This window comes from Hibiscus syriacus, unplaced genomic scaffold (assembly GCF_006381635.1).
Source record: "Hibiscus syriacus cultivar Baekdansim isolate YM2019G1 unplaced genomic scaffold, ASM638163v2 tig00010533_pilon, whole genome shotgun sequence".
NCBI lineage: Eukaryota > Viridiplantae > Streptophyta > Magnoliopsida > Malvales > Malvaceae > Hibiscus > Hibiscus syriacus.
Genome location: NW_024062223.1, coordinates 2,146,786 through 2,218,874, shown reverse-complemented (window position 1 = coordinate 2,218,874; position 72,089 = coordinate 2,146,786). Strand labels below are relative to the sequence as shown.

Below are 72,089 nucleotides of genomic sequence, written 5' to 3'. Positions count from 1 at the left end.
TAACCGATATCAAAGAAGTGCATGCCTGAATTGGAGTCCATAAATTCGAAGATATGATTGAAGCATCAAGATTTTCTAAGGAAATCCCAATCGTTGTTGACATCATACCTATAATAAAGATATGATTGTTTCAAACATAATTCATGAATCATACAAGATATCATTAGCTTCTCGAGCTTTACAGAAACAAGAATCATCTCGCCTAAGAAGAGAAAAAAGAAGAAGAAGAAGAGTCGAACGGTCGGTCAAACATACTGAGTCAACTAGTTTAACATGCCATGTCAGCATTCTGATTGTTAAGGGCAAGTGACCAATTTGTAATAAATCGATAATGTTAGTGATTAATTTGTTATTTTTGAAACTTTATTAGACAAAATGAAAATTTTCTCAAAAATTAGTGACTTTTGTGTAGTTTACGCAGAGAAAACCCAATTCCCGAAACACTATTGATATGTCACTCTTGCGAAGCGGAAAGGCCTTGGCCTGGTCTTTTCCTTGCGTGTGGTGGGCACTGTCATCAACGGTGGTGGAATGGAAAAATAAATACTTTAAAATACAGAAAAAAAACCAAAATATGTTGGAATTTATCTCTCAATTCACCAACCCAAATTCAATGAATATATTATTCTTTACCTTTTTCCCCACCACCATCACAAGCTTCCCATCCAAAACCAACCAAATTCACTCGTTTCATATCCCCCTCTTCTGTTCCATTCCCTCTCTCTCTCTCTCTTTCTCCATTTCTGCTACAACCCATTCTTCCACTCCCGTGACTTAACCGAGTCCTTGTCGGGGATATGATATTCCGGCAGCAACCGAACGGGGCGGTACTGGTTTCCTCTGAAAACCCCAACGCATGGATGTTTGATGATTATGGTTTGTTAGACGATCTTCCTTCACTTCACCCTTCACCCTTCAGCCCCTATCTGGTCATCTAATTCCCTCACTTGCTTAAATCCTCTCAGGATCCTTTCTTCTCATTTTTTTATTGATTCCTTTTGAATTTTCGAATGACATTATCATATTAGTTGTACATTTCACGCAATTTCCAGTAGATTTCAGACTTTGGGTTCTCTTGAAAAATGAAATTTTTATGCCTCATTTTAGTGAATTATGTTCACTAAGTAATTGCTTTAATATATTTTGTTATAGTTACAAGTTGGGTTAGCGTTTGGAATTTTGTTTTGCAATTTAATTGGGCGATAAGCTAAGTGGCTGGCTAGCTTCCATGGCTCAGTTACTTGTAGTTCCCTCAAGCTAGGATATTGTTGATTTCTTGTTCTACTATGAACATGCACATTAATCTTTTTTTCTTGAAACTGCAGTGCAGAGTTTAATAAAAAATATTCATTGTGCTTTATTTATTTTAGTATTTTGTTATTTTAATTTATTTAAATAATTATCATAATATGTGGTGAATATTTATTTATTTTGTACATGTCATAAATCATGCATCTCGTTTTCAAATTGATTGAAAGCAATGTTGTCTTACCGTGATTTAATGAAATATTTCCATTTATGTTAATATACGTTGCAAGGGAACATCCTTTTAAATAAAATTATTAAATAAAATTATTTTTATCGAATCAAATATTTAAAAAAGAAGAAGAAATCACTCATTTTCAAATTCATCAAAATCTAAAGGATCGTAATTTAAATTTTGGATTTGAATATATAAAGTTCCACTACTTAGACAACGTATAATTGAGAGGTACTAAATTTGAGAGCTGTAGGAGTGTTAATCATTTTCCACGTGTAATCGACTTCCGAATCCTTAAAAATGAATTTCTGGTAATACACAGACCAATTTTAGCTTTGTAAATAGTTTTTCTTAAATTTATTTTAAAAGATTTTTTTAGTTATTCGACTTACCTAACCAGAAAATTGATGACGACTCCAAATTTTAAATGAAAACCGAAATCCAAATTTTTCGAAACAAAATCTTAATTTAAAAAAAAAATTAATTTATTAATAAAAAATGGTTTTGACACACGTAGCATAGCAAGAGCGTAAACCTTATCGGAGTTCTGGCCAACACTGGCATTGAAGAATCCTCCGTTTGCAGAGACATTAGATGGGAAGAGTGAAGCGAGAAGGTCTTTGCTTTTGCCGTATGCTCTATTTGTGGTAGTGTCATAGGATCTTGGGGCAGCGGCAACACTGGCATTGAAGAAAATCGTATCATAAACAAATTTGGTGACTTAATTGTAACTTAACGTATTAAATTTAATTAATTATAATTTGATAAATCATATATTTAAATACTTTATTATTAATATAGTTTAAACTTGTTTGAAATTTATTTTTGGGGTTTTCATAGTTTAATTTTAAATAAAATAAAAAATCTGATATTTATGTAGATTAATTTTTTTTCAATTTTAAAATCATAAAGCATATTTTTCATATTTTACAATGACGTATATGGTTTACAAGAAAAATCAAATCACGAATTCCTAACCATAAGAAGTGTAGGAACTGTACTAGTTAGCCCCATAGTCCAAGTAAATGGCAAATGGGTCCTAGAGTATGACAGGCACGTAGTAAATTCAATAGTAGGAATAATGGAAAACTGGTCCCATTGCCAAGACTTAGTCGCAGGTAAGACCGATGAATTAAAGACTGTAAGTTTCCATTCAGTTTTGCTTGAAGTTTCAAAATGTGGGTTAAACTTAAAGCTGTTTCTTCAATTCTCTCCTATCTGGTTATCGGCATCGGCCTTGTTGCCGCCGCCCCAAGATGCTATGACAGTGGTAATTTTACCACAAACAGCACGTATGGCAATAACCGGGACCTTCTTCTCGCTTCAAAAAGTGGTATCTAACCCTTCTGTTCTCAATTTGAATGATTACCCGATTTAATTAAACGTTAAAAAGAAATTAGTGCCTAATGTGGTAAAGGGGTTTCTCATGAGTAAATTATCGATTTTTTTAGTCCTAATTATTATTGAAACAAAACGGAACGAGCGTAAACTGGAATGAAGGGACTGCTTTGGAATTTGTTGATCCGATTCTGAGGGATGGATCGAGAAGCGAAATTATGAGATGCATCCATCTCGGGTTGCTTTGTGTTCAAGAAAACATTGCTTATAGACCAACCATGGCCTCTGTGGTTCTCATGCTTAGTAGCTATTCCATGTCTCTTCCGGTTCCACCGAGACCTGCATTTTCTATTAATACCAATACGGAGACAGCAACGATGTCCGAGTCATTGTCATTATCTAATCAATCTGAAAGAGAAGCCATCCAAGACTCTGTCAATGAGGCTTCTATTTCGGAACTAGATCCTCGATGAAGTTCGAATAAATACTTGCATTGCACATCTTCTGTACTTTATGTTTTCTGTATGATTGGTTACGAAATTCAGTGATAAATACATGATGAATTGAGCACTGGAACCTCCTTGTTGACTGATTCAACCCCATTTCTGAAGCTACAGCTTTTATTCGCGTCTTTGTACCAAAAAAGAAATAGAAATTCGGTCGTTATTGATGGTGAATCCTTGTTTCAATAGTGATGGTGATGGGAGCGTGGTTAGGTGCCGTGTTCGGTGCAGCATATTGCGCGTGTTTTTTTGGTGTTGAATTTGGAAGCTGATACTTTTGGTTAATGCTGCGGCCGTCTTTTAGACTTATGTAGGGTAAACTCTAATTACAGTCACTAAACTTTGGGTCATTTTCATTTTTGTTATTGAAATTGAAAAACCTTCATTTGTGTTACTGTCATTAACAAAAAAAGAAAGAAATTATTTCGATCACTGGGTTGTTTAACCATTAACGAAAGCTGACGTGACACGTTAAAATAACCCTAAAGAACTGGACATTATTTGCTCTTTTCGTCGTCATTTAGTGGTTTTTCCAAAAAAAATTATTAATTTTTTTTCTTTCTTTCCTTCAATTAAACTTATTGAATAACATTATAATCTCTTCAAATCTCAATCGAAATTAGAAAAAATATTTTTATCCGTTAATGTTTAATTTGTTGAGTAGTTTGTGGCTATTTTGTGGTATTTGGGAGCTGTTATACGCGTCTAGTTACTACATTTATTGACTTTTCCGAAGTAATTCCATGTTTGCCAAGAAAAAAAATCTATGAATTAATTAAAATCAATTAATCTAAACATTTAAAATGTAAATAAAAACAATCTTAAATTTATAAACAAATAATTTAAAATAATTTCCATTTAATAAAGTAGATTAAGAAAAATTAAAATAAAATTTGAAACTTTTTTGGTCCCCATGTAATGCTAATTTACGAAATGGCTTAATTGTTTTTCCCCCAAAAAAAGTTTAATTTAATATCGGGTAAAGTACATAAATAGTTTCAAACTTTTAGGGTGCTTATATTTTGGTCACCTAACTTTTAAAACTTACAATACAATCATCAAACTTTTAGTTCGTTTTCAGTAATATCCCTGATATTACCTCCTATTAGTTTTATTCGAGGTGACAATTACTTTAACTCTCTTATTTTCTCTTTCTTCTTCTTCTTCTTCTTCTTCTTCTTCTTCTTCTTCTTTTTTCTCTTCTTCCTCGACGGCTAAATAACTAATTATTATCGATGTTGCAGAATACGTCTATCGGATAGAGTAAAACCGCAACTGATAATTTGAGAAAATAAAAATGAAGATAAAGAAGATACAAATTTTACGTGGAAAACCCCTAAATAATATAGGGTAAAAACCACGGGTAATGGTAGAAGAATTTCACTATGAGAAAATATGAATTACAACTTCTCTCAATCTACCAAGGAGAAAAGAATGATAATTCTCTCTTGATAAAAATGAGAAAACAACTCTCAAGAAACTCTCTAAATTCTCTAGTATTGGGAGAAAACTAGAATGATTTGGGATGATTTTGAAGCTAAATGGGTTAGGGTGTTTATAGTTAAAGCTTAAGGACTAATCTTATAAATACCCTAAAGTACAATGACTAAATTGTGATTTTATCATTATCCAAATTCAACTAAAAACCAACTAATTTTCAATGCCATTAATTTTGCACAAAAAGCAGCTACTTTCGGTGCCCCCAAATCTGACTATTAATGTCATCTTTCGGTGGAATTGAAAAAAGAATTTTCAACAATCTCCCACTTGAAGATTTGATTGGAACAAATATATCTTCACACCATTCTTTCTACCTTGTACCATCATGTTGCTTACATTTCTGACAGGCCACATGAGGATCAACACCAAGTAAATTTATCAGCATTAATCGCATTCGTCATGAAATCTGTAATGTTGTCTTTGGTATGGATCTTCTGGATATATGTCGTCCCTTGTTCCACCTTTTGACGAATGAAATGGTATTGAACTCATATGTGCTTTGTCCTTGAATGAAATGCTGGATTCCTTGCTAGATGCAAGGCGCTTTGACTGTCACAAAACAGAAAGGCATACTCTTGATTGTGCCCAACCTCCTCCAATAACATCTTCAACCAACTTGTTTCATTACTGGCTTGTGTAGCTGCTACATATTCTACCTCTATTGTGGATATAGCCACAACTGACTGCAATTTTGAAACCCAACTTACAGCTCCACCAGCAACTTTGAACAAATATCTTGTAGTAGATTTGCATTTATCCAAATCCCCTGCATAGTCAGAATCTACATACCCATTGATTAGTAAGTTTGATCCTCCGTAATATAATGCAACATTTGAGGTCCCTTTTATGTATCTCAGGATCCTCTTTATTGTATTCCAATGCTCTTTGCCCGGATTCACCATGTACCGACTAACCACTCCCACTGCTTGTGCAATGTTTGGTCTTGTGCATATCATAGCGAATATTAAAATTCCCACTACTGATGCATACGGTACTCGAGACATCTCCATCGTCTCTTCTTCACTGCTAGGAATCATACTGGAGGATAATTTGAAGTTAATAGGAAGAGGGGTAGAAATTGGCTTACAATCTTGCATACTGAATTGTGACATGATCTTCTTCAAGTAATTCTTTTATGAAAGCCAAATCTTCCTATTACTTCTGTCTCGACGAATTTGCATCCCTAGAATCTTGTTTGCTGATCCCAAGTCCTTCATTTAAAATTCCCTAGCTAGTTGTGCCTTCAATTCTTCAATATGATCTTTGTTGGGTCCTACAACCAACATATCATCCACATACAACAGCAGTATAACAAAATTGTTATCATCAAACCTCTTGAAATAAGCACAAGAGTATGTATTAATTCTGTTGTATCCAAGGCACATTACGAAGGAATCAAATATTTTATACCAACACCTCGACGCCTGCTTTAGACCGTACATAGATTTGTTCAACCGAAAAACCAAGTTCTTCTTTTCTTTTTCTTTAAAACCTTCAGGCTGAAGCATGTAAATCTCTTCTTCAAGATTTCCATGAAGAAAAGTTGTTTTAACATCTAGCTACTCTAGATGTAAGTTTAATGTAGCACACATATTTCCAAGACTACTCAAACTGTTGTTAGTCGAACCACAGGAGAAAAGTTTTCATTGAAATCAATACTTTCTTTTTGAGCATATCCTTTGACCACCAGTCTTGCATGATACCTCTCCACTTGATCGTCACAATTTCGCTTGATTTTGAAGACCCATTTGTTACCAATTGGCTTCATTCCTTGTGGTAGTGGCATAAGGTCCCATGTATTATTTTTATGAACGGCTTCAATTTCTTCTTGCATCGCCATCATCCACAGTGAAGCATCTGAGCTGTTTATTACCTCCTAGTATGTTGATGGCTCACCGTCATCTGTTAAAAGGTAGTATGCAATATTTCCTTATATAACATAATCTGATTGCTAATTGGGACGTCTTCTAATACGATATGATTGACGAGTTATTGGAGCTTCAGAACTCTCTGGTTCTTGTTCATCATGTGCTGGTTCTGCTTCAGAAGAATCTCCTTGTTCAAACTCTTTTTCCACATGTATCTGTGTAGTCTCTGACTTTTCAGCGCTATTATATTCTTCTTTTATTTGTAGTTTATCCTCTACAAAGATAACATCCCTGCTGATGATCACTTTGCGGGAAGTGGGATCCCACAAGCGATACCCCTTTACACCATCAACATACCCTAAGAATTTGCATTTCCTGGATTTGGATCCAGCTTTGAAATTTCTTGGAAGTTGTACATTACGTACACAATACTTCCAAATACATGGAGGTTCGAATAATCAGCTGGTTTACCAATTCACATCTACATTGGTGTCTTCAGCTCTATTGCAGTTGATGGAGCTCGATTCACCAAATAACATGCGGTATTGACTGCTTCTGCCCAAAATGATTTTTCTAGGCCTGTAACCCTCAACATTGCTCTTTTTCTTCCTAACAAGGTTCTATTCATCCGCTCTGCCACTCCATTTTGTTGAGGAGTGTTCGCCACCGTGAACTATCTTTTGATGCCTTCTTTTTAGCAAAAGTCATTAAATTCTTCACTTATGTATTCTCCTCCATTATCTGTTCTGAAACACTTGATCTTATTTCCAGAATCAAGTTCCACCCACGCTTTGAAGATTTTGAAAGTTGAAAACACATCTGACTTCCCGCAAAGTCTCCTGGAGTAGTCATCAATAAATGAGACAAAATATTTTGCTCCACCTAGGGATATAAATGATGCTTGCCATACGTTAGAGTGAACCAATTCTAGAACACTTTTGCCTCTAGAATTTGATGTGTTGAATTTCAACCGGTGCTGCTTACTTGTTATGCAATGCTCACACAAAGTAAGTGATACATTTGTTAAGCCTAGAAGTAGCTTTTGCTCCAGAAGGACTTTCATTCCTTGTTCTGAAAGGTGCCCAAGTTTCTGATGTCATAGCATTGCAGAATCTGAACTACATGAGGCAACAGAGGCTTCTGCTTCTAGCAAAGTCTCTCCCTTCAGCATGTACAAGTTTGTTGCTATCTTTTCGCCTTTCATCACCACAAGCGCTCCACGGAACACCTTCATGATTCCTTTTCGCGTTTCAATCTTGCTTGCATTATTATCCAACAATTCGTAGGATAATAAATTTTTCTTCAGGCCTTTCACGTGCCACACGTCTCAAACAACTTTGATTGTTCCATCATACATTTTCAATTTGATGGTTCCCACACCAACGATCACTTAAGCATGATCATTGCAACTATACACAGATCCTCCTGAGATAGGTTCATAATGATGGAACCATTCTCTTCTTGAGGTCATTTTATATGTTGCTCCCGAATCAATGAGCCATATATTTGCAAACCATTTTCTTCCTTCCATGGTGGTTGACGCTTCAAAGTATAAAACATCTCCATCATCTAAAGTGCTTGTGGTATTTCCTTGTGGATTGGAGTTTTTATTTAGACTCCAACAATCATTCTTCAAGTGACCCTTCTTTACATAGTTGTAGCACTTTAAATTCTTCTTGCTTCTCGACTTTGATCTACCATGCTTGTGACTGCTGCTTTGGTCACGTTCTGTTGATCTCCCTCTCATCGTTGTCAACGCTTCTGCTTATTGCAGATTACTTGTCTATCTTCTTTGTTCTTGCACCAATTTTCTTCTTGTAGAACATAAGCTGCAACGTCATCGAAGACTAGACTGGTGACATTACTGTTTGTCAAGTTAATGATGAGTTGATCATACGAATCCGGTAGACTTTGAAGTAGAAGTTCAACATGTTATTGTTCTCCTGTTTTACATCTAAAGGATGTAAGATGAGAAAATAAAGTGTTCAGTGTGTTTAAGTGCTCCGTCAATGAAGTAGATTATGGCATATGAAGAGTGTACAATTTCCTCTTAAGGAAAATTTTTATTGTGCAACGATGTGGCCTCGTACAATTTGGTGAGATGATCTCACATCTCTTTAGCTGTCTTCTTCTCCTCGATGCTTGACAATACTTCATCTGCTAATGCTAGATGAAAGTTTTTCATATCATTCACTTCTATCTCGTTCCATTTGCTTTCATCTGTGAAATCTATAGACCTTTCACTGATAGCTGCTAGACAACCGTCTTTCCTCAGGATGACATTCATCTTCAATTTCCACAATGAGAAATTTCTCCCATTGAACTTTTCAATATCAAATTTCGTTGTCATATCTTCTATTATGGATAGCTCTCACTATTTCACTATCGTGAATAATTCTCTGAAACCTACAAAGAATGGGTAATACCTTCTTACTTTCTTATATTGGAGAATCCACCTTTTGGTGGTAACCGCAAAGACAATAAATAGATATTACACGCTCAGATCTAGCTCTGATACCAATTATTACAGAATACGGCTATCGGATAGAGCAAAATCGCAACTGATAATTTGAGAAAAAAATAAAGATAAAGAAGACACAAATTTTACGTTGAAAACCCCTAAATAATATAGGGTAAAAACCACGGGCAACGGTAGAAGAAATTCACTATGAGAAAATAAGAATTACAACTTTTCTCGATCTACCAAGGAGAAAACAATGACAATTCTCTCTTGATAAAAAGGAGAAAACAACTATCAATAAACTCTTTAAATTCTCTAGTATTGGGAGAAAGTTAGAATGATTTGGGATGATTTTGAAGCTAAATGAGTTAGGGTATTTATAGTTGAAGCTTAAAGACTAATCTTATAAATACCCTAAAGTACAATGACTAAATTATGATTTTATCATTGTCCAAATTCAACTAAAAATTAACTACTTTTTGGTGCCATTAATTTTGCACAAAAATAGCTACTTTCGGTGCCCCCAAATTTGACTATTGATGTCATCTTTCGGTGGAATTGAAAAAAGAATTTTCAACAACCGAAAACTAAATAAATGCAAAAACCCAAACAATATATGCATAAAATAGTGAGCAAAAGAACTGTAGTTCACAAATCCATTATATTCTTTATATCATCCAGACTTGATTCTTCCATGTTGAGTTAATCGATTGACGGAATCGGCCAAGAGGGGGTGAATTGACAATTAAAATTTTGGTGGAAGCTTTTGCAGAAAATTGAAAGTAATTGCACAACGATTTAGAGTGGTTCGACTTTATCAACCAAAGTCTACGTCCACTACCTTAGCTATCCACACTAAGGATTTTCCACAAATTCACTAATTTGTCTTTCTTTTGAGGACAAAGAGTAACCTTACAAACCCTCAAGAATTATACCCCAAATTCTTGAGAACACTCTCTCCCAAAGAGAACAATACAAATTTTGCAAACTTACAAGGAAATCCTCACAAGGTAGATTGTTTGCACAATTCTAGAACAAAGAAAAGAACACTAAAAAATGAATACAATTGAGCACAATAAGTGTTCTTGAAAGTAAAATGAATATTGAATGAAAAATAGGCTTGAAATGCTCAAACTTGAGGTTTGATGCTTTCTCTTTGATTCTCTCTTGATTCTAGTTGCTTGATGTTTCTTGTTGTTGATCAATAGCTTCTAAGCTTGTTTAAATACACCTTGAATCATTTCTGAACGTTGGGGATGATTAGTGAAGATAATATAGCCGTTTTAGTGTGAAAACAATTAATAAAACATCTTAGAGCGTGGGGGGAATCGGTACCCCTCTTAGGGAATCGGTTCCCTAAGTGTAAAATTCAAATATTTTGACCGTTACAAAGGGGGGAGGGAATCGATACCCCTGGGGGGGAATCGGTTCCCTCCGAGCATACTGAAAATCTCAGAGCCAAACCATTCAGGGGGAATCGGTACCCCCTTGGGGGGAATCGGTTCCCTCTGAGCAAACTGAAATTTTTGGCTTTGAAACGGTTCGAAATACATTATAAAATTATTTTGAAATTGTTTTAAGATTAAAACTTAATTTTACACTTGAGTAAGGATTAAAATGACTTTTAAAAGATTTAGAGTAATGTTTTGATATTCGAATTATTATATCGAATATACTTAGAAAATCATTTGGAAAATCTTAAAATTCATTTATCTTAATTTGTTATATCGAAATATCAAAATGTATTCAACAATCTCCCCCTTTTTGATATAACAAAACATTTTAGTAATTTTAAGATTTAAAATCAAGTTTTGAAATTACTCCCCCTTACTTTAACATTTCTCCCCTTTTAAAACATTTAACACTAAAACTTTTAAAATGTTTAACACGAAAACATTTAACACTTCTCCCCCTTTTTGTTAAATCAAAAAGACTCGTAAAAGATTTAAAACAAGGTTTTGAAACCAGTTAGCCAACTGAATATAGATTAAGCTGCTAAGATCACAATCAAGAGAAACGTTAGCCATCAGTTTCATAATCAATATTCATAATTAATGTGACATGGAAAAATTGGTCATATTGCTAAAATGATGTAAATGATGCAATAAATTTAACTAAACCAAATATATATAAATTCAACATCCAAACAAATCCAAAGTCTAACAATCCACGAAATCAAACAATCCAAAATATTCAAAATGTTGAAACAATAATCTTTTAGTTCAATAGTTCTAAAGCGAAACATAGAATCAAACATCCGGATCGGGAGGAGGAAAACGAGCTCGCATAGCGGCCATCTCATGTGAGAGTGCATCAATACGTTCATTCATCGAAGCGTTGTTTGTGCACATCTCTCGGAGAATTTCTAATTGTTGAGCTCCCATTGTGGATAAATGGGACTCTATAGAAGTAAAGCGCGAATCCATGGTCGCATATCGGAAATCGAATGTCTCCATAAAGGATTGAAAATATGGAGGCATTTGATGTGTTTGTTGTGCTTGCTCCTCGGGCTGCTCAGGCTCATCTTTGGCTTCATCGATGTCTCGCATTAATTGTTCAAGCTCGGAATCGTCGTCAGCTTCTGGTTGTGCTCGTGAAGAACTAGCTCCCGGAGTATTTTCAGAAGATCGAACCCATTCACCGGTTTCCTTATCCTTAATCCATCCAGTTCTCGTTAAGGAAAGAAGATTAATTTGTTTCTTTAGAGGAAAAGAGGCATCTAGACCAACTCTAAGCTCGGTTTTAGAAAAAAGATTACTCAAAATGCAATCGTAAACTAGAGATGAACAGAGTTTCTTGTTAGGAACAAGATTTACGGTTTCAACAATTTCAGCAAAAAATGATCTGAGGTAGGTTTATTTTAATACTGTTTTCAAAACAATATAACCACCAAAGATCCAAGGCTCTAAGAGTAGAATAACGACCTCCGGATGGTCGAAACCACCAAGAAATCATTAGATGAAGAAAATGTTCATGAAGGTCTAAGACACTTGCACTATCCCTTCTTTTATAACGAGAACCTAAAATTTGTTTTTCATTTGAAATACCATCATTATCTAATCCGAATGCATTGGCTATGTAAGCCGAGTCAATATATAAAAATTGTCCTAGGAGGTAGGAACGAACTCCTATGGTTTCGGTTTCAGTTCGGTTTTTAACACAAACGGCATTAGAATAGAAGATACGAACAAGTTGATGGTAGACAATGGGTTCAAGTTCAAAGAGTTTGTCAAATTTCCACTCTTGTAAAAGAGGAAGATATTTAAAATTAATATCTAACATAGCTTGACGAGAAGGGATACGTTCTTCTCTAATTTTGTAAGAGTCGAAATATTGATAATACCAAAAACGATGATTTCTAGGACCAGGATGATTGAAGCATGAATTTTGGATAGTTATATTGGGATCAGGATTAGGAATTGGATTTTCAGGAATAGGAGGAGGATTTGGAGGTGGATTTGGTTGACGGTATGAGCGACTAGATGATGACCTAGCATGTTTCGGATTGGACATGGTTTAGGAAATCGGAATAGAACGGGTAACCTGCAATTTAAAAAAAACATGTATGTAATTCAATCAATCCCAAAACTCAATTGAGTCCTCAATATTTCAAGGTTCTCTAAACCAAACCTAATGGGCAAAGTTTTTGAAAACTTTTTGAAAAATACGGTTTTGAAAAACAATATATGTATAGTTTTCATAACAACAACATAATTTAATCAAAACACAATAATTTGAAAAACAAAATTTTTTTTATTTCGAAAATTTCAAAATTTTGAAAAATTCTTGTGTTTTTTGATGAAATTAGTTGTAATATCTAGTTTCTAATTACTAAACAATCAATGCCCGATCACTATTTCTATCTAGAACTAATTAAAACTAGTCTTATATTCAAAATCAATGAAATAGAGAGTTTAGAAAAATTTACCTTGAAAGATGAGATTGAGTAGATTTTGATGTTGTTTGCACGATTTTAATGATGCTAGCAGGTTTAGAAGATGATATTTGAAGTGAATTCTGATTAAAACCTTTGATTTGAGGAAAAAATAGAGATAGGGAGTGTAGAGAGGAGAAACAACGGAAGGAAGAAGAAGAAGAGGGTTTGAGCAAAAATGTGAGGTTCTGCCCGATAAAACCAGAACCCCAGGGGGGTATCGATTCCCCTGTGGGGGCAATCGGTTCCCCTTCAAAGGGGGAATCGGTTCCCTCATGAGGGTATCGATTCCCTCTGCACTAAAATGCTAAAATCTGATTTTAAACACACAAAATGCTAAATTAATTTTCTCTAGTGGTATTGGTAACTCATATATTGAAAATTAATCATGTTCAAACAATCAAATTAATCTTTAAACTATATTTGAACATAAAGTTAATTTTTATCAAGAATCATAAACTCCCCCTAACTAATAGCAATGAATGCAATAAAAAATTACTATTCTAAGCATTTTTCATTTAGTCTTAAAAGTACTAAAATTAGTTTAAACACTAAGTGAAGATAGGTTGGTCAAACCTAATTCTCTTCTAAGTGTCCAAAATCTTTCCTTGTCTAAAGGTTTTGTAAAGATATCCGCTAATTGGTGCAAAGTATCAACAAATTCTAGAACTACATCTTCCTTAGTGACATGGTCTCTAATGAAGTGATGTCTTATTTCAATGTGCTTAGTTCTAGAGTGTTGGATGGGATTTTTTAGTGAGACAAATAGCACTAGTATTGTCACACTTGATAGGAATAGTACCTACTTCAATTCCATAATAAAAAAGTTGTTGTTTCATCCATAAAACTTGTGCACAACAACTACCGGCTGAAATGTATTCCGCTTCAGTGGTAGATAATGCAACACAATTTTGTTTCTTTGAAAACCAAGAAATCAACATATTTCCAAGGAATTGGCAAGTACCGGAGGTGCTTTTCCTATCTAATTTGCATCCTCCATAATCCGCATCAGAAAAAGCATGCAAGCTAAAGCTAGAGTCTCTAGGATACCAAAGTCCTAAACTAGGAGTGTCCGTAAGGTATCTAAAGATTCTCTTAACAGCTAGTAAATGTGATTCCTTAGGACATGATTGAAATCTAGCACATAAGCAAACACTAAACATAATGTCCGGTCTACTTGCAGTTAGATAAAGCAAAGAGCCAATCATTGACCTATACAATTTAACATCTACACATTTACCTCCTTCATCTAAGTCAAGCTTTGTTGAAGAGCTCATTGGAGTATCATGAGGTTTCCCATTTTCCAGTCCAAACTTCTTTAGCATATCTTTGACGTACTTAGCTTGATTGATGAAGATGTCATCTTTTCTTTGCTTGATTTGGAGTCCCAAGAAATATGAGAGCTCCCCCATCATGCTCATCTCAAACTCACTTTGCATTAGCTTAGAAAATTCTTGGCAAAGAACATCATTAGTAGAACCAAATATTATATCATTAACATAAATTTGAAATACTAATAAATCTTTACCTTTATGCTTTAAAAACAATGTAGTGTCAACCTTCCCTTTTGAAAAGCCTTTTTCTATTAAAAAATTTGACAATCTTTCATACCAAGCTCTAGGAGCTTGTTTTAAACCATAAAGAGCTTTTGTCAATTTAAGAACATGATCCGGAAATTTTGAATCTTCAAAACCTGGAGGTTGTTCCACATACACTTCTTCCTTTATAAAACCATTTAAAAATGCACTTTTAACATCCATTTGATATAATTTAAATTAATGAAAACATGCAAATGCTAATAACATTCTAATTGCTTCCATCCTAGCTACGGGAGCGTATGTTTCATCAAAGTCTATGCCTTCTTCTTGAGTATACCCTTAAGCAACAAGTCTAGCCTTGTTTCTCACTATATTACCACTCTCATCAAGCTTATTCCTAAATACCCATCTAGTACCTACAGTAGATTTATTACTAGGCCTTTCAACTAATGTCCATACTTTACTTCTCTCAAATTGATTTAATTCTTCTTGCATAGCCATAATCCAATGTTCATCATTTAATGCTTCTTTAATATTCTTAGGCTCTATGCATGAAATAAATGCAACATAATTACAAATATTTCTAAGAGAAGATCGAGTTGTTACCCCTTTGGATGGATCACCTATAATCTCACCATCCTTGACATAGTTGTACTCTCTTGGATAAGATACTTCCCTTTCTTCAATGGTTGGATTCTCAAGAGGATCATGAGTTTCCTCATTTTTCGTTTCTTCCTTTGATGATGGTTCTCCAACGTCATGTCTAACATCATTTGTATTTATAAAACCTACATCATCATTCACACAAGAATCCTTCCTCGGAAGGGGATTATCATCGAAAAAAACATGTATAGACTCTTCTACAACTAAAGTTCTTTTATTAAATACTCGATAAGCTTTAGAATTTAAGGAATAACCCAGAAAAATTTCTTCATCACTTTTAGCATCAAATTTGCCAAGGTTTTCTTTACCGTTGTTTAAAACAAAACATTTACATCCAAAAGGATGAAAATAGCTAATGTTAGGCTTTTTATTTTGAAAATTTCATATGGAGTTTTCTTTAAAATTGGCCTAATCATTACTCGATTTACAACATAACAAGCGGTATTTGTGGCTTCCGACCAAAAATATTTTGGCAAATTATTTTCACAAAGCATGGTTCTAGCCATTTCTTCTAAAGTTCGATTTTTCCTCTCAACAACTCCATTTTGTTGAGGGGTTCTAGGTGCTGAAAAAATAATGGCTAATACCATTAGAATTACAAAACTCAATAAATCCAAGATTTTCAAATTCAGTGCCATGATCACTCCTAACACTAGTTATAGAGTAACCTTTTTCATTTTGGATTATTTTTGAAAATGTGATGAAATGTTCTAATGCTTCATCTTTAGTACTTAAAAATAGAACCCAAGTATATCTAGAATAGTCATCTACCAAGACAAATGCATATTGTTTTCCACCCAAGCTAGTAGTCTTAGTTGGCCCAAAAAGATCTATATGGATCAATTGTAATACTCTACTAGTTGATACGTCATTAATGGATTTAAAAGAAACTCGCTTTTGTTTTCTTTTAGCACAAGCATCACATATTTTATCATTATCAAATTTAAGCTTAGGCAACCCTCGAACTAAATCACCTTGAATTAGTCGTTGCAAAATACTCATACTATTATGTCCTAGTCTCCTATGCCATAACCAACTATCATGTTCATCCTTAGCAACTAGGCACAAATTAGTCATATCAATAGAATCTAAATGAACCATGTATATGTTTCCTATTCTATGACCAACAATCATAATCTGATTAGATGCAATGTCAATGACTTTACAACCATTAATATCAAACATGACATTGAATCCCTTATCACAAAATTGACTAATACTTAATAGATTATGCTTTAATCCATTCACATATAAAAACATTCTTAATTTGTATAGAAGAGGTATTACCAATAGTACCAATACCTTCAATGTGACCTTTTGAATCATCACCAAAAGTCACTTCTCCTCCATTTTTGGCGTTAAGCTTAATGAACCGACTTTTGTCTCCGGTCATGTGTCTTGAGCATCCACTACCAAGGTACCATGAGTTTGAATTTGTTTCTCGTGCCTTGTAGCAATGCTCTTTTTCCTACAAGCATAGATTAATTTCTAATTTTTGGTACCCAAATTCTTTTGGGTCCATATTCATTAGTTTCTAAAATCCTAGTCCCCTTAGGTATCCATTTGTGTAGGATATCATTATCTTTAGTAGTAATGAGCTCTTTAGGAACCCATATACTTCTAACGATTTTTCCATTAGAGGTTCTTTGGGGACCTCTATGATTGTGGTTTTTAAAACTTTTTCTAACAAATTTGGATTTTGAATTTTATCCATTTTCAAAATGTTTTGTTCCAACTTTATCAAAAGAAGCTTTAAGATCATCAATTTTCTTTTGATGATCATCATTGACCTTTGAAAGTAAATTTTGCAAATCTAAATTTTTCTTTTCAAACTCTTCTAGTTTGATTTGCAAATCTTTGATTTTACTTTCAAGATCGTTGTTGGTTTTGGATATGAGTTTATTTTTATTTTTCAATTTTGAAACATCATTTTTATATTTTAAAAACAATTTCTCATAATCTGAAGCCAACCCATTATATTCCTCTAATAGCTCATCATATGATAAATCATCAAAATCAGATGAGTTAGAGGTTACCTTAGAATCTCCCCCGAATGCCATCAAGCACAAGTTTGCTACTTCTCGTTCCTCTTCATCGGAACCTTCTTCATCGCTCCATGTAGCCACATGAGCCTTGTGCTTATTCTTTGATTTACCCTTCCTCTTCAATTGTGGGCAATCATATTTGACATGTCATGGCTTTTTGCATTCATAGCAAATGATCGGGTCCTTCTCTTTTGGTTCATTTTTGAGGCCTTCATTTCGTTTGAATTTTCTTCCTCGGTAAGGTCTCATCATTTTTCTGAACCGTTTGGCAAACAATGCCATTTCCTCGTCATCGTCATCTTCATCCGAATCACTCTCATCTTTTGTGGATTTGAGAGCAACTCCAATATTTTTCTGTTTCTCCTTCTCATTTGGTGTCTCTTCAATTTTATCAAGGCCCACCTCATCTTCAAGCATCATTTCATGAGTGAGGAGTGAACCGATTAGCTCTTCAATAGTTAAGGACGTTAGGTCCTTAGACTCGATGATTGTCGTCTTCTTTGATTGCCACGATTTTGGGAGGGAGTAGACTAACTTCCTCACAAGCGTTTCATTTGAAATGATCTCTTCATATGATTTGAGACCATTGACAATCGTTGAAAATCTATCCGTCATAGCTTTGATATCTTCATTTGGTTTCATCCTGAAATTTTCATAGCTATGCGTTAGAATACTAATTTTAGATTTCTTTACCTCATCGGTACCTTCATGAGTGACTTGAAGTTTTTCCTATATTTCTTTGGCAGTTGTACAAGATGAAACTCTTACGTATTCATCTGGTCCAAGAGCACAAAATATGATATGGATGGCTTTGGAGTTGAGCTGGAACATTTTTGTCTCTCATTCACTCCACAATCTTGGATGAGTGAGAGACTTGATGTATCCTTCTACTATGACATTCCATGCTCCCATGTCACTTGCTTGAATAAAGTACATCATTCTATTCTTCCAATAGGCATAGTTAGCCCCATTAAAGAAATGAGGCTTGTTGACGGGAATCGAATCGAGACCGGAGTCGAAGTTTGAAGCGGAGGCCATTGATGACTTTGATTATTGATATAACTCTTCCCGAATCGACTCAAGAGGCGATTAAACCTTCAAATGAGTTAGGCTCTGATGCCAATTGTTGAGTTAATCGATTGACGGAATCGGCCAAGAGGGGGGTGAATTGGCAATTAAAATTTTGGTGGAAGCTTTTGCAGAAAATTGAAAGTAATTGCACAGCGATTTAGAGTGGTTCGACTTTATCAACCAAAGTCTACGTCTACTGCCTTAGCTATCCACACTAAGGATTTTCCACAAATTCACTAATTTGTCTTTCTTTTGAGGACAAAGAGTAACCTTACAAACCCTCAAGAATTATACCCCAAATTCTTGAGAACACTCTCTCCCAAAGAGAACAATACAAATTTTGCAAACTTACAAGGAAATCCTCACAAGGTAGATTGTTTGCACAATTCTAGAACAAAGAAAAGAACACTAAAAAATGAATACAATTGAGCACAATAAGTGTTCTTGAAAGTAAAATGAATATTGAATGAAAAATAGGCTTGAAATGCTCAAACTTGAGGTTTGATGCTTTCTCTTTGATTCTCTCTTGATTCTAGTTGCTTGATGTTTCTTGTTGTTGATCAATGGCTTCTAAGCTTGTTTAAATACACCTTGAATCATTTCTGAACGTTAGGGATGATTAGTGAAGATAATATAGCCGTTTTAGTGTGAAAACAATTAATAAAACAGCTTGGAGCGTGGGGGGAATCGGTACCCCTCTTAGGGAATCGGTTCCCTAAGTGTAAAATTCAAATATTTCGACCGTTACAAAAGGGGGGAATCGATACCCCTGGGGGGGAATCGGTTCCCTCCGAGCATACTGGAAATCTCGGAGCCAAACCATTCAGGGGGAATCGGTACCCCATTGGGGGGAATCGGTTCCCTCTGAGCAAACTAAAATTTTTGGCTTTGAAACGGTTCGAAATACTTTGTAAAATTATTTTGAAATTGTTTTAAGATTAAAACTTAATTTTACACTTGAGTAAGGATTAAAATGACTTTTGAAAGATTTAGAGTAATGTTTTGATATTCGAATTATTATATCGAATATACTTAGAAAATCATTTGGAAAATCTTAAAATTCATTTATCTTAATTTGTTATATCGAAATATCAAAATGTATTCAACATTCCAGCTTCTTCAATGGTTACATGGTACTCCTATAGCTCGAAGATAACTTCAACTCTCAAAATTCTTCTTCTTTGTTCATCGATGAGTTTGACACCAGTTTTAACCCGTCACTCGGTGATATCAATGGCAATCATGTTGGTGTTAATGTTAACTCGGTTGTTTTTTTGGCCTCAGTTGATGTTTTGCTCAAGGGTTTGATCTCAAAAGTGGAAAAAATAACAGCTTGGATTGAGAACGGTGATTCAACCTAGTAAGTTCAGACATGTCTTAGTTATTCATGGATTAAGCCTACATGTCCTTTTCCTATTGCACAAATCAACCCGAGGAACCAATTTAAAGAATATTTGCATGGTGGGCAGATGCATTAAGCCCCTTAAGGGTCAAGTGTATCCTGATATTTTGAAAATGATTAAGTTTAGTCTAATGTGTTAAAGAAAATGAAAAATAAAAATAGTTCTATACCAGTTAATTTTAAGAAAAGAATAATAAATTTTTAGACATTTATTTTAATTTTTGGATCCGTCACTGCTTGCATGTTGATTTCTCGACTTCGAAAGGACTCGATTCATCGATGCACATCATCGACCATTGATATTTCGAAACATTCACCACTTCCATTGAATTAGGCTATTGTTTCATGTGGTTTCCATAGGATTCATCAACCATTAATGATCCTCATAAAATCAGACTAAAGATTGGGAATATGTGGAGTCTATTAGGATCTTTAATGGCTTTTGTCGTCGTAATAATATCAGTTTCGGTCACCTGTTTCGTCGTAATGAGGAAGAAGAGTGTTAGATGAATATGTTTTTTTTAATTTTTAATACAATATTTTGGGGGTGATAGATTTATTATTCTAAAAATAAATAATAAATTAACGGTTAGGTTACAGTTAATAACTGCTATAACCATTATAATTATTGAAATTTTTTATTTATAGGTGATAATCTTGTAATTCTATTATCGATATTTTTTTGATAATTCCATTTCATTACCCAAGAAAAGCAGAAACCTGCTATATAAACAACAATTTAACTCCTGCTAATACAAACAACAATTTAACTCCTGCTAATACAAACAACAAAAGAAATAACCATTACAAGTGAACCCCAACCTTAAGAAATATCTCATTTCACACAAAGGGAATCGTTCCTAGGATCAACATTGTTGATAGTCCATCCTTTTAGCCGAATCTGAATAGTTTCTTTGATGTCCTTCAATACATTACCCACCAGTCTAGTTTTCCCCCCAAAAAGCCTACTATTTCTCTCCTTCCAAATGTCATACGCATGACCAGCCCAAGCAAGCTTAATCACCCTCACAAGGAGAGATTTCCCTTTAAAACAGTGAACGATCCATGCCAACTCCCTATCCCCGTAGCTAACCCTATGAGTTACATCACACAAAGTAAGGATGTCACCCCACAACTCCCTCACAAAATCACAATCAAAGAACAAGTGATCCCTAATTTCAGCCTCAACACCACAAAGCACACACTTATCACTCTCAATGCTTAATCCCATTCTCAAAAGTCTTATCCGAGTAGGAAGCCTATTACATATATTTTATTGATAGGTTACAATTCATAGTTTATGTTGCAACTTAATTATTTATTAAATACATTAAAAGATTTTGGTTTCCAAAAGGCGCAACCTAAATACCGAAAAATAAATTCAAAATTTTATCCTTACAACTTAAAATATAAACCTGAAAACTGAAATTTTTAATAACAAACTTTACAAATGCTTCAAGGTTGTGCTCTTTTTGTTTCAGGTAACGCTTGTAGATGTATATCATGTAGATGTAATTATTATTCGAATTAAATATTTTTAAAAAATAATACTTCATTTCATTATTGAGACCACTTCTTAAGTTAATTCTATCATTAAATTTGTTTCAATGCAAATGATCATTATTAATTTATTACTTGTGGTCCTATGTATGGTTTGCATAATTAAGGTAAGGTTGGAGTCCTAAAACAATAACCTCTATTAATCAGCTCAATACATTGAGTACGACAAATCGGTTCAAAAGTTTGCGTAAGAAAAGTCAATGAGAGGAACGAATGTAAGATTTTATTTTCGAGTGAATTTATAAATTATTAATGGTAGAATTTATAAAATTTTAGAGATTACAGAAATAAATTATCAACAAAAAATAGAAAATACTTAAATTATATGAAAATTAAAAATTTTCAACCCATTATTTCTAACCAAAATTAAACCCAACAATCAACCAATAACTCGATTAAATAGATTAAAATGGGTTTGGAAAGCTCACCAACGACGGACGGATGAAACCGACGACGACAAGGTAACCAACCGGTTGGGTTTGGGTGGACGAAGACGGTGAGTTCAATGGTGCAGACGGTGAGGCGAGATGATGGCCGAGGCGAGTAGAACCGAAGCAAAATCGTACGGTGGCGGCGTCGAGGGTTTTGACGAAGCTTCTCCACAAAAAATAGTATCTCCTTTAGACAAATTGACAGAGGGGTTTTGGACGCGGTGGCCTGGTGCTTCGATTAGAGGCGACGGTGACCTACACCGCTGGCCGAAGCATAGAGCGATGAGGAGGGCTTCCAAACGATCTCTCTCTCTCTCCATGCGATTAACGGCGGCCTAAACGGGAGATCTAAGGGTCAGGGTTGGATCGCCAGTCGTTTTTTAGTTCATGGCTACGACGGTGCACGAGACCACCGACCAGAAGTGGCTAACCGAAGGGGCGATGGTAGGGTCGTTTGGTTTGGGGTTTGGGTTTTCGGGGTCTTGGTTTTCCAACACACAGGGGTTTTCTCTTATTTTTATTTTTCACTGACCAGAATAAATGGGACAATTCAGGGTTAAGTCCCTGAACTTCACACGTGTTCCAAAAATGAGCTGCAAACTTTTGAAAATTTGCAATTTGTTCCACAACTTTCTTTTAATTAAATTTTGGGGTGTTATAGCAACACTGACATTGAAGAAAAACGTATCATAAATAAATCAAAGTCGAGCGACGTGAACAACCATCCTGGAATGCAAATAGCGTATCCAAGTCCAATATGATGGTAAAAAACAAGAAAGATCAGCATAATAACAAATAAGTATCATCTTGATCAGTTATTACGATGTCAAATTCAACCCTGAAAAAAAATAAACTAAAACAACAATCAATTAGACAAAAATATACCATAAACACAAAAAATGTGTCATAAACAAATTTGGTGACTTAATTGTAACTTAACGTATTAAGTTTAATTAATTATAATTTGATAAAATCATATCTTTAAATACTTTATTATTAATATAGTTTAAACTTGCATGAAATTTATTTTTGGGTTTTAATAGTTTAATTTTAAATAAAATAAAAAAACTGTATTTATGTAGATTAATTTTTTCAGTTTTAAAATCATAAACAATATTTTTCATATTTTACAATGACGTATATGGTTTACAAGAAAAATAAAAAATTCTTAACCATAAGAAGTGTAGGAACTGTACTAGTTAGCCCCAGAGTCCAAGTAAATGGCAAATGGGTCCTAGAGTATGACAGGCACGTAGTAAATTCAAAAGTAGGAATAGTGGAAAACTGGTCCCCTTTGCCAAGACATAGTCGCTGGAAAGACCGATGAATGAAATACTTTAAGTTTCCATTCAGTTTTGCTTGCAGTTTCAAAATGTGGGTTAAACTTAAAGCTGCTTCTTCAATTCTCTCCTATCTTGTTATCGGCATCGGCCTTGTTGCCGCTGTTCCAACAAGATGCTATGACACTGGTAATTTTACCACAAACAGCACGTATGGCAATAACCGGGACCTTCTTCTCGATTCACTCCCTCGTAATGCCTCTGCAAACGGTGGATTCATTACCGCTACTATTGGCCAGGGCTCCGACAAAGTTTACGCTCTTGCTATGTGCAAAGGAGACTCTACTCCAGACGAATGTTTTAGCGTTGTCAATTACACAATCCACGAGCTCATGGACACTTGTCCCAACCAGAAAGAGGCCTATTCATGGGCAGGGGATTTCTGTATTGTGCATTATGCAGATCACATATTTTTCGGAACCCCGGACCTAGAACCCTCTTGGGAAGTCTATAATACGGGAAACATCACATCGAACTTAACCGAATTCGATACGGTTTGGGAGAGTTTGATAAACAGTGTGGTGAGTAAGGCTTCCAAAGGCTCTTCTAGTCTCAAGTACGCAACTGGGGAAGCAGACGTTACGGTGTTCGAGAAGATATATTCACTAATGCAGTGCACTCCAGATTTATCGGAGCAGCGTTGTGACTACTGCCTAAGGCAATCCGCAAGTCGCTATGAAAGCTGTTGCCATGGGAAGCAAGGAGGTGTTGTTTGGAGGACTAACTGTTATTTCCGGTGGGATTTGTATCCCTTCTATACAGCCAATGCTTCTACAACGGTGTCTTTGTCTCCTCCACCCTCACCTTCTAGTCCTCCGCCACAGTCAGTGAACTCCGAAATCAGAAAAGGTAAGTACCGGTCTGCAAGATGCATGCTGAACATTAGTCATTATAATGTTGTCTAAAGGTACTTACAATGTTCTTGCTTGTACAGAAGGGGGAGGCATTTCATCCCGAACATTAGTCATTATAATTGTTCCCAGCGTCACCTTCATCGTAGTGCTTGTCATACTTGGAATTGTTGTTCTTCCCATGAGGATCAAGAAAAAGAAACAGAATGATCAAAGTAAGTTAGCCTTTTTGATTTTTTTTGTTTTACTGTTGTAGTCTTATAACAAAAGATAATTCACTAATAACCAATCCTTTGCAATGTTATGCAACTTAAATGATTCTTTGTTAACCTGCAGATAACAAGATGCACGTTGAATCGCTGCAAATCGACTTTCATGCAGTGAGAGCTGCAACAGAAAACTTCTCCGATGCAAACATGCTTGGACGAGGTGGATTCGGTCCTGTTTATAAGGTCATTTAAGACTTGCTGTATGAAAATTTCCATCATCACAAAGAAAAAAGACGGAATGAATATGTGACAGTGAATACTAGGAAATAATAGTTGTTATTTTCCCTCATTGTTCCTTGTTCCGAATTCTATCAGGGTAAGCTTGAAGATGGACGAGAGGTAGCTATAAAGAGGCTGTCCGAAAATTCGGGACAAGGAACACGAGAATTCAAGAACGAAGTCATGCTATTGGCGAAGCTTCAACACAGGAATCTGGTTAAGCTTCTTGGTTTTAGCTTCGAACAAAAAGAAAGGGTTCTAATCTACGAGTTTCTTCCCAATTCAAGCCTTGACAACTTTATATTCGGTACCGTTTCAATCCTTCTAAACTACACCTATTGAACATGCATTTTAGTCCTATAATTTTACGAGTTTTGCAGATCCACTGAAGCGATTACTACTAAACTGGGACAAGAGGTACAAAATTATAGAGGGAACAGCCAAGGGACTGGTTTATCTCCATGAAGATTCTCAGTACCGAATCATCCATCGGGACTTAAAAGCAGGCAACATATTGTTGGATGAAGAGATGAATCCTAAGATCTCAGATTTCGGAATGGCGAAATTGTTTGCGGTTGATCAAACTCGAGCCGATACAAGCAAAATCGTCGGGACCTAGTAAGTATCATGAATGATGAGATTTTATATCTAGTTTGTTACATTTATTCATTGAAATGTATCCGTATATGCAGTGGCTACATGGCTCCAGAGTATGCATGGCATGGTCAATATTCAGTTAAATCTGATGTTTATGCCTTTGGAGTGTTAGTTTTAGAAATCATTAGTGGGCACAGAATCAACAGCTTCACCAACCAAGTAGGAGAGACTCTGCTTACCCATGTAAGATCTCCATACTCTGGTTATGGTATATAATGGAATTGATGTTGCTAAAAGACAATGTAAGTTCATACCGTCGAACATTTGCAGGCATGGAGAAACTAGAATGAAGGGACTGCTTTGGAATTTGTTGATCCGATTATGAGGGATGAGTCGAGAAGCGAAATAATAAGATGCATCCATCTCGGATTGCTTTGTGTTCAAGAAAACATTGCTTATAGACCAACCATGGTCTCAGTGGTTCTCATGCTTAGTAGCTATTCCATGTCTCTTCCGGTTCCATCGAGACCTGCATTTTCTATGAATACCAACACGATGTCCGAGTCATTGTCATTATCTAATCAATCTGAAAGAGAAGCCATCCAAGACTCTGTCAACGAGGCTTCTATTTCGGAACTAGATCCTCGATGAATTTCGAATAAGTACTTGCACTGCATATCTTCTGTACTTTATGTTTTCTGTATGATTTGTTACGAAATTCAGTGATAAATACATGATGATTTGAGCACTGGAACCTCCTTGTTGACTGATTCAACCCCATTTCTGAAGCTACAGCTTTTATTCGCGTCTTTGTACCAAAAAAGAAATAGAAATTCGATCGTTATTGATGCTGAATCCTTGTTTCAATAGTGATGGTGATGGGAGCGTGGCTAGGTGCCGTGATCGGTGCAGCATATTGCGCGTGTTTTTTGGTGTTGAATTTGGTAAGCTGATATTTTGGTTAATGCTGTGGCTGCCTTTTAGACTTTTTTAGGGTAAACTCTAATAACAGTCACTAAACTTCGGGTCATTTTTATTTTGGTTATTGAAATTGAAAAACTTTCATTTGAGTTACTGCCATTAACAAAAAAAGAAATTATTTCGATCACTGGGTTGTTTAACCATGAACGAAAGCTGACGTGACACGTTAAAATAACCCTAAAGAACTGGACATTATTTGCTCTTTTCGCAGTCATTTGGTGATTTTTCCAATAAAAATTATTAATTTTTTTCTTTCTTTCCTTCAATTAAACTTATCGAATAATATTATAATCTCTTCAAATCTCAATCGAAATTAAAAATAATAATATTTTTATCCATTAATGTATAATTTGTTGAGTAATTTATGGTTATTTTGTGGTATTTGGGAGCTGTTATACGCGTCTAGTTGCTACGTTTATTGTCTTTCTCGAAGTAATTCCATGTTTGCCGAGAAAAAAATCGATGAAGTAATTAAAATCAATTAATCTAAACATTTAAAATGTAAATAAAAACAATCTTAAATTTATAAACAAATAATTTAAAATAATTTCCATTTAATAAAGTAGATTAAGAAAGTCAAAATAAAATTTGAAACTTTTTTTTGTCCCCATTTAATGCTAATTTACGAAATGGCTTAATTGCTTTTTTTCCCAAAAAAAGTTTAATTTAACATTGAGTAAAGTACATAAATAGTTTCAACTTTAGGGCGCTTGTATTTTGGTCATCTAACTTTTAAAACTTACAATACAATCATCAAACTTTTAGTTTATTTTCAGTAATATCCCTAATATTACCTCCCATTAGTTTTATTCGAGGTGACAATTACTTCCATTAACTCTCTCTTTCTCTTTCTTCTTCATCTTCTTTTTCTCTTCTCCTCCCCGACAGCTAAATAACTAACTATTACCGAAAACTAAATAAATGCAAAAACCCAAACAATATATACATAAAATAATGAGCAAAAGAACTGTAGTTCACAAATCCATCATCTTCTCCATATCGTCCAGACTTTATTCTTTCAGCTTTTTCAATGACTACATGGTATGCACTGCTCGAAGATGATTCAAGGCGCAATGCAACCTGTTACGTTACCATCGAAACCAGATTTATTATAGGTTATTATAATATAAACAATTAAAGCCTTATAACTCATAACAGAGTTGCACTACACGTGTCTAATACAAACCAAATTAAAACATATTATACTTACTAATGTTCAAGATGAAACAAATATTACAGTTAATTTGGGTAAATTTGGAATCGTACTTCAGGAGAATGTGAACTCTCCTCAGAGAAGGAGCTATAGCTGAAATGACTAATAATGTTGGTGAAGCTATAGGCTCATGTTACTATGTTAATTTCCAGTGCACTCTAGCAGATGGTAATGAAATTGCAGTTAAAAGGCTGTCGAAAACTTCGAGTCAAGGGCTGCTTGATCAAGAATGAAGTCATGTTAATGCCAGATTATAACATAGAAATCTTGTGCGGCTCTTGGGATGTTGCTTACTGTTAGATTGTTGTCAAAGAGGAGAAAAGGAAGAGTAGGGGGAATGTTAGATGGCTATCAAAGAAGTGTTACACGTGTATGAGGAGGTAGTTATTTTGTTAGTTTGGTTAACTAGGTCTGTTAGTTTGTTAGTTGGTTACTGGGGAGCTGATGAGCTTAACCTTTCTTATAAATGTACTGTCCTTGCTGAGATGAATAAAAAAACACATACTTTCCTGAATGTTAGATGGCTATCAAAGAAGTTTACACGTGTATGAGGAGGTAGTTATTTTGTTAGTTTGGTTAACTAGGTCTGTTAGTTGTTAGTTGGTTACTGGGGAGCTGATGAGCTTAACCTTTCTTATAAATGTAATGTCCTTGTTGAGATGAATAAAAAAACACATATTTTCCTGTGTAATTTCTCTATTCTTTTTACTTCTCAACATGGTATCTTTCACCAATGTCCTGGGAATTTTGGTTTCACGCTTCTAAACTGCCAACATGGAACCGACAAACTGCCATCGCCATGGGCATCGCAAAGTCCCTTGGCTTCGAAACCCCTTTCTCTATGCTCTCTGGCAATGAAATCTTCTCTCTGGAAATGTCGAAAACAGAAGCTCTAATGCAAGCGTTTCGAAAGTCTATCGGCGCAAGAATCATGGAAGAAACCGAAGTGATCGAGGCGAAGTCGTTGAAATCCAAATAGATCGTCCGACAGTTTCTGAGGATACTGGTGAAATCCGAGCTGAGGTGAGGAAACAAATTGACACAAAGGTGGCAGAGTGGAGAGAGGAAGGAAAGGCAAAAATTGTGCCTGGTGTTCTCTTTATTGATGAGGTGCACATACTTGATATTGAGTGCTTTTCTTTCCTGAACCGTGCTCTTTAGAATGAGATGGCCCCGATATTAGTAGTTGCTACAAATAGAGCAGTAACTTCAATCCGTGGCACAAACTACAAATCCATGTATGGAATTCCAATCGATCTCTTGATCAGCAACAGGTTCTATGATCTTCCTGTGAAACATGACAACTGTATGGAACCTGGTTGTGAGGTTTACTTGCTTAGAATTGGTAGAGCAGGGCATTTCGGCCGCAAGGGAGATGTGTTCAACTTACTCTGTGGTGATGCGGACCAAATGTTTCAATGATGTTGTTGGTGTTTGGTTTGTTTCACATTGTTGTTATAGAATAGGTTTTTTTTAGAATTTGTTTTTTTGTTGAATGTTCTTCCACATCAAAAGTTTGCATCGATTCAAGTCGAACGGAGTGAGCATCAGCACTTCCGATTCAAGTCGAACGGAAGGAAGCATCGGAACTTCCGATTCAAATCGAACGGAAGGAAGCATCGACACTTCCGATTCAAGTGAACGGAAGGAAACATCGGCACTTCCGATTCAAGTCGAACGGAGGGAAGCATCGGCACTTCCGATTCAAATCGAACGGAAAGAAGCATCGGTACTTCCGATTCAAGTGTTCATTTTTTTTTTCATCAAAAAGGAAAAGTAGAGGGAATGTTAGATTGTTGTCAAAGAGGAGAAAGGAAGAGTAGGGGGAATGTTAGATGGCTATCAAAGAAGTTACACGTGTTTGAGGAGGTAGTTATTTTGTTAGTTTGGTTAACTAGGTCTGTTAGTTTTGTTAGTTGGTTACTGGGGAGCTGATGAGCTTAACCTTTCTTATAAATGCAATGTCCTTGCTGAGATGAATAAAAAACACATACTTTCCTGTGTAATTTCTCTATTCTTTTTACTTCTCAACACTTACAGAAAAACGAAGAGTTGCTTATATATGAATTCACGCCCAACATGCCTTGACGTGTTCCTATTTAGTTTGATTCTTCAACCTTTTGATACCAATATTATCTCATTCATAAACATAACAAATTTCAATGTTTACTTAGTCCATTTTTTCTCTTTTTCGAGATTTATCAGATTCGAGTTTAGCTGCACAACTGACTTGGCAGAACGATTCAACATCATTAGAGGAACTGCCAGTGGTATCATGTATCTGCACGAAGATTCTCGCCTTAGAATCATCCATAGGACCTTAAAGCAAGTATTGTTTTACTTGATCATGAAATGAACCCAAAAATTTCAGACTTTGGCATGGCAAAATATTTCAGTGGAGATCAGAACGATGCAAATACAAATAGAGTAGTAGGAACATAGAAAATCTATACATTCTTTCCATGATTATCGAAAACACATTGAAAAATCAGTTTGGTTTTTGTAAAGTTTTCGATGATTATCGAATTATGTTTTAAACATTGTCTCTTATGAACTAAAACAGTGGATACATGGCACCTGAGAATCCTATGGAAGGGCAGTTTTTTGTCAGGTCTGATGTTTTCAGTTCGGAGTTCTTTTGCTGGAGATTATAACTGGAAAAAAGAATAACGGGTTTCATTTATTGGAACATGGTGAAAGCCTCTTGATTTTTGTATGTTCTCTTATCCGATCTTCAATGAATATATTAATCTGATATTATATACAAGAGGCTAATTCTAAGTGATGATTGTAGGCATGGAAACTATGGTCGAAAGGTGAAGCAATGGAGCTAATAGAAGAGCATCTTCTCAAGTCGAGTGTGCCGACTGAGATGCTTAAATGCATTCAAATCGGCCTATTGTGCGTGCAAGCAGATCCGGTAGACGGAACAACCGTGGTAACTGTGGTTGCCATGTTGGGAAAGGACACCATAACGCTGCCTTTACCAGCAGAGCCTGCATTTTATGTTAGACGTATTGTTGCAGAACAAATTCAACCCAATGCAAGTGATAGAATCTGTTCTGTTATAAATAATCTATCAATTTGATGCGCATTTGAATTATAAATATTCATCTTCATTATTTGTTTAACTAACAATGACCAAAGTAAAAAAAAACATAACATTATTGATCAAACTTGTAGAAAAATGTAGTTTGATGATCAAAACAGAAAATAAATAATAGTTCTATGACCATTTGTTGAGAAATCAATATTAGCCCACACCCAACTTAATTTGATGTCATTGCTTACATCAATTTAGTTAGGTGAAGATGCAGTAGGTGAAGTAAGTGGAGTAGGTGATAATAATGTATGGCTAGGAATATTAAGAGTAGGAATATTTGTATGGTGTAGGTTGCATGGTAAGGACTATAAATACCCCCTTGCATTTGAGTTATGCATCCTCCAACAATTTGAGTGTTGTAGTGTCTTTTATTGTGGGTATAATACAAGTAATTTGTTTACTTGTTTGGGTCCAATATTAGTAAGTTTAGAGTTGTATACTCTAAATTTTACTCAACAATTGGCATCAGAGCCACGTTAGAAGGTCTCTTGAAATTTTGAGTATGCTCTGTGGCTGCAGTTTTAATTGATCTTCCACATCATAAAAGAGTTCTTAAGGTTATTGTCGGGGTTATTACAAACCTTGTGGAGCTTTTTTGTTAGAGTAATTTAGTACTCTGAACATTTGTTACTTAAGCTTTTTCGGTGTAGTCAAAGCCTTGTCGTTACGATGGGTGACCTTCAAGTAGTTGGAGAATAAAGAAGCTCAACAAAAAAACTACAACACATGGGCAACATGTATGGAGTCATACTTACAAGGTCAGGACCTTTGGGAGGTTGTCGGTGGTGGTGAAGTTACACAACCGGTTGTAGAAGATGTCAATGGCATCTTGCGAAAGAGAAAAATTAAAGAAGGCAAATCGATATTTTCTTTAAAGATCACAATAGAAGAAGAAATGTTGGAGCACATTCGGGATGCTAAATCACTAAAAGAAGCATGGGACACCTTCGCTACACTCTTTATGAAGAGGAACAATACAAAATTGCAACTTCTCGAGAATAACTTCTATCAATGGCGCAACGCAACATGGTGGTTACCCAATACTTTCACAAGGTGAAGTCGATATGCCGCGAAATTTTAAAATTAGATCCGACAGGTGCTATTGGAGAAGTTAGGATAAAAAAATAATTATCCATGGCTTGAGACCTGAATACCGAAGCTTTCTAGCCGCTGTACAAGGATGGCCGACACAACCATCACTTGTTGAGTTTGAAAATTTGCTGACTGGCCAAGAAGCTATGACCAAACAAATGGGGAGAAGTCTCACTAAAGGGTGAAGAGGAAGCTCTTTACATCAACCAAAGTAGAGGTGGTTCAAGACAACACAACAAATGCGAATATAGAAAGACTAGTGAACAGACAAAAAGTCATCATGGAGGGAATGGCTCTCGTCTTGGGGGAGCTTCGAAGAATCATGACAGTAATAGAAAGTTCGATGGCGAATGTTACGATTGTGGAAAGAAGGGCCATATGAAGAGAGATTGTTGGTTTAAAAAGAAGTCTACCGAAAGCAATATTGATACTTCTAGTTCTAAAGAAGATAGTGAAGATAGCTGGGATGCCGAAGCATTACTCGCTATAGAGGAAGAAGAATTGGCTTTCACGGTAACAACACTAGAAAATATTAACTACGAGAATGATTGGATCGTAGACTCGGGCTGCTCAAATCACATGATGGGTGATAGACAGAAGTTGCAAAACTGTTCTGAGTACAAGAGAAAGGAGTTTCCACACGCAAAGGCAAAGAGTACCATGGTGGGAAACGGGAAAAGAGTCCAGTGGGCTCGAGAGTATCGTCGGTGTCCAAGCATGGAGATGCCATGATGAGTTTGCAAAAATGCTTGGGTGGTGAAAACACCAGGAGGAGCTAGATCTCAAGGTAGAGAGGCTCGATGGTGGAGCCTAAGGCATGTTCGAGTAAGACATTACGTTTACTCATGAAGATGATGAGAGTCTTAATAGGGAACAAGAAGAGGAACTGACAGTCTACGAGAAATGGGCTTATTTGATGGAAGGTTTGGCTTTCCACGCGGAGAGGCTCATCAAGTTGGAGCAGATTTTAATTTCATGGGAAAAGAGGGTCGGGAGAATTGAAAAAGTCAAGGATGAAGCCAAGGAGACCCAGAGTGTTGTGGAGTCTCGCCTTGATAAATTGGAGTCCATGGAGGACAGGTTCAAAGACGAGATGCAACAAGTTCTCAATGAGTTAGAGATGGTTCGAGGGAGTAATGCCCATGAAGCCGAAGTGATGGCTTTGAAAAGTGAGGTGAATGAGCTCAAGAAAGAGTTGCTCATATGCAAGGAGCAATGAGTGAATGGGTGAGATCAAGACCTTCTTTGAAGAACTCACACCAAGGGTAATGTTCGGGGGAGAGCAAGGTGTGTCATCTATTCCCATGCCCAGGGATAGAGGCAATAGTAGGGGAGACTGGGAAAAGGTGCAGCAGGGAGATGGTAAGGAAACTATTCGAATGGCCAAGGTGATCCATCAACTGTTCGTAGCCAAGGAAAGTCATCGGGAAAGAATGACAAGGCTAATCCCGTTGCGAAGAAGAAGACGAGCAAGGAAAAGATGAAGTGCTACTTCTGTGATGGTCCTCACTTGATTAGAGGATATCCCAAGAAGTTTCGCCTTGCAACCATCTTGAAGAAGATGGGATAAGGAGAAGTAAAGGGAATTGGCGCGGTGCAAGTGTTAAAGTTGCCAAGCCAGGGAAAAGACTTGGTCCGATTGAGGGTGTCAATGCGGTCAAATAAGAAACAAGAAGATGTAAGGTTGTTGATGTTGAGGCAGCTGAACCCAGAGGAAAGTTCAATGCGATTACGAGTGTCCAAGCAATCAAGTCAGGAGGACTTGGTGAGGCTACATGTTCCAAAGTAGCATAATCAAGAGGGAAGCATGGTTCGACTACATGTTCTCATGTTGTCAATCCAGGATCGAGACGTGACGAGACTGCAGGTGTCAAAGCAGTCAAGCACAGGAAGGGACCCAATGTGATAGCTAAAGATAAAGCTGTCAACCGAGGGTACAAAGTGAGCAAGTTCACTTACAGTATGCCATGATGGATGTGTGGTCCAAGTTGAGGCGTCTCAGGCATACATGGACACTTAAGGAGTATGTCAACCGATTCAGAAAAACTCATGTTCAAAATCCCGAGTTGACTGAAGAAGATGTGTTCTTCACCTTCATGCTCGGATTGAAGCCATGGGCAAATAAAATGTTGGAGCGACGGGAAGTCAAGGAGTTATCTAAAGCCTTGACAACCGCCGAGTCCATCAGAGAATTTGGAATCAAGAAGAGCAAGACTTCCAAGCAAGGCCGAAAGTCGAGGGTAGTGGAAGAGATTGAGATGAGGGAAGTCAAGACAAATGAGTAAATTGCGAACTTGTTTACAAAAAACTTGAGATTTGGAAAGTTTGAACATTTCCGTCGTCAGCTTGGCGTGATTTAAAGAATGAGGGCTAACATTGAGGGGGAGTGTTGAGAAATTAATATTAGCCCACACTCAACTTAATTTGATGTCATTGCTCACATCAATTTAGTTAGGTGAATATGTCATTGTTTTTCTCAATTTAATGGAGTAGGTAGAATAGGTAGAGTAGTGATAATAATGTATGGTTAGGAATATTTATCAATTTAATATTTGTATGGTGTAAGTTGCATGGTGAGGACTATAAATACCCCCTTGCATTTGAGTTATGCATCCTCCAAAAATTTGAGCGTTGTAGTGTCTTTTATTGTGGGTATAATACAAGTAATTTGTTACTTGTTTGGGTCCAATATAGTAAGTTTTAGAGTTGTATACTCTAAATTTTACTCAACACATTTGTATATAGTTTACCCTAAAGGCGTGGTCAAATATTGAACAGACCAAACAAACTTCAAAGAAAGCGTGAACGATGGAAAATCATTCCATTGTTGAACACACAACAGCAAAACCGTGTTTGGTCGGTTAAGCAGACTTTATGTTGACAAATCATAAAGACAAGTTCCTTGGCGTGTCTCTTTAAATGACAACTTCAACCTCCTAAAGGAATAAACATGGAAATTAATTTTTTGAGTAAAATAGTATTTATTTAGAATTTTTTTAGTTATGGATAATGTATATACATCATGTAGATGTAATTATTATTCGGATTAAATATTTTAAAAAATAGCACTTCTTTTCATTGTTGAAACCGTTTCATAAGTTAATTCTATCATTAAATTTGTTTCAATGCAAATGATCATTATTAATTTATTACTTGTGGTCCTATGTATGGTTTGCATAATTAAGAAGTTTAATGACATAAATAATCATTTCAATAGTATAGTGACCCTTAGTATACTTTATACTATTTTTTTTGTTTTACTGGATAAATTTTTTAAAAGAATAATCTAAAAATTTAGAATTTGATTATTTTTATATAACTCCTAGTTTTATTAAAAAAGAATAAATATTAATAATTATAAAGAATGTGGTTTACAATCATAAATGTAAACTGAACACATAATTAAGATATTTTCTTATCACCATTAATACAAAATATAGTCATTAAGATCACACGAGATCATAGAGGAAAAAGATTAAAAATCTAACAAAAAATTCGAACAAAAGATAAATACGAACATATCTGAATGCATCGATAAATGATCTGCAAAATGAATCAAATTACTAAAAGACCACTGATAAACCACAAATCAAAGTCGAGTGACGTGAAAAAAACATCCACGAACGCAAATAGTGTATCCAAATCCAATCCGATGGTCCAAAACAAGAAAGATCAGCATGACAACAAATAAACATCATCCTGATCAGTCATAACAATTTTAAATCAACCATAAAAAAAAAAAATCATATTCTACAATGATGTATGGAATGGCAAATGGGTCCTAGAGTATGAGGCACGTAGTAAATTCAAAAGTAGGAATGACGGAAAACTGGTCCCATTGCCAAGACATAGAAGCAGGGAAGACCGATGAATGAAATACTTTGAAGTATCCATTCAAGACCGATGAATGAAAGACTTGAAGTTTCCATTTAGTTTGACTTCAACTCCAGCTAAGGATAGACCGATGAGCGCAAACGTTTTTTTGAAATTTTATAAACTGGAGTTGGCATGAAATTGACTTCAGCCAAGCAAACAACTCTCTTTGCCAAGAAAACCATCTCTTCAACATTTTTTTTTTTGCTTCCTTCAAACTATAATCTCAAAATGTGGGTTAAGCTTAAAGGTGTTTCACTTTCTTCAATTCTCTCCTATCTGATTATCAGCATCAGCCTTGTTGGCGTTGCCCCAAGATGCTAGACACTGGTAATTTTACCACAAACAGCACGTATGGAAGAAACCGGGACCTTCTTCTCGATTCACTCCCTCGTAATGCCTCTGCAAACGGTGGATTCATTACCGCCACTATTGGCCAGGGCTCCGACAAAGTTTACGCTCTTGCTATGTGCAAAGGAGACTCTACTCCAGACGAATGTTTTAGCGTTGTCAATGATACAGTCCACGAGCTCATGGACACTGTCCCAACCAGAAAGAGGCCTATTCATGGACAGGGGCCTATTCACGGACAGGGATTTCTCTGTTGTGCACTATGCAGATCACTCATTTTTCGGAACCTTGGAGCTAGAACCCGCTGCGGCAGTCTATAATACGGGAAACATCACATCGAACTTAACAGAATTCGATACGGTTTGGGAGAGTTTGATAAACAGGTGGTGAGGAAGGCTTCCAACGGTTCTTCTAGTCTCAAGTATGCAACTGGTGAAGCGAAGCTTGGAGCATTCCAAAGGATATATTCACTAGTGCAGTGCACTCCGGATTTATCGGAGCAGCATTGTGACTCCTGTCTAACGCAATCCGCAAGTTACTATGAAAGCTGTTGCCATGGGAAGCAAGGAGGTGTTGTTTGGAGGCCTAACTGTTATTTCCGGTGGGATATGTATCCCTTCTATAGACCCAATGCTTCTACTGCGGTGTCTTTGTCTCCTCCACCCTCACCTTCTAGTCCTCCTCCACAGTCAGTGAACTCCGAAATCAGAAAAGGTAAGTACCGGTCTGCAAGATGCATGCTGAACATTAGTCATTATAATGTTGTCTAAAGGTACTTACAATGTTCTTGCTTGTACAGAAGGGGGAGGCATTTCATCCCGAACATTAGTCATTATAGTTGTTCCCAGCGTCACCTTCATCGTAGTGCTTGTCATACTTGGAATTGTTGTTCTTCCCATGAGGATCAAGAAAAAGAAACAGAATGATCAAAGTAAGTTAGCCTTTGATTTTATTTTTGTTTTACTGTTGTAGTCTTATAACAAAAGATAATTCACTAATAATCAATCCTTTGCAATGTTATGTAACTTAAATGATTCTTTGTTAACCTGCAGATAACAAGATGCACGTTGAATCGTTGCAAATCGACTTTCATGCAGTGAGAGCTGCAACAGAAAACTTCTCCGATGCAAACATGCTTGGACGAGGTGGATTCGGTCCTGTTTATAAGGTCATTTAAGACTGCTGTATGAAAATTTCCATCATTTCAAAGAAAAAAGACAGAATGAATATGTGACAGCGAATACTAGGAAAAATAGTTGTTATTTTCCCTCATTGTTCCTTGTTCCGAATTCTACCAGGGTAAGCTTGACGATGGACGAGAGGTAGCTATAAAGAGGCTGTCCGAAAATTCGGGCCAAGAAACACGAGAATTCAAGAACGAAGTCATGCTATTGGCGAAGCTTCAACCAGGAATCTGGTTAAGCTTCTTGGTTTTAGCTCGAACAAAAAGAAAGGGTTCTAATCTATGAGTTTCTGCCCAATTCAAGCCTTGACAACTTTATATTCGGTACCGTTTCAATCCTTCTAAACACCTATTGACATGCATTTTAGTTGTATAATTTTACGACTTTTGCAGATCCAGTAAAACGATTACTACTAAACTGGGACAAGAGGTACAAATTATAGAGGGAACCGCCAAGGGACTGTTATCTCCATCAAGATTCTCAGTACCGAATCATCCATCGTGACTTAAAAGCAGCCAACATATTGTTGGATGAACAGATGATCCTAAGATCTCAGATTTCGGAATGGCTAAATTGTTTGTGGTTGATCAAACTCAAGCCGATACAAGCAAAATCGTCGGGACCTAGTAAGTATCATGAATGATGAGATTTTATATTTGTTTGTGTACATTTATTCATTAAAATGTATGCATATGTAGTGGATACATGGCTCCAGAGTATGCATGGCATGGTCATATTCAGTTAAATCTGATGTTTATGCCTTTGGAGTGTTGGTTTTAGAAATCATTAGTGGGAACAAAATCAACAGCTTGACCAACCAAGTAGGAGACTCTCTGCTTACCCATGTATGATCTCCATACTATGGTTATGGTATATAATGGAATAGATGTTGCTAAAAGACAATGTAAGTTCATAACGTCGAACATTTGCAGGCATGGAGAAATTGGAATGAAGGGACTGCTTTGGAATTTGTTGATCCGACTCTGAGGGATGGATCGAGAAGCGAAATAATGAGATGCATCCATCTTGGGTGCTTTGTGTTCAAGAAAACATTGCTTATAGACCAACCAGGCCTCTGTGGTTCTCATGCTTAGTAGCTATTCCATGTCTCTTCCGGTTCCATCGATACCTACATTTTCTATGAATACCAACTCGGAGACAGCAACGATGTCCGAGTAATTGTCATTATCTAATCAATCTGAAAGAGAAGCCATCCAAGACTCTGTCAATGAGGCTTCTATTTCGGAACTAGATCCTCGATGAAGTTCGAATAAGTACTTGCATTGCACATCTTCTGTACTTTATGTTTCTGTGTGATTTGTTACGAAATTCAGTGATAAATACATGATGATTTGAGCACTGGAACCTCCTTGTTGACTGATTCACACCATTTCTGAAGCTACAGCTTTTATTCGCGTCTTTGTCCAAAAAAGAAATAGAAATTCGGTCGTTATTGATGCTGAATCCTTGTTTCAATAGTGATGGTGATGGGAGCGTGGTTAGGTGCCGTGATCGGTGCAGCAAATTGCGCGTGGTTTTTTGGTGTTGAATTTGGTAAGCTGATATTTTGGTTAATGCTGCGGCCGTCTTTTAGACTTATCTAGGGTAAACTCTAATAACAGTCACTAAACTTTGGATTATTTCCATTTTGGTTATTGAAATTGAAAAACTTTTATTGAGTTATCGCCATTAACAAAAAAATTATTTCGATCATTGGGTTGTTTAACCATTAACGAAATCTGACGTTACACGATAAAATAACCCTAAAGAACTGGACATTGTTTGCTCTTTCCTTCAATTAAACTTATTGAATTACATTATAATCTCTTCAAATCTCAATCGAAATTAGAAATAATATTTTTATCCGTTAATGTTTAATCTGTTGAGTAGTTTGTGGCTATTTTGTGGTATTTGGGAGCTGTTATCGCGTCTAGTTGCTACGTTTATTTGACTTTCCGAAGTAATTAAAATCAATTAATCTAAACATTTAAAAAGTAAATAAAACAATCTTAAATTTATAAACAAAATTTAAAATAATTCCCATTTAATAAAGAAGATCAAGAAAGTCAAAATAAAATTTTAAACATTTTTTGTCCCCATTTAATGCTAATTTACGAAATGGCTTAATTGCTTCTTTTTTCAAAAAAAAGTTTAATTTAATATTGGGTAAAGTACCTAAATAGTTTCAAACTTTTAGGGCGCTTTTATTTTGGTCACCTAACTTTTAAAACTTACAATACATCATCAAACTTTTAGTTCATTATCCGTAATATCCCTGATATTACCTCCCATTAGTTTTATTCGAGGTGACAGTTACTTCCATTAACTCTCTTCTTTTCTCTTTCTCTTTCTTCTTCTTCTTTTCTCTTCCTCCTCGACAGCTAAATAACTAACTATTACCGAAACTAATAAATGTAAAAATCCAAACAAATATACATAAAATAGTGAGCAAAAGAACTGTAGTTCACAAATCCATCGTCTTCTCCATATCGTCCAGACTTGATTCTTTCAACTTTTTCAATGACTACATGATACTCCTATAGCTCCGATGACTTCAACAAAATCTTCTTCTTTCTTTGTCACTGAGTTTGACACCAATTTTAACCCTTCACTCGGTGATATCAATGGCAATCATGTTGGTGTTAATGTTAACTCGGTTGTTTTTTTGGCCTCGGTTGATGTTTTGTTCAAGGGTTTTATCTCAAAAGTGGTAAAAAAAACATCTTGGATTCACTACAACAAATTTGTCAATTTATGACAAAATTACTATATGACGTCACATATATCGTCACAAACATACTATAACGTGACATTTTTTTTGTCATATTTATTGATTAATGGTATATCTTTTATGACAATTTTAAAAATGATCATTAATTTTGTCACTATATGTTTGGCGCCAAAATCTTCCCACCAAATATTTTGGTGGGAAACCTTTTAATGACATTTAGATAAAATAATGACATTGTAAAATCGACTCCAATGAAAAACATCTATTAGTGACGATTTATTATAATGACAATTCAATTTGAATTAGTGGCGTTGCACATTTGTCACTAATAAGTTTTATTCATTACAATTTAATTTGTCATATTTTATAAGACACTAAAAGTGACATTTTGTTATTGTCACAAAAAATAGTTTTAGCACAACGAAATCAATTATTTGTCACTTGTTTTTATCTCTCTTTTTTATATGATGATTTTAAAAGACGTCATGAAATTATGTCACTTAATGTTAAAAAATAAGATAATCTAACAACCTTATTAAATAATGCAATTTATAGAGTTTTTTTTGTGTTTTTTATTTTATTGACATTATTCTATATTAGATTATCTCACATTCAAAGTTTTTTTAGAATAAAACATAAAATAATAAATCATAAAAAAGAAATGACCAAATGATTTTTTATATATTATCATACTTCTATAATTTCCATGATGTTACATCAAAGTGTTTAGGATACAAATAGATATTTATACTCTATCATAGAAATACCCATAAAGTTTTAGTATTTAGATACATATAACATCAATAATTTTAAAATATAAAGTATTACTCTTTTATATAAAAAAAACTAATATTTAGAATGGTATTGTGAGAGAGGTGACTTACTTGATGAAATAGGAATTAGGGATTGCTAAATTTGAAGTTAGCTTGCTTATTCTGTTTGGAGAAGCTTCACGTGAACCCATTATTTTTTTTTAAGTTTAGGAATTGCAACATTTTTAATAATAAAAAATTCTTTAATATTCAATCCAAAAAAATTCTTTAAAATATTAAAAAAATTTATTTAATATATATTAAAAGACATTTTCTTTTAAAAATACATATAATAAATATTTATCTAAATTATTTAAATTATTTTTAATTTATCTAAATTTTCTATATTGGAGGTAATTTTTCATCTTACCTCCAAATAAAATTTACCTTCCCTCTAATAAAATTGAATATTCCTTATTCTTAGCAGAATTTTTCTCATTCATAATGAATCATTATTGCTTTCTTTTCATTGATTTTAATTTTATAAAAGCATCTGTGTTTTTGATTTCCTTTAAAGTTAAGAATACTATCATAACAAGTAGGTGAAATAAGAAAATTCTTTTCTATATTCTATATTGAGATAATTTTGATTTATAGTTTTATTATTTTTATAATTATTTTTTATGACCCATGTCATCTACCGAACAATCCTGGCTGGCCTCTCCGCAACTTCCTTGCACTTATTTCTTCCAGATGGAATCTGAAAACTGTTCGCTTTTTGTGCCATAGAGAGAATCGAGGTTTTGCTGATTTGAATTTGTCACTTGTTGGTGAAGCCTTGATTTCGGTTCAACCAGGTAGAGTGACACAAATTTTGGGTAATAGTTTATTTTTTGGATCAATTTTTAGCTGTTCTAATAATATGAATTCATTCTACACTATCTTTCTTGACCTACAATGTCTCTTTTAGGAGGGAGAGAAAGACAATGTGTGCCCAATGCTGTAGGATGGGAATTCAACAAGGGAGAAAAATACCGAGGTGTATTAACCTTGCTAAATCTATGGATCCAACTAGGTAATTTATTTTCTGTTTATTTTTTGATATTGCCTATGAATCTATGGATGGATATTGTGTTTAGTCTTTGGTATATTACATGGTGAACTTAGCAATGCATTGCTCTTTCCTGCAATTATTACATGTTTTCTGATTAGATTTCCTGCATAACTACTGTTTTACTTCTTTATATTCTTGTTTGGTGATTTCCTTGGGAAAAACCAAACTAGCATTGCAAATCAGAACTATTCGATCTCCTAGCTATTCAGAACATGTTCGCTCTTTCTCGAGTATATATAGTTGTCGCCATGGGCCGACCCCTAAAAGGATGCCACTCTTTGGGTAGCTGGAAAGCGTAAGACTTTTGGCAGGGAAACTGCCTTGCTATTATGCTACAGACCTGTGTTTTGGCCCTTAATCCTTTCACATGATTAGTATGTCATTATAACAGAGATTAGTAGACTGCGATCGATGTGAAAATTATGTGTTTCATATATGCTTTGCTATTTGGCTTGCTTTATCGAAGCTGTTCCAGCAGTAGTTTCTTTTGCTTGAGTCCCTTGCAACGCCCTCGTTTGCTCGCATTTGCAAACAAACTTGTAGCATTGCAGGGGCTACCTGCTTCCCAGTCCCATTCCCATTGTTTATTTGGACTTGGTTCTGACTTGAATTTCATGGGAACTTTTCTTTGATTGAATTCCATTGAAAGGTGTAATAAAAGATGGAAATATCCCCATCCCCGAGCTGTATTTCTCATGAAGCGACAAGGCCGGAGAAACATCGAGGATTTATAAACCAAGTGACGAGCTATAAATCAAATTCAGGTGCATTTCAATGTGTATATATTTAATTCCCTATGTAAATTATATATTAGCTGTTAATTTAATTTGTTTGGTTCAATCCATAATTGAATGAATAATGAGATCTCTTTCTTTCTCTTTATGTTAAGAGACATAGAAGATGAGAAAATATGATTTATTCATATAGAAGCCTAGACTATATACTATTTACATGAACTCATTGAGTGGTCTCTGTGGTAAAGGGAATGTTGTTCTCCCAAGAGGACTTCTAGATATTACTTTATAATTACTTCAGACTATTCATATATATATATATATATAAGTTTGAGCAAGGTAAGTAAATCAAACATATCCTTAAAGTTACAATTGGCATAAGATTATGCTAATTTTCCTATATGTCATCATTATAGTCTAAAACTCCCCCGGCATAAATATGAATTATACTTAGCTTGTTACATAAATAAACTCGATTTTCATTTAGTGTCTTGGTGGACGAATTAATAAGCTGTGCTCATGTATTTACATAACTAGTGGATTGAGTTGTCTAGGATTTTATCACAATAAAGTAACAATCAACCTCAATGTGTTTGGTTCGATTGTGATAGACTAAATTTGAGGTTATATGTAGAGCGACTTGATTTCACCATGTAATATACCAAACAATGTGTATTAACCGAGGTGTATTAGCTGTTCTAATAATATGAATACATTGCAGTAAATTATCTGCCGGTGAGGCATTGGCTTAATGGGAAGGTTGAGTATCTGGAAACCTTGATATCCTAGGTTCAAGTCCTACCATGCTTAAATACTATGGGTTCAATTCCAAATTCATTATAGAGTTTAAGTCCCACTATCTGTGGGCATTGTCAAGATTTATTCTGGTTTAGGTATGAATATATGTTCCTATCATCAATCCAATTGTACATTGTCATGATTGATTCCTATTGTAGTTATTCTTGTAACTTCAAAAGGAAAAACATTACTTATTTTACCAAAAGCATTTTGAGATCTTTCCCACTGTTTTCCCACAGGCTAGCCATATCTGCTGCAGACGTAAACTTCCATTTAATAAATAAATGTTGCTGATGTAAAATTTCATCTTCACAAGGTATGCTCAAATTCTGCTATGTTTTTATGCTTCCTTAGGTGCATGCGTTTGTGAATTCTGAATTTATATCCTTCTTTTGTTTATGGTTAATTATTTACATTTCCATCTAAATGATTGAAAATATTGTTATTAGCATCATTTCAGTGTAGTTTGCAAAAATTATGCAATTTAGCATAATTATCAATGTAGTTGATTGTAAATGAATCATTCTCAGTGTAACGAATTGTTGTGTTATCAATATATGTTTAGGATGGTACCAGGCAAAGTACTCGTAAAAGGATTTGAACACAAGAAAATGAAACTCAAAAAGTGTCATCACTTCAATTTGAATTGATTCAAACTCAATGGAAGCTATGAGATCTGCTTTGTTAGCTGTGGAATTCAAGTGCCATCACTTCAATTTTCAGGTAAACAATATATTAATCAAATAAAAATTATTATAATATTAATTGTAGTAACTAATGTTGATTATTTAATTTGTAGCTCAAATGATACCACGAACTCAACATCAACATAATTACAACCGACTCAAGATTTGGATTGAGATTGCTACAACGAAAATTCCACAAGTCATATTATCATATTATTTTTATTTTCTGTAAACATTTAAACATTTTTATATTTATAGAAATTAAATATTATGTATTTAGTGAAATATTTGTTTAAATTATTATTTTGCAATAAGTGAACTATTTTATTTTTTATTTAGATTTGTATAAATAATTTTATTTTAATATATATTCATTAAAAATGTCATAGAATATAAATTATTTGTTTGCTACAATATATCTTTCATCACATAAGTTGATTTTAATGCATTAATTGTGACAATATAAATTATCAATAACGAAATCTTATATAATTTAGTGACGTAACCAACTGTCATGGAATATAAATTATAAAGTGACATTATGTGTAACACCCCAAAATAGGGGCTAAAATTTAGTAATTTTAAAGTATTGGATTTAATTGGTATTTTGGAAGAAATTGAGGATTAAATTGTAAAATCGTAAAGTTGGCATACCATTTTAAGAAGTACAGGAATTCAGTGACTAAACCCATGATTTACCCATTTTTATTTTGGAGAGAATTATAAATCTCCCCCCGTATGATCAGCAGAAATTTTCCCAGATTTCCTCCTCCATCAACCCTTCTTTCAACTCCTGATCTACTCGTCGTCCAACCTCCGATCGACGAACCGAAACCACCATCGTATTCGTTGTCGATCGATGAACAAACCCCTTAAGCCTTTCATTGTGAATCGTTGTCGTTCGTCGTTAATTTCAGTCGGAAGTATCGTCGATTTTAACTCGATTTTCGTTGGTTTTTCGTCGATTCACAACGATCCGGCCATCCGTTTTCGACACCTCCCGCACCATCGTGTTCCTTGTGCCGTTCCGAGTCAGCCGGTGTCCTCATTGTCTCCGTCGGAGGCGGTGCTTGAGGAGGTAAAGCGGTCAAAGTTTCGGATTTGTTGAAATCGAGCTCTCCACGTTCAAAATTGTGAACCGAGCTTTGTAAGTGCCTCAAATCTCTTAAAATAATTTTTAGGATTTTTTCCGGGAATTTTCCGACATGTATCACTGTTCACGTGCCCCCACGCGCCACCCCCGAGAGTGGGCATCGTTGGGTGTTCATTTTGTAATTAATTTCTGTTTGGGTGCTATTTGTGTAAAATTAGGGTATTAGTTTCGCAAATATTTGTAGAAGGTGGCTAATTTTATAATTAATTTCTGTTAGGGTGATATTTGTGTAAAACGGTCGACAGTTGACCGTTGACCGGCGTTGACCACTGTTGACCAGAACTTTGACCGCGTTGACCGGGCGTTAAACGACCTTTGACTTTGACCGTGTATACCTATCCTGACGTTTTTTCGACGTTCTGAATCCGATTCCGCAGTCCGTTTTTCGAAATTCAGTCCCGAAGGCCTCGAAATTCGAACCCGGTAAGTTGGTTTTCACTGATTAATCACCGATTCGATCCGTTTTTCAGAATTAAGCCCCGTTTTTGATGAAATATTTATTGTTATGTATATGAGGAATTATTGGAAGTTGATTTCAAGATCGAGGGCGTTCGAATGGAATTTTTATGGTTGATCAGTATGACACGAAAATCGAGGTAATACTTTACTACCTCTTTATGCTTTATGGAACAAGTTGGTATTGGTAAATGCATGAATAAGATAATGTTGTATCATTTGTGTAGTTAATTAATTTCTGCACTCGATCGAATACGATAAAAATTCGGTAACTGATTATGGTTCATATGAGTTTTATAGGAAATTGAGGGATTGTTGGAATTAAATTACAAGTTCTGTGTTTAGTGATAAATGAATCAGCCTGGATCTGTAACTTATAATTTTTATCATCAAAGGTTAAATGTTAAAGGTACAAACGTGAGAAATTACGAGGATACTCCGGTTTGGTAAAATTACAAAAATACCCTTATGTTGTAAAAAGAAAATAATTAACCTTGGAAGTTGGATAAGAAATTACGAAATTACCTTGAGAGGAAAAAGTAGATGAATTAACTTTGGGTCATTTTCATTTTGGATATTGAAATTGAAAAACTTTCATTTGAGTTACTGCCATTAACAAAAAAAATTATTTCAGTCATTGGGTTGTTTAACCATTAACGAAAGCTGACGTGACACAATAAAATAACCCTAAAGAACCAGACATTGTTTGCTCTTTCCTCAATTAAACTTATTGAATTACAATATAATCTTTTCAAATCTCAATCAAAATTAGAAAATAATATTTTTATCCGTTAATGTTTAATCTGTTGAGTAGTTTGTGGCTATTTAGTGGTATTTGGGAGCTGTTATACGCGTCTAGTTGCTACATTTATTTGACTTTTCCGAAGTAATTAAAATCAATTAATCTAAACATTTAAAATGTAAATAAAAACAATCTTAAATTTATAAACAAATAATTTAAAATAATTTCCATTTAATAAAGTAGGCTAAGAAAAGTCAAAATAAAATTTGAAACATTTTTGGTCCCCATTTAATGCTAATTTACGAAATGGCTTAATTGCTTCTTTTCCCCCAAAAAAGTTTAATTTAATATTGGGCAAAGTACATAAATAGTTTCAAACTTTTAGGACGCTTGTATTATGATTACCTAACTTTTAAAACTTACAATACATCATCAAACTATTAGTTTTTTTCAGTAATATCCCTGATATTACCTCCCATTAGTTTTATCCGAGGTGACAATTACTTCCATTAAGTCTCTTCTTTTCTCTTTATTATTCTTCTTCTCTTCCTCCTCGACGGCTAAATAACTAACTACTACTGAAAACTAAATAAATGCAAAAACCCAAACAATATATACATAAAATAGTGAGTAAAAGAATTGTAGTTCACAAATCCATAGTACTCCTATAGCTCGAAGATGACTTCAACTCTCAAAACTCTTCTTCTTTCTTTGTCGTTGAGTTTGACACCAGTTTTAACCCGTCACTCGATGATATCAATGGCTATCATGTTGGTGTTATGTTAATTCAGTTGTTTTTTTTGCCTCGGTTGATGTTTTGTTCAAGGGTTTTATCTCAAAAGTGGAAAAAATAACAGCTTGGATTGAGAACGGTGATTCAACTAAGTTTAGATATGGCTTAGTATTCATGGATTAAGCCTACAAGTCCTTTTCCTGTTGCACAAATCAACCTGAGGAACCAATTTGAAGAATACTTGCATGGCGGGCAGATGCATTAAGCCACTTAAGGGTCAAGTGTATCCTGATATTTTGAAAATGATTTACTCTAATGTGTTAAAGAAAATGAAAAATATTAAATTTTTAAGAAAATAATACTAAATTTTTAGACATTTTTTTAATTTCTGGATCCACCCTGTTTGCATGTTGATTTCTCGACTTCGAATGGACTCGATTCATCGATGCACATCATCGACTATTGACATTTCGAAACATTCACCACTTCCATTGAATTAGGCTATTGTTTCATGTGTTTTCCATAGGATTCATCAACCATGAATGATCCTCATAAAACAGACTAAAGATTGGGAATATGTGGATTCTATTAGGATCTTTAGTGGCTTTCGTCGTCGTAATATTATCAGTTTCGGTCATCTGTTTCGTCGTAATGAGGAAGAAGAGTGTTAGACGATTTTTTGTTGTTGAAAATTTTAATACAATATTTATAGAGTGATAGATTTATTATTCTAAAAATAAATAATAAATTAACGGTTAGATTACATTTAATAACTGCTATAACACTTATAATTATTGAAATTTTTATTTATAATAATCTTGTAATTCTATTATATATATTTTTTGGATAATTCCATTTCATTACCCAAGAAAATTAAAACTACATAAACAACAATTTAACTCATGCTAATACAAACAGCAAAAGAAACAACCATTACAAGTGAACCCCCAACCTTGAGAAATACCCCATTTCACACAAAGGGAATCGTTGTTAGGATCAGCTCTGTTGATACTTGATAGTCCATCCTTTTCAGCCGAATCTGAATAGTTTCTTTGATGTCCTTAAACACATCACCCAACCAGTCTAGCTTTGCCCCCAAAAAGCCTACTATTTCTCTCCTTCCAAATGCCATACACATGACCAGCCCAAGCAAGCTTAAACACCCTCACAAGGAGAGATTTCCCTTTAAACAGTGAACAACCCATGTCAACTCCCTATCCCAGCAGCTAACCCTACGAGTTACACCACACAAAGTAAGGATATCCCCACAACTCCCTCGCAAAACCACAATCAAAGAACAAGTGATCTCTAGTCTCAGCCTCAGCACCACAAAGCACACACTTATCACTCTCAATGCTTAATCACATTCTCAAAAGTCTTACCCGAGTAGGAAGCCTATTACCGATATTTTATTGATAGGTTACAATTCATATTTTAGGTTGCAATTTAATTATTTATTAAATACATTAAAAGATTCAAGGCGCAATACAACATGTTACGTTACCATCGAAACCAGATTTATTATAATATAAACAGTTAAAGCCTTATAACACGTAACAGAGTTGCACTACACGTGTCCATACAAACCAAATTAAAACATATTATACTTACTAAAGATCAAGATGAAACAACTTACAGTTAATTTAGATAAATTTGGAATCGTACTTCAAGAGAATGTGAACTCTCCTCAGAGAAGAAGCTATAGCTGAAACGACTAAAATGTCCCAACAAGATGGTCACTTGCAGAGATCAAGTCAGCCACACTGGGTTTTCATAGGAACAGGATTGTTGGTGAAGCTATAGGCTCATGTTACTATGTTAATTTCCAGTGCACTCTAGCAGATGGAAATGAAATTGCAGTTAAAAGGCTGTCGAAAACCTCGAGTCAAGGGCTGCTTGAGTTCAAGAATGAAGTCATGTTAATTGCCAGATTACAACATAGAAATCTTGTGCGGCTCTTGGGATGTTGCTTACAGGAAAACGAAGAGTTGCTTATATATGAATTCACGCCCAACGCCTGGACGTGTTTCTATTCAGTTTGATTCTTCAACCTTTCGATACCAACATTATCTCATTCATAAACATAACAATTTGAATGTTTGCTTAGTCCATTTTTTCTCTTTTTCGAGATTTATCAGATTCGAGTTTAGCTGCACAACTGACTTGGCAGAAACGATTCAACATCATTAGAGGAACTGCCAGAGGTATCATGTATCTGCACGAAGATTCTCGCCTTGGAATCATCCATAGGGACCTTACAGCAAGTATTGTTTACTTGATCATGAAATGAACCCGAAAATTTCAGACTTTGGCATGGCAAAAATTTTCAGTGGAGATCAGAACGAAGCAAATACAAATAGAGTAGTAGGAACATAGTAAGTCTATACATTCTTTCCATGATTATCGAATATACATTGAAAAACCAGTTTGGTTTTTGCAAAGTTTTCGATGATTATCGAATTCTTTTTAATCATTCTCTTATGAACTAAAACAGTGGATACATGGCACCCGAGTATGCTATGGAAGGGCAGTTTTCTGTCAGGTCTGATGTTTTCAGTTTCGGAGTTGTTTTGCTGGAGTTATAACTGGTAGAAGGAATTACGGGTTTCATTTATTGGAACGTGGTGAAAGCCTCTTGATTTTTGTATGTTCTCTCATCCGATATTCAATGAATAGATTAATCTGATATTATGTACAAGAAGCTAATTCTAATTGATGGTTGTAGGCATGGAAACTATGGTCGAAAGGTGAAGCAATGGAGCTAATAGAAGAGCATCTTCTCAAGTCGAGTGTGCCGACTGAGGTGCTTAAATGCATTCAAATCGGCCTATTGTGCGTGCAAGCAGATCCGGTAGACGGACCAACCGTGGCAACTGTGGTTGCCATGTTGGGAAAGGACACCATAACGCTGACTCTACCAGCAGAGCCTGCATTTTATGTTAGACGTATTGTTGCAGAACAAATTCAACCCAATGCAAGTGATAGAATCTGTTCTGTTATTGAGGTTACGATTTCATCTATGTCACATCGGTGATCGATTATTTCAAGTATATGATTGTTACTGAAAATTGTTGAGTTTTTCATTTTGGCTGAATGGACCGTACTGAAATGTAGATCAACGTTTGAACAAAACAGTAGCATATATGTTAATTAATGGCAAATAGTATATAAAACGGGTGAATTACACCGTGAATCACTAAATTATTATTTCTTTTCTACTTTAGTTGGACTATTTTTCTACAGGTTTGACAACTAACATATTTTTTTATTGTGGCCACGGTTAAACAAATAACGGAGATCATTATGAGATATGATATAATAATAAAATCAGTTCCTAAAATTTATATATTTTATCAATTCTATCATGTTTTGGGGAAAACAATAAATGAACTTGAATATATAAAAAATCTATCAATAAATAATCATCTTAATGTTACGGAAGACGGCTATCGGATAGAGCAAAAACGCAACTGATAATTTGAGAAAATAAAAATTGAAGATAAAAGAGACACAAAATTTACGTGGAAAACCCCTAAATAATATAGGGTAAAAACCACGGGCAATGGTAGAAGAATTTCACTATGAGAAAATATGAATTACAACTTCTGTCGATCTACCAAGGAGAAAACAATGATAATTCTCTCTTGATAAAAAGGAGAAAACAACTCTCAAGAAACTCTCTAAATTCTCTAGTATTGAGAGAAAACTATAATGATTTGAGATGGTTTTGAAGCTAAATGAGCTAGGGTATTTATAGTTGAAGCTTAAGGACTAATTTATAAATACCCTAAATTACAATGATAAAATTATGATTTAACCATTGTCCAAATTCAACAATTGTGTGCTGCCAATTTGCCTAATTAGCCGCCCACATGTTTTTGATAGCCATCATATTTTGACTTTATTGAAAAAACTATAATGATTTGAGATGGTTTTGAAGCTAATGAGCTAGGGTATTTATAGTTGAAGCTTAAGGACTATTTATAAATACCCTAAATTACAAGATAAATTATGATTTAACCATTGTCCAAATTCAACAATTGTGTGCTGCCAATTTGCCTAATTAGCCGCCCACATGTTTTTGATAGCCATCATATTTTGACTTTGAACACTTAATTATGTGATAGATCCGCATTTTTAAAATAATCATCTTCATTATTTGTTTAACGAACAGAGACCAAGTAAAAAAAAAAAAAACTTAACATTAATGATCTGCAAATATTGAACAGACCAAACAAACTTCGAAGAAAGCGGAACGATGGAAAAGCATTCCATTGTTAAGACAACAGCAAAACCGTGTTTGGTCGTTAAGCAGACTTTGTTGACAAATCATAAAGACAAGTTCCTTGCGTGTCTCTTTAGTGATAACGGTTACGCAAACTTTAACTGTCCACTTCAACCTCTAAAGAAGAAACATGGAAATTGATTATCTTGAGTGATCATAAAATAATATTTATTTAGAATTTTTTTTAATTATGGAATATATGTATATCATGTAGATGCAATTATTCGAATTAAATATTTAAAAAAATAACATTTCTTTTCATCATTGAAACCGCTTCATGATTCACTCTATCATTAAATTTGTTTCAATGTATGGTTTGCATAATTAAGGTAGGGCTGGAGTCCTAAAACAATAAGCTCTATTAATCAGCTCAATACATTGAGTACGGCAAATCGGTTGAAAAGTTTGCGTAAGAAAGTCATGAGAGGGACGAATGTAACATTCTATTTACGAGTGAATTTATAAATTATTAATGGTTGAAAATAATTATTAAATTTTAGATATTACAGAAATAAATTATCAACAAAAATAGAAAATATACTTAAATTATAGAAATTTAAAATTTTCAACACATTTCCAACCAAAATTAAACCCACAATCAACAAATAACTCGATTAAATAGATTAAAATGGGTTCGAAAAGCTCACTAACGGCAGACGGATGAAACCGGTGACGACAGATAACCCCCGGTTGGGTTTGGGCGGATGATGACGGTGAGTCCAATGGTGCAGACAGTGAGACAGACATGGCCGAGGCGACTAGAATCGAAGCAAAATCGTTGCGCAGGCGCGAGGGTTTCGAAGAAACTTCTTCGCTTCTCCACGACAAACGGTGACTCCTTTCAACAAATTGACAGAGGGTTTTGGACGCGGTGGCCTGGCGCTTCGATTGGAAGTGGCGGTGATATGCACCGCCAACCAAAGCATGAGCGACGAGTGGGCTGCCGAACGATCTCTCTCTCCATGCGATTAACAGCGGCCTAAACAGGCGATCTAAGGGTCGGGGATGATCGCCAGTCGTTATTGAGTCCGATGGCGATGACGGTACACTCGACCGCCAACCGAAAGTGGCTGACCGGAGGGGCGATGGTGGGGCCTTTTGGTTTGGGGTTTGGGTTTTCGTGGTCTTGGTTTTCCAACACACAGGGTTTTCTCATGGGATAATTCAGGGTTAAGTCTCTTACTTCCAACAGGTTCCAAAACTGAGTTGCAGACTTTTAAAAATTTGCAATTTGTTCTTCAACTTTCTTTTAATTAAATTTTGGGTGTATAGAACACTAACATTGAAGAAAATGTATCATAAACAAATCAGAGTCGAGCGTAAACAACCATTCACGAATACAATAGCGTATCCAAATCCAATATGATGGTCAAAAACAAGAAAGATCAGCAATTACAAATAAGCATCATCTTGATAAGTTATTACGATATCAAATTCAACCCTTAAAAAATAAACTAAAACAACAATCAATTAGACAAAATATACCTAAAGACAAAAAAATTGTCATAAACAATTTGGTGACTTAATTGTAACTTAACGTATTAAATTTAATTAATTAAATTTGATAAATCATATATTTAAATACTTTATTATTAATATAGTTTAAACTTGTATGAATTTATTTTTGGGTTTCATAGTTTAATTTTAAATAAATAAAAAATCTGATATTTATGTAGATTAATTTTTTTCAATTTTAAAATCATAAAGCATATTTTTCATATTTTACAATGACGTATGGTTTACAAGAAAAAAAATCACGAATTCCTAACCATAAGAAGGATGAATTAAAGACCGATGAATTAAAGACTGTAAGTTCCATTCAGTTTTGCTAGAAGTTTCAAAATGTGGGTTAAACTTAAAGCTGTTTCTTCAATTCTCTCCTATCTGGTTATCGGCATCAGCCTTGTTGCCGCCGCCCCAAGATGCTATGATACTGGTAATTTTACCACAAACAGCACGTTGGCAATAACCGGGACCTTCTTCTCGCTTCACTCCCATCTAATGCCTCTGGAAACGGTGGATTCTTCAATACCACTATTGGCCAGGGCTCCGACAAAGTTTACGCTCTTGCTATGTGCAAAGGAGACTCTACTCCAGAGAGATGTTTTAGCCTTGTCAATGAATCCACGAGCTCATGGCAAATTGTCCCAACCAGAAAGAGGCCTATTCATGGACAGGGGATTTCTCTGTTGCACTATGCAGATCACTCATTTCTCGGAACCTTGGAGCTAGAACCCTCTAGCGCAGTATATAATACGGGAACATCACATCGAACTTAACCGAATTCGATACGGTTTGGGAGAGTTTGATAAAAATGTGATGAGGAAGGCTTCCAACGGTTCTTCTAGTCTCAAGTATGCAACTGGTGAAGCGGAGCTTGGAGCATTCCAAACGATATATTCACTAATGCAGTGCACTCCAGATTTATCGGAGCAGGATTGTGTCTCCTGCCTAAGGCAATCTGCAAATTCCTATGTAAGTTGTTGCCATGGGAAGCGAGGAGGTGTTGTTGAGAGGCCTAACTGTTTATTCCGCTGGGATGTATCCCTTCTATAGACCCAATGCTTCTACAACGGCGTCTTTGTCTCCTCCACCCTCACCTTCTAGTCTTCCACCCCCAGCTGCTAGTCCTCCCACAGTCAGTGGACTCCGAAATCAGTAAAGGTAAGTACCGTTCTGCAAGATGCATGCTGAACATTAGTCATTATAATGTTTTCTAAAGTTACTTACAATGTTCTTGCTTGTATAGAAGGGAGGCATTTCATCCCGAACATTAGTCATTAGTTTGTTCCCAGCGTCACCTTCATCGTAGTGCTTGTCATACTTGGAATTGTTGTTCTTTCCATGAGGATCAAGAAACAGAATGATCAAAGTAAGTTAGCCTTGATTTTATTTTTGTTTTACTGTTGTAGTCTTATAACAAAAGATAATTCACTAATAATCAATCCTTTGCAATGTTATGTAAACTTAAATTATTCTTTTAACCTGCAGATAACAAGATGCACGTTGAATCGTTGCAAATCGACTTTCATGCAGTGAGAGCTGCAACGAAACTTCTCCGATGCAAACATGCTTGGACGAGGTGGATTCGGTCCTGTTTATAAGGTAATTTAATACTTGCTGTATGAAAATTTCCATCATCTCAAAGAAAAAAGACGGAATGAATATGTGACAGCGAATACTAGGAAATAATAGTTGTTATTTTCCCTCATTGTTCCTTGTTCCGAATTCTATCAGGGTAAGCTTGAAGATGGACGAGAGGTAGCTATAAAGAGGCTGTCCGAAAATTCGGGACAAGGAACACGAGAATTCAAGAACGAAGTCATGCTATTGGCGAAGCTTCAACACAGGAATCTGGTTAAGCTTCTTGGTTTTAGCTTCGAACAAAAAGAAAGGGTTCTAATCTATGAGTTTCTGCCCAATTCAAGCCTTGACAACTTTATATTCGGTACCGTTTCAATCTTTCTAAACTGCACCTATTGAACATGCATTCTAGTCCTATAATTTTACGACTTTTGCAGATCCAGTGAAGCGATTACTACTAAACTGGGACAAGAGGTACAGAATTATAGAGGGAACAGCCAAGGGAATGGTTTTCTTCATGAAGATTCTCAATACCGGATCATCCATAGGGACTTAAAAGCAGCCAACATATTATTGGATGAAGATGAATCTAAGATCTCAGATTTTGGAATGGCGAAATTGTTTGTGGTTGATCAAACTCGAGCCGATACGAGCAAAATCGTCGGGACCTAGTAAGTATTAAAAATGAGATTTTATATCTAGTTTGTACATTTATTCATTGAAATGTATTTGTATATGCAGTGGATACATGGCACCAGTATGCATGGCATGGTCAATATTCAGTTAAATCTGATGTTTATGCCTTTGGAGTGTTGGTTTTAGAAATCATTAGTGGGCATAGAATCAACAGCTTCACCAACCAAGTAGGAGACTCTCTGCTTACTCATGTAAGATCTCCATACTCTGGTTATGGTATATATAATGGAATAGATGTTGCTAAATACAATGTAAGTTCATAACGTCGAACATTTGCAGGCATGGAGAAACTGGAATGGAGGGACTGCTTTGGAATTTGTTGATCCGATTCTGAGGGATGGATCGAGAAGCGAAATAATGAGATGCATCCATCTCGGGTTGCTTTGTGTTCAAGAAAACATTGCTTATAGACCAACCATGGCCTCTGTGGTTCTCATGCTTAGTAGCTATTCCATGTCTCTTCCGGTTCCATCGAGACCTGCATTTTCTATGAATACCAACACGGAGACAGCAATGATATACGATTCATTGCTACTCTTTAATCAATCTGAAAGAGAAGCTATCCAAGACTCTGTCAATGAGGCTTCTATTTCGGAACTAGATCCTCGATGAAGTTCGAATAAATACTTGCATTGCACATCTTCTGTACTTTATGTTTTCTGTATGATTTGTTACGAAATTCAGTGATAAAACATGATTTGAGCACTGGAACATCCTTGTTGACTGATTCAACCCCATTTCTGAAGCTACAGCTTTTATTCGTGTCTTTGTACCAAAAAATAGAAATTCGATCGTTATTGATGCTGAATCCTTGTTTCACTGGTGATGGTGATGGGTGTGGTTAGGTGACGTGATCGGTGCAGCATATTGCGCGTGTTTTTGGTGTTGAATTTGGTAAGCTGATATATCGGGTTAATGCTGTGGCTGTCTTTTAGACTTTTCTAGGTAAACTCTAATAACAATCACTAAACTTTGGGTCATTTTCATTTTGGTTATTGAAATTGAAAAAATTTCATTTGAGTTACTGCCATTAACAAAAAAAAATTATTTCTATCTGTCGGAACCGTCTTTCGGTTGGACCCCGGAATTGGGCTTCGACTTGGATTAAATGGTTAGGAGTCGCCATCGATCATATATTTTAAAACAAATGGTTGATCGGATACCCTATTTCTTACCTAATCAGCGTCTTTCCAAAGATGTGTCGGATTCGGGAGTCGGTTACAGTCAAGAAAGGGTTAGCACCCTTAAACTGCCCTTTCGGTACTATGCAATTTCCAGTTGCCTTAAATTAAGAAAATTGTAATTTAAAATTAAAAGGTAAAAATACGATCCAAAACTTACCACTGATTAATTGAAATACCTTTAAAGGATGAAAATATTAGAAGAGAAAAAAAAAACGAAAATGAACAAATAAGGTAAAGAAAAAAAAAATGAAAATGAATATAAAAAGGAAAATAAATAAAGAGAAAATAAAGTAAATAAAAGGAACAAATAAAATGCATATAAATAAAGTGTAAAAAAATGAAAAAATATAAAAGAAAATAAAAGATAAACAAAATGAAACATATGAAATATAATATATATATGATGAAGTATATATAATAATATAATAATAAAAAAATAAATGAAATAAAAGAAACTGAAAAATTATGGAAAATATAAAAATAAGTAATATATATATATAAGAACGTGTAAAAATATAAAATATACATATATATAAATAAATAATAAAACAATAAAATATATTAAAAATATATTACATAAATAATATGCTTTGTTAAATAAAATAAATAGATAAAGGGAAAATATTAATTGCAAAAAGAAAAATATATATATATATTATATACGTATAAGGGACCGAATTGAAAGAAAACCAAAGTAGCAGGTCGAATTTGAAAGCCAATCGAGTTTAAAAATCGGATTTGGGGGGTTAAAATTGAATTTTTCAAAATAAGGGTCAAAAGCACAATTTACCCTTTATGAAAGTCAAAACACGCGAGTCTGAATCCATTTGGGTCGGGTTACGGGTCGATTCCATGGGTACTATAAATCCCATTTTCACAAACACATTTTATTATTTCCCTTAACCCAAAATGGATCAAAACGAGAGGTTCAAAAACCTCTGAATGTTCTTCATTTCTGAAGAACTCTGGTGGCCGGTGTTCATCGAGAACCCAGAACTCGGCCATACTCCACCGCCCGGCCGTCGTGGGCAGGCGCCGGCCACCGTACGCCGGCGACAGAATCCCAACTTTCCACCACCATTCGAAATCCCGTTCCATCCTTGTTCTAAAAATCCCAAAAGTTTTCGCAAAACAACCTCGGGGGAGAGTAAATCGGAGTTTGAAACTCTCGAACTTTCCCCCTTAGTTCATCGGCTCCCTTTCTAAAAAAACTTTCGAGTTTTTACAAAAATGAGCACAAATAAGCACTCCCACAAATGCATGCAACCGACAAATCGGAAAAGGTGTTTTTTTTTACCTTTCGTTCTTTTTGAAAAATGAGACAAAATTCGATTATTGCTCGTACTTATCGTGTAATTTCTCGGTATATTTTGAGTATGAAATTCCTTGTATTTCTACTGTAAAAATCCCCCTTTACATGTGGTGTTGCTTACATTATTTTATAGTAGAGATAAGTCCTATTTTAGGAGTTTTACTCCGAATAAAAATGCTAATGTGTGTTGGTTGCTTTGTTGTCTTCGTGGGTTGTTTGGCGAGGAAAACGACCGGTTGTGTGGGGCGAGATGTGTGGCGCGAGACTCGGCGTGGAGGAGTCTTCGGGGGCTTACTGTGGCGCTGGTGAGCTTGGAATGATTAGGGTTTCCAAACATACCCTAACTTGCAACTGGTTATGGAGCCCAGGTGCTTTGGGTTTGGGTTGGGCCACGTGTGATATGGGTTTTGGGCCTTGTCCTTGATTTGTTGGTCTTGGACCTATACAAAATGTAACAAATATGTGAATATGCATACGACATATGTAATAAACTATATCATATAATAAAATTATAATTTAAATATATTATATAATTAAAGGATGAAATTGGTGTCTTCAGCTGCCCCTCTTTGCTCATTATCGTGTAACGAAATAGAGCAAGATTAAAAGACACAAATGTCGTCCATATTAAATGTCCTCTAAAATCCGATGTTGAAACTGGTTTGTCAATCACGAAATGACTCCCTCGTCTTGAGGTTGAATTGTAAATGGCTCATTAGTTGCGAAGTCAGGTCCATCTTGAATTGAAGTCGCAATTCAGAATTTGAATTTGAAAATTCGACTGGAAAATAATTCTTTGACCTCACCAAGTGGTTGATAGGCACTCAAGCTGAATGAGATCGAACTCGGAAGGTCTTCGTTGACAGATAGCTTTTCTCTACTTAATCTATGCTGCAAATGATGTGCCTTGGCTGAGCGTAACTGAACTCGAAGGTTGGTTTCAAGAACATTTTCAAAGGGTTCCTTTTTTCAAGAGAAACAATTTCAAGGTTTTTTGTGTTTCAAGAGAAACTGTCTCAAGGTTTTTCCAAGAAAAAAAGTTTTATGTTTCAAGAGAAACAATTTCAAAGATTGGTGCTTCAAGAGGAACTGTCTCAAGAGAGACAAAACTTTTTAAGGGAAATTGTTTCAAGAGAGACAAAATTTGTTTCAAGAGAAAATGTCTCAAGAGAGACAAAACTCAGTTTTAAAAGAAATTGTCTCGAGAGAGACGAAATTGTTAAAGGAAAATAGTTCAAAGATTTTGTTTCAAGGGAAACTGTCTCAAGTGAGACAAATTTGTTTCAAGAGAAACTGTCTCAAAAAGACAAATTTAGTTCCAAAAGAAACTGTCTCGAGAGAGATGAAATTTGTTTAAGGAATACATATTCAAGATTTTGTTTCAAGGGAAACTGTCTCAAGAGAGACAAAATTTGTTTAAGAGAAAATGTCTCAAGGGAGACAAAAAAACTTTTAAGAAAAAATGTCTCAAGACAGAAAATTTGTTTAAGAGAAACTGTCTCAAGAGAGACAAAACTTGTTTTGAGATAAACATCTCAAAGGTGATCAATAATCTGCTGTGTTCATGCATGTTAAAAAATCATTTCAGAAGCTTAATCGTTGACTTAAGGAAGTCAATCTGCGGATGACATGTTTGTTGTGACACTAGATCACTTCATTGGGCACGATATCCTCTTCATGAAGTTGAAATCGTGTATGGCTCATTCGCTGTGAAATTGAGCTTTTAATGGATGTTCTTCGTTGTGAAGTTCAAATCCACACTTGTATATTGCACTTTTTTGAGTTCAATCTTTCGCTGAGAAGTTGAAATTGACTCTAGCATGAATCTGCAAAATTATGCACATATGCGATGCTGGATACGATGCTCTTATGTATATGCAAAACATGTTAGTTTAGGGTTGGATAGAAATCTATCCATGGTTGTCAGTCTTGATGACTCTGATGCTGGAATCTTGGATTCTTCAATATGCTTAAAAACAAAATGTTGATCTGTTAAGGGAATAATGCGTGAGCAGTCTTCATTCTCTCGGTTTGTCTTCATTTTCACCAGGGTATATTCTTGCAAACCTCAACCTAAGACAATTTATTTTCCTTGCTCCAATAAATTTTGCCCCAAAAATTGGGCTTCTCCTGCCCCAGTTTCAATCTTGAGCTTCAGAGAGATATTCGTTGATTTCTAAGACATGCTTCCAGAGAACTCATCTTGTTTGAAAATACTTTTTTTTAATTTGAAAAATATCAAAAGAGTTTTGAAAAATATTGCCTCCTTCTAGGTTTCACAATTGAAGCAAATCATAAAACAGAGTTTATTGGATATCAAAGAATCAAATTCTCTTTTAAGCTTTGATAGCTACAAATCTTTGACAAATATCAAGACGAAAGTTTGTTTAAAGGGGGTTATTAAGGTTTGTTTCATTGATTCGATCATCGCAAAAACCATGGCATGCCCCTCTTTCTTGATTTGACATTTTGATCGGAGGCGAACAAAATGACACAACTAGAAAAAATCAATGGACTAGACCTTTCAGAACACTTCTATTTCAGTCTCTGAAATCTTCCATTTGTTCAAGTTTTGTAAGCTCCTCTAATAAAGGTAGTGCAGAAATATCGGTCTAAAAATGAGATTCTTGAGTGCTCGTGTGTATTTGACTATAACAGGTATTCCTTAACTCCCTTAGTCCATTTTTACGAAACTCCTTATTAAATTTGCCATTAAATGGCTAGATCCATAAAGCCGGGGCGTTTTACCAATTGCTCTAGAGGGACATCTCAAATATAAATACCTTTATCAGGCTAGCTGAATATTATTCATAAAGCCGGGGAGTTTAACCAATTGCTCTAGAGGGACAACTCAAGCTTATTGTATAAATAATATTAATGTGGGTATACAGTCCAATTTCTTAAGTTTGTTAAAAATAACCTGTTATAGTCTAGTGTTTTTGAAGGTCAGAAAATCTCATCGTTAGAGTTCAATTCCCAAGCAACTGACCTAAACTAGATTCACCTACTTGGCCATTCCATCTGAGAAGATCATGATCATCATTGAACGTCTTAAACAAAAGTATAATTAGTTTTGCAATCTCATGTGCTAGTTGCCCCATTTTGTTCGCTCCTAACACATATATGAATACCAACCTTTGATGGACTTTCATGAGAAGAGAAAACTAGCTCAGTCCCTGTAAGAGAAGAGCATTTAGTTTGATGTATCTTTTAAATTAGGACCAAGGGGTCTTTGTTTTCAGGGTTCAATCTTGTCATTTGTCAAAGATTTACGACCTCAATTATTAAAAGATTTTAATTAAGGTGATATTCAAGGAATTCAAGATTAAAATTTGCTCATTTCCTCAGAATGAAGTATTTTATTTAAAATGTTTGAATGTCAAGTGACTTTTGAACATAAGAAGCAAAAGAAAAACAATTTCAAAAGATGAGAACACAACAAAACTCCTGATGGATGCCCCAATCAACTCAATCAGAATGCCTTATTACACATTGAAAGTCAATGCCTTGAATCGATCAGATCTTGGACCTTACGTTTCAATGCCCCACAGTTCTCAGTGGTGTGCCCTGAGCTCCCAATATGATAGCTGCATATGGCGTTAATATCATGGCCTTCAGGATGGGGCCTATCTAGGTTTGGATTGAACCGGAGTCACAAGATTCTTCTCAACTAGCGTTGGAAGCAACACCTCATATGTCATTGGGATTGGACTGATGCGAGTCTTTTTATGGAAGACATTATGGGGTCTAATCCCCAGATTAGTCAGGTAAGATTCCCTTTCATTCCTTGGTTCTCTCTGAGTTCATTTAGAAAGGATGGTAAGCTGCAGTGGTTGAGATCGTAACACCTTTGTTAGCGTTGTGGGTGTTGACATTGTTGATCTCTCGATCTTTGTTCTTAATAGGAGGATTCTCACTGGAGTCCCTTCCCTCAATTTTCCTTGTTTATAGCTAGCTCTCATCTCATCAGTCATAACTAGATCTGAAAAACTTCCTGATGTGATTGCCACCAGGTGCCCGAAGTAAGGTGTCTTCAGGGTTTGTACAAACAACTTCCTGGTTTCCTTTTCATCCAAATGTAGATGAACTTGCAACCCCAAATCCCTCATCGTTGTGCGTATTGTCGAAAACTTTCATTGTGTTTTTCTCCAGGCTTTGTGCAACCAGTCTGGTCTCATATCGTTAATATGTTTGTATTGCTCCAAGAAAGACTTGGCTAAGTCTTTCCATGTCTTAATATGAGTTCGGTGAGCTGGTTGTACCACCGGATAGCTGAACCAGACATGCTCTCCTGAAAGCAGTGTATCAGGAGTTGGTCATTTCCCCCATATCCCATCATCTTCCGACAGAACATAGTGATGTGGGTTGATTTGACAACTATTCCATCGAACTTATCGAACTCAGAGACCTTAAACTTTGGTAGAAGCACCAAATCTGGTACCAGGCTCAGCTCCTATTGCGTCCATTCCATAATAATCATAGTCCCCTTGGACCATCTTCATTTGATCTTCTAACATCTGATCTTCTCTTCCATTTTTTCCTTATCCTCCTTGTCAAAATCCGGGATAGGGCAGTCGTCCGAATGATTGTCAGTGTTGGTTGCGGAAGCTTGTATATTTGTACCAGATATGGCTTTCCCCTTGATAGCAGATGAGTCACTTGTAATACGGGTAAGATCCTAGGTGAGAAAACCACTTGTGGGGTTAGTAGTATAGTAACTCTTTCAGATGAACCTGCCAATAGTATATGGCTTGTTTGAGACCCGATAACTTGGCCATAATTTGATCAGCAAGGACTCATGGTTCTTCTTGATGGACTCCAGGGTACTTTGACAGTTCTGAGTCATCTTATCCTCCAGTTCTTCTGCATTTTTTCCATATTCTCTTCGATTTGTATGATTCTGGCCTCCATTCGCCTCTTTTTCAAGCGGGTGTTATGTGGATGGGGTGTGTCCAACGCTTGAGGGGTGTATCCAGTATTTATTTATTTGAAGGATTCTTTCGTTAGTTAATGTGAATGCAAGAAAATAACAAAATACAAAATATGTCTAAATGCATGATGCATGAAATGTCCGAGGCATTGATCCAAAATGTGCCTATTATTATGAATAATCCTTATTGGGGACAAAAGTGTTTTATCTTTTAAGAGACCAAAAATATCATGACAGCTTCTGACATGCTGACTAGTCTTTGCGTTCGTCAGTCACCGATTGAATAATGTCAAACTGCTTCGGCATCTCTAGATGAACCGTGCAAATATTGAGTTGCTTTTTGTACTGGCCCAAGAAGTCTCGAATGACTGCATCTCGGACATTTATCTTTTGTTGAGCATGAATACGTCATCGGAGCCCCTAACTGATAGGAACTATAAAGTTCATTTGTCTGCTTATTGAATTCGTCAGCAATGGTCTCCAATTTCAGCTATCGTTTTTCCATTGTTGTCTTTGAAGAGACTCCCAAGATCAGTAACCTTCATCTTGCCCCTGCAACCTCTGCCAGTCAGTTCTTCCAAGATAGACTTTCATTGTGCTTAATGTAGAACCGATTTATTCTGAGTCCTTTATAACGCAACAGAGTGATATACTCTTCAATATGGGTGCCACGTCTTCGGGATTGAATGTGACACATAGTCGCCTTGTAGACTGTCATTTGTATTTTCATCTCTTGTATTACAACACCTTTATCCATTAATTCAGATTTTTGTGTATAACAAACGCTTTTTAAGGATCAATAGCCTCTTGTTATGATGCAAATGCTAAAAAAAACACAAAGGCAAAAAAGTTAGTAAAATAAAAATAAAAATAAATAAATAAAAGAATGAAAAAAAAAAACACAAAAAAGACATGGTTAGGGTAAAAATGTCCTAGATTTTGGAATGTGGTTTTGGGTAGGCTCTAATTCTCCATGGTCTCCCGGTTTAGGTTCTAAAAACGGTACCGAGTTTCCTTGTCGGTGCCCCCTTGGGCTTGTCAGACCCTTAGTCCTAAACCCATCACAGGCTTGTGGACTAAGTTAAGCTCGAGAGTACATTCTCTTATGCCCACATGGTGAATAAATTCACATGAAGACATAAGTATATGAATCCCGAAGGCTACTTGCTAGGCCCGCACGGTGAATATTCATGAAGGTGTCGCTTTCATCCCCACTTAAATAGGTTCGGAGCTCGAGTTTAGAGCCTTAGATGAAAACTCTTTAAGGGATGAAATCATTAGAAAATTGTTAGTACAACTATTTACTCAAAATATAATCAAAAGTAAGCAACAAGGATCGAAATGTTACCTTAAAATTTAAACTTACCCTTTTCGTTAAAAAGACAACTGGAAATTACCTTAGCCTGATCACTTACCTGTCCCCAGCGGAGTCGCCAAGCTGTCGGAACTGTCTTTCGGTTGGGCCCAAAATTGGCTTTGACTTAGGTTAAATATGGTTAGGAGTCACCACCGATCATTTATTTTAAAACAAATGGGTTGATCGGATACCCTATTTCTTACCTGATCTGCGTCTTTCCAAATATGTGTCGGATTCGGGAGTCGGTTACAGTCAAGGAAGGGTTAGCACCCTTGAACTGCCCTTTCGGTACTACGCAATTTCCAGTTGTCTCAAATTAAGAAAATTGTAATTTAAAATTAAAAGGTAAAAATACATCCAAAACTTACCATTGATTGAAATACCTTTAAAGGATGAAAATATTAGAAGAGAAAAAAACGAAAATGAACAAAAAAAGTAAAGAAAATAAAGGTAAAAATTTAAACATGAATATATATGCAAAAGGAAAAAATAAATAAAGAGAAAAAAGTAAAATAAAAGGAACAATAAAATGTATATAATAAAGTGTAAAAAATGAAAAAAATAAAAAAGATAAAATAAAAGATAAAACAAAATGAAACAATGAAATATAATAATGATAATGATGAAGTATATAATAATATAGTAATAATAAAAATGAAATAAATGAAAATAAAAGAAACTGAAAAGAATTATGGAAAAATATAAAAAATAAGTAAATATATATATAAGAACGTGTAAGAAATATAAATATACAATATATAAATAATAAAAACAAAAATAATAAAATAATATTAAAAATATATATACATAATAAATATGCTTGTTAAATAAAATAATAGAGAAAATGGAAAATAATTAATTGCAAAAAGAAAAATATATATATATATTATATACGTATAAGGGACCGAATTGAAAGAAAACCAAAGTAGCAGATCGAATTTGAAAGCCAATCAAGTTTAAAAATCAGATTTGGGGTTAAAATTGAATTTTCAAAACATGAGGGTCAAAAAGCACAATTTACCCTTTATGAAAGCCAAAAACACGGGGAATCCATTTGGGCCAGGTTACGGGTCGATTCCATAGGTACTATAAATCATTTTCACAAACAACATTTTATTATTTCCCTTAACCCAAAATGAATCAAAACGAGAGGTTCAAAAACCTCTGAAATGTTCTTCATTTCTGAAGAACTCTGGTGGCTGGTGTTCATCGAGAACCCAGAACTCGGCCATAATCCATCGCGCCGGCCGCCGTGGGCAGGCGCCAGCCACCGCACGCCGGCGACAAAATCTCAACTTTCCACCACCATTCGAAAGCTCGTTCCATACTTGTTCTAAAAATCCCAAAAGTTTTGGCAAAACAGCCTCGGGGAGAGTAATCGGAGTTTGAAACTCTCGAGCTCTCCCCCTTAGTTCATCGGCTCCCTTTCTAAAAAAACCTTTCGAGTTTTTACAAAAACGAGCACGAATAAGCACTCCCACAAACGCCTGCAACCGACAAATCGGAAAAGGTATGGTTTTTTACCTTTAGTTCTTTTCGAAAAATGAGACAAAATGCTTCGATTATTGCTCGTGCTTATCGCGTAATTTCTAGGTATATTTTGAGTATGAAATTCCTTGTATTTCTACTCTAAAAATCCCCCTTTACACGTGGTGTTTCTTACATTATTTTATAGTAGAGATAAGTCCTATTTTTAGGAGTTTTACTTCGAATAAAAATGCTAATGCGTGATGTTGGTTGCTTTGTTGTCTTCGTGGGTTGTTGGCGAGGAAAACGACCGGTTGTGTGGGGCGAGACGTGCGGCGCGAGACTTGGAGTGGAGGAGTCTTCGGGGGCTTGCTGCAGTGCTGGTGAGGCTTGGAGGGATTAGGGTTTCCAAACATACCCTAACTTGCAATTGGTCATGGAGCCCTGATTTATTGGTCTTGGACTTGTACAAAATGTAACAAATATGTGAATATGCGTACGACATATGTAATAAACTATATCATATAATATAAATTATAATTTAATATATTATATATTAAAGGAGGAAATTTGGTGTCTTCACTATCATTGGGTTGTTAAACCATTAACGAAGCTGACGTGACACGATAAAATAACCCTAAAGAACCAGACATTGTTTGCTCTTTCCTTCAATTAAACTTATTGAATTACATTATAATCTCTACAAATCTCAATCGAAATTAGAAAATAATATTTTTATCCGTTAATGTTTAATTGTTGAGTAGTTTGTGGCTATTTTGTGGTATTTGGGAGTTGTTATACGCAGCTAGTTGCTACGTTTATCGACTTTTCCGAAGTAATTCCATGTTTACCGAGAAAAAAATCTATGAAGTAATTAAAATCAATTAATCTAAACATTTAAAATGTAAATAAAAGCAATCTTAAATTTATAAACAATAATTAAAATAATTCCCATTTAATAAAGTAGATTAAGAAAAGTCCAAATAAAATTTGAAACTTTTTTGGTCCCCATTTAATGCTAATTTACGAAATGGCTTAATTTTTTTACCCAAAAAAGTTTAATTTAATAGTAGGTAAAGTACATAAATAGTTTTCAAACTTTTAGGGCGCTTGTATTTTGGTCACCTAACTTTTAAAGCTTACAATACAATCATCAAACTTTTAGTTCACCTCCCCTTAGTTTTATCTGAGGTGACAGTTACTTCCATTAATCTCTTCTTTTCTCTTTCTTCTTCTTTTTTTCTCTTCCTCCTCGACAGCTAAATAACTAACTATACCGAAAACTAAATAAATGTAAAACCCAAACAATATACATAAATAGTTAGCAAAAAGAACTGTAGTTCACAAATCCATCGTCTTCTCCATATCGTCTAGACTTGATTCTTTCAGCTTTTTCAACGACTACATGGTATATAGCTCGATATGACTTCAACTCTCAAATTCTTCTTCTTTCTTCGTCCCTGAGTTTGACACCAGTTTTAACGCATCACTCGAAGATATCATGACAATCATGTTGGTGTTAATGTTAACTCGGTTGTTTTTTTGGCCTCGGTTGATGTTTTGTTCAAGGGTTTGATCTCAAAGTGGAAAAAATAACAGGTTGGATTGAGAACGTTGATTAAACCAAGTAAGTTTAGATATGGATTAGTTATTCATGGATTAAGCCTACAAGTCCTTTTCCTGTTGCACAATCAACCTGAGGAACCAATTTAAAGAATATTTGCATGGCGGCAGATGTATTAAGCCACTTAAGGGTCAAGTGTATCCCGATATTTGAAAATGATTTAGTCTAATGTGTTAAAGAAAATGAAAAATACTAAAATTTTAAGAAAATATACTAAATTTTTAGACATTTTTTAATTTCTGGATCCACCCTTTGCATGTTGATTTCTCGACTTCGAATGGACTCGATTCATCGATGCACATCATCGACTATTGACATTTCGAAACATTCACCACTTCCATTGAATTAGGCTATGTTTCATGTGTTTTCCATAGGATTCATCAACCATAAAATGATCCTCATAAAACAGACTAAAGATTGGGAATATGTGATTCTATTAGGATCTTTAGTAGCTTTCGTCGTCGTAATATTATCAGTTTCGGTCATATGTTTCGTCGTAATGAGGAAGAAGGTGTTAGACGAATATTTTTTGAAATTTTTAATACAATATTTATAGGGTGATAGATTTATTATTCTAAAAATAAATAATAAATTAACGGTTAGATTACAGTTAATAACTGCTATAACCATTATAATTATTGAAATTTTTAATTTATAATAATCTTGTAATTCTATTATCGATATTTTTTTGGATAATTCCATTTCATTACCCAAGAAAAGTAGAAACCTACTACATAATCAACAATTTAACTCCTGATACAAACAAAAAAAGAAATAACCATTACAAGTGAACCCTCAACCTTGAGAAATACCCCATTTCACACAAAGGGAATCATTTTTAGGATCAGCTCTGTTGATAGTCCATCATTTCAGCCGAATCTGAATAGTTTCTTTGATGTCCTTCAACACATCACCCACCAGTCTAGCTTTGCCCCCAAAATGCCTACTATTTCTCTCCTTCCAAATGTTATATACATGACCAGCCCAAGCAAGCTTAAACACCCTCACAAGGAGAGATTTCCCTTTAAAATAGTTAACAGCCCATGCCAACTCTCTTTCCCAGCAGCTAATCCTATGAGTTACACCACACAAAGTAAAGATATCACCCTACAACTCCCTCACAAAACCGCAATCAAAGAACAAGTGATCCCTAGTCTCAGCCTCAACACCACAAAGCACACACTTATCACTTTCAATGCTTAATCCCATTCTCAAAAGTCTTATCCGAGTAGGAAGCCTATTACCGGTATTTTATTGATAGGTTACAGTTCATAGTTTAGGTTGCAACTTAATTATTTATTAAATACATTAAAAGATTTTGGTTTCCAAAAGGCGCAACCTAAATACCGAAAAATAAATTCAAAATTTTATCCTTACAACTTAAAATATAAACCTCAAAACCAAAATTTTTAATAACAAACTTTACAAATGCTTCAAGGTCGCGCTCCTTTTGTTTTAGGTAACGCTTGTTACCAGCGGCGGAAATAAAATGAACTATATAGGTGGGAAATAGGAGTGACGGTTTGAAAAAAACATGTGGCCCAATCTATTACGTTACTCTTATAACCGGATTTATAATAGGTCTTTGTAATATAAACGGTGAAAGCACTTAATTAGGTTAAATAAAAATAAGGTGCAACTATCACCATTGCAACCGGATTTCTTGTAGATTATTATAACATAAACAGTTAAAATCCTTGGTTAAAAAATTCAAGGCGCAATACAACCTGTTACGTTACCATCGAAACCTGATTATTAAATATAAACAGTTAAAGCCTAACTCGAAACAGAGTTGCACTACACGTGTCCAACACAAACCAAATTAAAACATATTATACTTACTAATGTTCAAGATGAAACAAATCTTACAGTTAATTTGGATAAATTTGGAATCGTACTTTCGGAGAATGTGAACTCTCCTCAGAGAAGGAGCTATAGCTGAAATGACTAATAATGTCCCAACAAGATGGTCACTTGCAGAGATCAAGTTAGCTACACTGGGTTTTCATAGGAACAGAATTGTTGGTGAAGTTATAAGCTCATGTTTATTAGTTGTCAAGCAAAATTATTAGTTGTCATGCAACTAATAATAGTTGTAAATGCATAATAATGGTTCATAATGCATTGTAAGTTGGTAACAATAATGGTTCATAGTTGGCACTAATTGGTTGAAAAGTGACATGGCAAAATCTCACATTTAGTCATTTTAATTTAGGGTATTTTTAAGATTAGTCCTTAAAGCTACAATAAATACCCTAGCTGATTTAGCTTCAAACCATCCCAAAGCATTCTAGCTTTCTTCCAATACTAGAGAATTTAGAGAGTTTCTTGAGAGTTGTTTTCTCCTTTTTATCAAGAGAGAATTATCATTGTTTTCCTTGGTAGATCGAGAGAAGTTGTAATTCCTATTTTCTCATAGTGAAATTCTTCTAACCGTTGCCCGTGGTTTTTTACCCTATATTATTTAAGGGTTTTCCATGTAAATTTTGTGTCTATTTTATCTTCATATTTTATTTTCTCAAATTATCAGTTGTGATTTTGCCCTCTCCGATAACTGTCTTCCGCAACAATTGGTATCCGAGCAAGATTTGAGTGTGTAATATCTGCTTATTGTCTTTGTGGTTGCCACCAAAAGGTGGATCCTCTAACATAAGAAAGTAAGAAGGTATTACCCATTCTTTGAAGGTTCCAGAGAACTATTCACGATAGTGAAATAGTGGGAGCTATCCGCAATAGAAACAATGGCAACGAAATTTGATATTGAAAAATTAAATGGGAGAAATTTCTCATTGGAAATTGAAGATGAAGGCCATCCTGAGGAAAGACGGTTGTCTATCAGCTATCAGAAAGGCCGGTAGATTCACAGACAACAACAAATGGATCGAAATGGACGGAATGCTACGACAAACTCTTATCTAGCATTAGCAATGAAGTATTGTCAAGCATCGAGGAAAGAAGACAGCTAAGGAGATATTGGATCATCTCACTAAATTGTACGAGGTCACATCGTTGCACAATAAAATTTTCCTTAAGAGGAAATTGTATACTCTCCGGATGCCAGAATATACTTCAGTGATGGAGCACTTAAACACGCTGAACACGTTATTTTCTTAGCTTACATCCTTAAGATGTACAATAGGAGACAAGAACGTGTTGAACTTCTACTTCAAAGTCTACCTGATTCGTATGATCAACTCATCATCAACTTGACAAACAATAATGTCACCAATCTAGTCTTCGATGACGTTACAGCTGTTCTACACAAGAAAATCGGCGCAAGAACAAGGAAGACATATAAGTAAATCTGCAACAAGCAGAAGCGTTGACAACGAGAGGGAGATCAACGGAACGTGGCCAAAGCAGCAGTCACAAATATGGTAGATCTAAGTCGAGAAGTAAGAAGATTTTAAAGTGTTACAACTGTGGAAAGAAGGTCACTTGAAGAATGATTGTTGGAGTCTAAATAAAACTCCTATCCACAAGGCAATACCAAACACTTCAATGATGAAGATGCTCTATGTTGTGAAGCGTCAACCACCATGGAAGGTATAAAGAGATATACAAATATATGGCTCATTGATTCGGGAGCAACATATCACATGACCTCAAGAAGAGAATGGTTTCATCATTATGAACCTATCTCAGGAGGATCTGTGTATAGTTGCAATGATCATGCCTTAGATATCGTTGGCGTGGGAACCATCAAATTGAATATGTATGATGGAACAATTAAAGTTGTTCGAGATGTGCAGCACGTGAAAGGCCTGAAGAAAAATTTATTATCCTACGGATTGTTGGATAATAATGCAAGTAAGATTGAAACACGAAAAGGAATCATGAAGGTGTTCCGTGGAGCGCTTGTGGTACTGAAAGGTGAAAAGATAGTTGCAAACTTGTACATGCTGAAGGGAGAAACTTTGCTAAAAGCAGAAGCCTCTGTTATCTTATGTAGTTCAGATTCTGCAATGCTATGGCACTAAAAACTTCAACACATGTCAGAACAAGGAATGAAAGTCCTTGTGGAGAAAAAGCTACTTCCAGGCTTAACAAAGGTAACACTTCCTTTGTGTGAGCATTGCATAACAAGTAAGCAGCACAGATTGAAATTCAACAAATCAAATTCTAGAGGCAAAAGTGTTCTAGAATTGGTTCACTCTGACGTATGGCAAGCACCAGTTACATCCCTAGGCAGAGCAAAATACTTTGTCTCATTTATTGATGACTATTCCAGGAGATGTTGGGTGTACCCTATTAAGAAGTCAGACGTGTTTTTAACTTCAAAACTTCAAGGCGCAGGTGGAACTTGATTCTGGAATAAAATCAGTGTTTCAGAACAGATAATGGAGGAGAATACACAAGCGAAGAATTTGATGACTTTTGCATGAAATAAGGCATCAAAAGACGGTTCACAGTGGCGAACACTCCTAAACTAAATGGAGTGGCAAAGTGGATGAACAGGACCTTGTTAGAAAGAACAAGAGAAATGTTGAGAGATGCAGGCCTAGAAAAATTATTCTAGGCAGAAATAGTCAATACCGCCTGTTATTTGATGAATCGAGCTCCATCAACTGCATAGAGATGAAGACACCAATGGAGAGGTGGCTGGAAAACCAGCTGATTATTCAAACCTCCATGTATTTGGAAGTATAGTGTACGTGATGTAAACTCCCAAGAAATTTCAAAGCTGGATACAAATCCAGGAAATGCAAATTCTTGGGGTATGCTGATGGAGTAAAGGGGTATCGCTTGTGGGATCCCACTGCCCGTAAAGTGATTATTAGCAGGGATGTTATCTTTGTAGAAGATAAACTACAAAGAAAAGAAGACGATATAACACTGAAAAGTCAGAGACTACACAAATACATGTGGAAAAGGATTTGAACAATGAGATTCTTCAGCAGCACCAGCACATGGTGAACAGAACCAAAGAGTTCTGAAGCTCCAACACTCGTCAATCAGATCGTGTGAGAAGACATCCCATTGGCACTCAGATTATGTTATAGAAGGAAATATTGCATACTGCCTTTTAACAGAGGACGGTGAGCCATCAACATTCCAAGAGGCAATAAACAGCTCAGATGCTTCACTATGGATGATGGTGATGCAAAAAGAAATTGAAGCCATTCATAAAAATAATACATGGGACCTTGTGCCACTACCACAAGGAAGGAAGCCAATTGGTAACAAATGGGTCTTCAAAATCAAGCGAAATGGTGACGATCAAGTTAAGAGGTATCGTGCAAGAGTGGTGGTCAAAGGATATGCTCAAAAAGAAGGTATTGATTTCAATGAAATCTTTTCTCCTGTGGTTCGACTAACAACAGTTCGAGTAGTTTTGGCAATGTGTGCTACATTGAACTTACATCTAGAGCAGCTAGATGTTA

The 72,089-nt window shown here is 35.3% G+C and overlaps 4 protein-coding genes and 2 pseudogenes across 4 annotated transcripts; 5 read left to right on the top strand and 1 right to left on the bottom strand.

Annotated features, from left to right (window-relative positions):
* Positions 1-20,638: 20,638 nt before the first annotated feature.
* Positions 20,639-21,034, bottom strand: LOC120204049. Its single transcript, XM_039204141.1, has one exon. The coding sequence runs from the start codon at positions 21,032-21,034 to the stop codon at positions 20,639-20,641; it is 396 nt and encodes a 131-aa protein (XP_039060072.1).
* A 2,131-nt stretch (positions 21,035-23,165) lies between these two features.
* On the top strand, positions 23,166-25,993 carry LOC120204250 (annotated as a pseudogene).
* Positions 25,994-35,686: 9,693 nt separating this feature from the next.
* On the top strand, positions 35,687-36,860 carry LOC120204048 (cysteine-rich receptor-like protein kinase 14). Its single transcript, XM_039204139.1, has 4 exons — positions 35,687-35,995; positions 36,067-36,397; positions 36,483-36,614; positions 36,736-36,860. Exons 1-4 carry the CDS (start codon positions 35,687-35,689, stop codon positions 36,858-36,860), a joined length of 897 nt encoding a protein of 298 aa, XP_039060070.1.
* Positions 36,861-48,485: 11,625 nt separating this feature from the next.
* On the top strand, positions 48,486-53,283 carry LOC120204047 (annotated as a pseudogene).
* Positions 53,284-54,085: 802 nt separating this feature from the next.
* Positions 54,086-54,691, top strand: LOC120204046 (putative receptor-like protein kinase At4g00960). Its single transcript, XM_039204138.1, has 3 exons — positions 54,086-54,156; positions 54,289-54,499; positions 54,573-54,691. Exons 1-3 carry the CDS (start codon positions 54,121-54,123, stop codon positions 54,689-54,691), a joined length of 366 nt encoding a protein of 121 aa, XP_039060069.1. The 5' UTR covers positions 54,086-54,120.
* Positions 54,692-54,718: 27 nt separating this feature from the next.
* On the top strand, positions 54,719-55,443 carry LOC120204045 (cysteine-rich receptor-like protein kinase 29). The gene is made up of 3 exons (XM_039204137.1): positions 54,719-54,755; positions 54,877-55,022; positions 55,111-55,443. The coding sequence occupies exons 1-3, from the start codon at positions 54,719-54,721 to the stop codon at positions 55,441-55,443; spliced, it is 516 nt and encodes a 171-aa protein (XP_039060068.1).
* Positions 55,444-72,089: the final 16,646 nt, after the last annotated feature.

Excerpts from the sequence above, each read along its gene's own strand:
- LOC120204049 (XM_039204141.1), bottom strand. The coding sequence starts at position 21,034 with ATGGGATTAAGCATTGAGAGTGATAAGTGTGTGCTTTGTGGTGTTGAG.
- LOC120204048 (XM_039204139.1), top strand. The coding sequence starts at position 35,687 with ATGGAAGAAACCGGGACCTTCTTCTCGATTCACTCCCTCGTAATGCCT. Across the intron at positions 35,996-36,066 it reads AGCTAGAACCCGCTGCGGCA|GTGGTGAGGAAGGCTTCCAA; the intron begins GTCTATAATACG and ends TTTGATAAACAG. Across the intron at positions 36,398-36,482 it reads GAACTCCGAAATCAGAAAAG|AAGGGGGAGGCATTTCATCC; the intron begins GTAAGTACCGGT and ends TTGCTTGTACAG.
- LOC120204046 (XM_039204138.1), top strand. The coding sequence starts at position 54,121 with ATGCTTGGACGAGGTGGATTCGGTCCTGTTTATAAG. Across the intron at positions 54,157-54,288 it reads GATTCGGTCCTGTTTATAAG|GGTAAGCTTGAAGATGGACG; the intron begins GTAATTTAATAC and ends GAATTCTATCAG. Across the intron at positions 54,500-54,572 it reads CCTTGACAACTTTATATTCG|ATCCAGTGAAGCGATTACTA; the intron begins GTACCGTTTCAA and ends CGACTTTTGCAG.
- LOC120204045 (XM_039204137.1), top strand. The coding sequence starts at position 54,719 with ATGAATCTAAGATCTCAGATTTTGGAATGGCGAAATT. Across the intron at positions 54,756-54,876 it reads GATTTTGGAATGGCGAAATT|TGGATACATGGCACCAGTAT; the intron begins GTTTGTGGTTGA and ends TTGTATATGCAG. Across the intron at positions 55,023-55,110 it reads GAGACTCTCTGCTTACTCAT|GCATGGAGAAACTGGAATGG; the intron begins GTAAGATCTCCA and ends GAACATTTGCAG.